The sequence below is a fragment of the Pelobates fuscus genome, chromosome 9 (assembly GCF_036172605.1).
Source record: "Pelobates fuscus isolate aPelFus1 chromosome 9, aPelFus1.pri, whole genome shotgun sequence".
Taxonomy (NCBI): domain Eukaryota; kingdom Metazoa; phylum Chordata; class Amphibia; order Anura; family Pelobatidae; genus Pelobates; species Pelobates fuscus.
In genome coordinates this window covers 167,761,360-167,833,448 of record NC_086325.1, presented here as the reverse complement: position 1 = coordinate 167,833,448, position 72,089 = coordinate 167,761,360, and the positions used below count along the sequence as shown (strand labels likewise).

At 44.1% G+C, this 72,089-nt stretch overlaps 1 protein-coding gene across 3 annotated transcripts; it reads left to right on the top strand.

The window, feature by feature from the left end:
• The first annotated feature begins 42,662 nt into the window (after positions 1 to 42,662).
• Positions 42,663 to 70,950, top strand: TOR4A (torsin family 4 member A). Of its 3 annotated transcripts, none has more exons than XM_063431785.1 (2): positions 42,663 to 43,085; positions 69,127 to 70,950. In XM_063431785.1, the coding sequence occupies exon 2, from the start codon at positions 69,178 to 69,180 to the stop codon at positions 70,450 to 70,452; it is 1,275 nt and encodes a 424-aa protein (XP_063287855.1). In that variant the 5' UTR covers positions 42,663 to 43,085; positions 69,127 to 69,177; the 3' UTR covers positions 70,453 to 70,950. The 3 variants fall into 3 exon arrangements, with proteins under 3 accessions (XP_063287855.1, XP_063287856.1, XP_063287857.1); XM_063431786.1 differs by lacking the exon at positions 42,663 to 43,085 and adding an exon at positions 63,272 to 63,486; XM_063431787.1 differs by lacking the exon at positions 42,663 to 43,085 and adding an exon at positions 64,102 to 64,349.
• Positions 70,951 to 72,089: the final 1,139 nt, after the last annotated feature.

The following is a 72,089-nucleotide window of genomic DNA, read 5'->3' as shown; positions in this document are numbered from 1 at the left end:
AAAGGTAGCTTTTTGGAAATGACTGTCCTGCCCTCCCACATTGCATAGCTAAATCTTTAAAATGCAATTTAAAAAACTGAACATCTCATGAAAATAGGTTAACGCAAGTTAAGGGTGATTTTAGTGCTTTACTGAATGGTGTAAATTGCAGCAACGTGACAGGTTCCATTTAAATGTCGGCATCCGGTGCCAATCTATATAAATGTCATGGAGGTATTCCCCTGTGTTGGCTTTCCGGTGCCAATCTATATAAATGTCATGGAGGTATCCCCTGTGTCGGCTTCCGGTGCCAATCCATTTAAATGTCATGGAGGTATTCCCCTGTGTCGGCTTCAGGTGCCAATCTATTTAAATGTCATGGAGGTATCCCCTGTGTCGGCTTCCGGTGCCAATCTATTTAAATGTCATGGAGGTATCCCCTGTGTTGGCTTTCCGGTGCCAATCTATATAAATGTCATAGACGTATTCCCCTGTGTCGGTTTCCGGTGCCAATCTATTTGAATGTCATGGAGGTATTCCCCTGTGTCGGCATCCGGTGCCAATCTATTTAAATGTCATGGAGGTATTCCCCTGTGTTGGCTTTCCGGTGCCAATCTATATAAATGTCATGGAGGTATTCCCCTGTGTCGGCATCCGGTGCCAATCTATTTGAATGTCATGGAGGTATTCCCCTTTGTCGGCTTCCGGTGCCAATCCATTTAAATTTCATGGAGGTATTCCCCTGTGTCGGCTTCAGGTGCCAATCCATTTAAATGTCATGGAGGTATTCCCCTGTGTCGGCATCCGGTGCCAATCTATTTAAATGTCATGGAGGTATTCCCCTGTGTTGGCTTTCCGGTGCCAATCTATATAAATGTCATGGAGGTATCCCCTGTGTCGGCTTCCGGTGCCAATCCATTTAAATGTCATGGAGGTATTCCCCTGTGTCGGCTTCAGGTGCCAATCTATTTAAATGTCATGGAGGTATCCCCTGTGTCGGCTTCCGGTGCCAATCTATTTAAATGTCATGGAGGTATCCCCTGTGTTGGCTTTCCGGTGCCAATCTATATAAATGTCATAGAGGTATTCCCCTGTGTCGGTTTCCGGTGCCAATCTATTTGAATGTCATGGAGGTATTCCCCTGTGTCGGCATCCGGTGCCAATCTATTTAAATGTCATGGAGGTATTCCCCTGTGTTGGCTTTCCGGTGCCAATCTATATAAATGTCATGGAGGTATTCCCCTGTGTCGGCATCCGGTGCCAATCTATTTGAATGTCATGGAGGTATTCCCCTTTGTCGGCTTCCGGTGCCAATCCATTTAAATTTCATGGAGGTATTCCCCTGTGTCGGCTTCAGGTGCCAATCCATTTAAATGTCATGGAGGTATTCCCCTGTGTCGGCATCCGGTGCCAATCTATTTAAATGTCATGGAGGTATTCCCCTGTGTCGGCATCCGGTGCCAATCTATTTGAATGTCATGGAGGTATTCCCCTTTGTCGGCTTCCGGTGCCAATCCATTTAAATGTCATGGAGGTATCCCCTGTGTCGGCTTCAGGTGCCAATCCATTTAAATGTCATGGAGGTATCCCCTGTGTCGGCTTCAGGTGCCAATCTATTTAAATGTCATGGAGGTATCCCCTGTGTCGGCTTCCGGTGCCAATCTATTTGAATGTCATGGAGGTATCCCCTGTGTCGGCTTCCGGTGCCAATCCATTTAAATGTCATGGAGGTATTCCCCTGTGTCGGCTTCAGGTGCCAATCTATTTAAATGTCATGGAGGTATCCCCTGTGTCGGCTTCCGGTGCCAATCTATTTAAATGTCATGGAGGTATCCCCTGTGTCGGCTTCCGGTGCCAATCTATATAAATGTCATGGAGGTATCCCCTGTGTCGGCTTCGGTGCCAATCTATTTAAATGTCATGGAGGTATCCCCTGTGTCGGCTTCCGGTGCCAATCTATATAAATGTCATGGAGGTATCCCCTGTGTCGGCATCCGGTGCCAATCTATTTAAATGTCATGGAGGTATCCCCTGTGTCGGCATCCGGTGCCAATCCATTTAAATGTCATGGAGGTATTCCCCTGTGTCGGCATCCGGTGCCAATCTATTTAAATGTCATGGAGGTATCCCCTGTGTCGGCTTCCGGTGCCAATCTATATAAATGTCATGGAGGTATTCCCCTGTGTCGGCTTCCGGTGCCAATCTATATAAATGTCATGGAGGTATTCCCCTGTGTCGGTTTCCGGTGCCAATCCATTTGAATGTCATGGAGGTATCCCCTGTGTTGGTTTCTGGTGCCAATCTATATAAATTTCATGGAGGTATTCCCCTGTGTCGGCTTCCGGTGCCAATCTATATAAATGTCATGGAGGTATTCCCGTGTCAGCTTCCGGTGCCAATCTATATAAATGTCATGGAGGTATTCCCGTGTCAGCTTCCGGTGCCAATCTATATAAATGTCATGGAGGTATCCCCTGTGTCGGCTTCGGTGCCAATCTATTTAAATGTCATGGAGGTATCCCCTGTGTCGGCATCCGGTGCCAATCTATTTAAATGTCATGGAGGTATCCCCTGTGTCGGCATCCGGTGCCAATCCATTTAAATGTCATGGAGGTATTCCCCTGTGTCGGCATCCGGTGCCAATCTATTTAAATGTCATGGAGGTATCCCCTGTGTCGGCTTCCGGTGCCAATCTATATAAATGTCATGGAGGTATTCCCCTGTGTCGGCTTCAGGTGCCAATCCATTTGAATGTCATGGAGGTATCCCCTGTGTTGGTTTCTGGTGCCAATCTATATAAATGTCATGGAGGTATTCCCGTGTCAGCTTCCGGTGCCAATCTATATAAATGTCATGGAGGTATTCCCGTGTCAGCTTCCGGTGCCAATCTATATAAATGTCATGGAGGTATTCCCCTGTGTCGGCTTCCGGTGCCAATCTATATAAATGTCATGGAGGTATTCCCGTGTCAGCTTCCGGTGCCAATCTATATAAATGTCATGGAGGTATTCCCGTGTCAGCTTCCAGTGCCAATCCATTTAAATGTCATGGGGGTATCCCCTGTGTCGGTTTCCGGTGCCAATCTATTTAAATGTCATGGGGGTATCCCCTGTGTCGATTTCCGGTGCCAATCTATTTAAATGTCATGGAGGTATTCCCCTGTTTCGGTTTCCGGTGCCAATCTATTTAAATGTCATGGAGGTATTCCCCTGTGTCGGCTTCCGGTGCCAATCTATTTAAATGTCATGGAGGTATTCCCCTGTGTCGATTTCCGGTGCCAATCTATTTAAATGTCATGGGGGTATCCCCTGTGTCGATTTCCGGTGCCAATCTATTTAAATGTCATGGAGGTATTCCCCTGTGTCGGCTTCCGGTGCCAATCTATTTAAATGTCATGGAGGTATTCCCCTGTGTTGGTTTCCAGTGCCAATCTATTTAAATGTCATGGGGGTATTCCCCTGTGCCAGTTTCAGGTGCCAATATATTTGAATGTCATGGAAGTATTCCCTTGTGGGCTTCAGGTGCCAATCTATTTAAATGTCAAGGAGGTATCCCCTGTGTCGGTTTCCGGTGCCAATCTATTTAAATGTCATGGAGGTATCCCCTGTGTCGGTTTCCGGTGCCAATCTATTGGAATGTCATGGAGGTATCCCCTGTGTCGGCTTCCGGTGCAAATCTATATAAATGTCATGGAGGTATTCCCCTGTGTCGGTTTCCGGTGCCAATCTATTTAAATGTCATGGAGGTATCCCCTGTGTCGGTTTCCGGTGCCAATCTATTTAAATGTCATGGAGGTATCCCCTGTGTCGGTTTCCGGTGCCAATCTATTTAAATGTCATGGAGGTATTCCCCTGTGTCGGCTTCCGGTGCCAATCCATTTAAATGTCATGGAGGTATTCCCCTGTGTCGGTTTCCGGTGCCAATCTATTTAAATGTCATGGAGGTATTCCCCTGTGTTGGCTTTCCAGTGCCAATCTATTTAAATGTCATGGAGGTATTCCAGTGTCGGTTTCCGGTGCCAATCTATTTAAATGTCATGCAGGTATTCCCCTGTGCCAGTTTCAGGTGCCAATATATTTGAATGTCATGGAGGTATTCCCATGTGTCAGTTTCCGGTGCCAATCTATTTAAATGTCATGGAGGTATTCCCTTGTGGGCTTCCGGTGCCAATCTATTTAAATGTCATGGAAGTATTCCCTTGTGGGCTTCCGGTGCCAATCTATTTAAATGTCATGCAGGTATTCCCCTGTGCCAGTTTCAGGTGCCAATATATTTGAATGTCATGGAGGTATCCCCTGTGTCAGTTTCCGGTGCCAATCTATTTAAATGTCATGGGGGTATCCCCTGTGTCGGTTTCCGTTGCCAACCCATTTAAATGTCATGGAGGTATCCCCTGTGTCGGCTTCCGGTGCCAAATGCCATGTAGGTATTTCCCTGTTTCGGCTTCTGGTGCCAATCTACATGGAAAGTCGGCCTGCCAGATCCAGTGTTTTATATCACATATACCCAAAACACATTGATGGGCTGCCATGCAGTATGCAGAATTCATGTGCTGTAGAAGGAATATCAAATCATTAATCTATGAGAAATCCTGCTGCATATGTATTCCACATTCTGCAGGGGAGTCCTTTTCATACACAGTCCACCAGGCACCCGAAAATGGGAGCGATGAGAAGAGCCCTGTCACAGGGAGCCCAGGAGGTGGCCATTTGGACACCTTGGGGCATCCCCAAAACTGTGCTAGGTAAGGCAGAGCAGGCACCTGCTTACCCTAATGGCAGGTGCCTGCTCTGCCAACAAATGCCGGCGACCGGAGGAGAGGGGGAAGGAGAAGGCAGGTGGCGAGGGAGGCTCTTCTTGCAGCCCTACACTAGACCCCAGGGAGGTAGGATGGGCCTCAAAAAAATTGTGAGAGTGTGTGTCTGTCAGTGAGTGTCTGCCTGTGTGTGTGTGTGTGTGTGTGTGTGTGTCTGTCTGTCAGTTGTGAGTGTATGTATGTCAGTGAGTGTGTGTGTTTGTCAGTGAGTGTCTCTGTGTGTCTGTCAGTGAGTGAGTGTATGTCTGTCAGTAAGTGTCTGTTAGTGTGTCTGTCAGTGAGTGAGTGAGTGTATGTCTGTCAGTGAGTGATGTCTTCTCTTCAAGTCTATATAAAGATAAAAGACTATTCCAGTAGAGGGCGCCATCCGCTCATTATGAGCAGATGAGTGTCACAAATGCATACACTCAAAACATATAACACCAAATGAAGGCAATATTGTACACACTAGTAATCTTACACAGACAGCAGCATACCTCCCAAGTGTCCACATTTAGGAGGGACAGTCCCTTTTTTGGGCCCAAATCCCTTTGTCCGTCTTTCCTATCCTATTTATCCACATTATAAAAAGGACACAATTAAGATTCTAGAGACAGGACGTAATGTGCAATCCTGTTGAAGACTGTGAAGCATGGTGGACTGAGTGTGGCCATCTTGGCTTTTTGGTTAGTCGAGGGACATGGAACAGGCTCACACATGGTTTACCAACAGTCAAACTATAATTCTTGTAGTTAAAAAAAACAACAATCTTTCACAGGTTCATGTTTTTCTTACACTCTGTATTTTGCGTACAATGTTCTATGCTGTTTCTAATTCGAATTAGTTCTAGATAAATTCTGGCTAACCTGGAAGAATGTGTATTTTGTGAATGACTTTTTCTATGATGCAAAACTATGCATAGCTATATCACCGCATTCTGTGGAAGCTCTAGAATCCGTAGTGCGTGGAAAACTCTCAGTTTATTCTGAGATAACGGACTCCTACCTACGGTAGTCATTGATCTTTCTGATAATAAAATCCTGGTCATGTGACTTCATTTCCTGACCATGTCTGTCTGCTTAAAGGGACACTTAAGGCACTGTAACCTATTCATCTCATTGAAGTGGTTATAGTGTCTGGAATCCTCTGTCTTTGTCCTTCCATTAATGGGACACTCCAAACACCTAAGGCACTTTACCTTGCTGAAATGCTTCATGTGTGAAGAGTGTCCTGTTTTTTCATTTTACAAAAAGTGCAGATCACTTTTTCTTAAAAAAAAACCTTGTATTTCTTTAACTGTGCCTTAAATCAGTATTATTAGTTTAATGGACACTTAGGGTCATGTATCAGTCATTAAACAGATAATGCATAAACATTTAATAAAAAAACAGACACAGTTATAAAAAGAATCAAACACCATGTAAATTGTTAAATTTTTCTTCCAAGCTGTTTGACCCCTGCCTTAATCAGGAAGTGACTGTATTCCACAGCCATTTCTATCCCTCTCCCAATGAGTAAACAGTAAGTAGGACATCACACACGTGCAGTTGTAATTGAATTGTATAGGCAGCTTACATTAAAGGGTTACTGTGACCCATTTCTTTTTGCTCTTTGAATTTAATTTATTATTTTTATGAATTGTTTAGCGCCAGCGGAGTCCAAATATTGAATGAAACGCGTTGGACCATCTAGTTTTATTGTCATTTTTAATACACATATTTTTGATACATTTATTGCTCTAACTACCTGGAGTTTTCCTACGTCTGGAGGGTGGAGGCGTAGGGGAACATGGTACCTTTTCGGGGGAGGCACGTTGAGGCTCTTTATTACCGTCTTATTGTGCGAGCGCATTGATAGTGGCACGTACTACATATTTATAACTGTATTACACTTCATCATTTTGTATTTTCTGTAGATCCACATCTGTATCCCTATTGTATATATTGTTTATTGACTAATCAGGAAGTGGCTTGATTGCACAGCCATTCTTAACCCTCTCCCTCGTTTCAGTGAATAAACAGTAAGAATAACATCACACACTTGCAGTTGTAATTGAATAAGATGAATTGAATAAGCAGCTGAATTTAAAGGGTTAAAAAAAAACCTTTCAGTTACAAACCTGTATTCCTAACACTGTAGTGTTCCTCTGAATCTGCGCTGTCCCCCCCCCACTTACCTAATCAGACTCCTCCTCCCGTGATGCCACACCGATGTGCGAGCAACATGCGCATTAGCGACCTACAGTGATTCTCCACCAACCTCCAAACTCTCCATTTACCCATCTCAAAACTTAACCTGCCCTAACTCTGCAACCTCCCTCTACAACCTCGCCCTCTCCTCTCAGCTAGACATTATGGGGCCTCCTACATTGAAACGCACCAAGCGCTCCCAATTACAACTTTGGCACAGCACGCTGACCCGGTACCTCCAAAAATGCTCCAGAACTGCTGAACACTGCTGGAGAAAGCCACTTTAATGCCCTCATAACCACACTCTCCCATGAACCCAAACGCCTATTTCACATTTGTAACTCTCTGTCGTTCCTCCTCCTACCAACTTGACTGCCACAAACTTTGCAACTCACTTCACTGAGACAATGTCTACAATCAGGGAAGAGATCGCTCATCTTTCTCCTTCTTCCACCAATACCAATACTTTCCCCAACCCCACTCCCTCCTCTGTTTTATGCTCATTTGCACCCGCTGCAGCAGAAGTGGATGCAGTGTGTGTGTGCGAAGTGGATGTAGTGTGTGTTTGAAGTGGATGCAGTGTGTGTGGGAACCAACAGGAGGTCCCCAGGGAGGACGTGGCAACCTGAAATAGGTCGAAGTCCAAGTTTCAGAAGGTAGTCTCCGATCTAGCACGAAGTTCCATGGCACTGGGTAGAGTTTCCCGGTCACCTTTCTTGATGGCGCTTTCGTACTGCACATGGAGTTCCCTTAAGTCCTTGTTATTGTCGGATGCCTCTCCACCTCTTCTGTTACCCCTCTAAATAGAGCCCTGATTGGCCATTCTGTGACCGAGAGTGCCCTAGTTAAAGTTTATCGGACTGCGGCGACTCAGCGATCCAGTCAGCAGTTTCAGACAGTTCGGGGGTAGCTGCCAGTCAGGTGCACCATGTCTCAGAGGTTCTCTGGCCAGCTTCTGTATGTTTTCAGGCAGGTAAAGGGAGCCCAGAGCTGAGAGGCATGGGTTGGAGGGGGAAAGTGATATTGATACAGTTCTTTTAGAAGAAGGCGTCAGCTTGGAGACATGTACCAGTCTTAGGTGACCAGGTGGTCTACCCCCCCCCCCCCCTTGCATTCTTCCTTCAGCCTTTAAAGGTGCAACCATAAGCCCTATTCTAAAAAGGCCCACCTTTTTCCTTAACTCCCAATCCAACTACCGCCCTATCTCGCTACTGCCGTTGCCTCAAGGATCCTTAAGAGAATTGTTTTATTAGTGTTCTACGATCCTCCGTGCTGCTCCTAAAATGTGAATTGTTAGGAATTCAAACTCAATTTCAAATTTTAGGGCAGTAAAGTTGAAATGAAATCATGCCTGACGGTCAAACTTTTCAGTTTGGCTATAATTGTAAAATCACGATGAATTCCGAGAGGATACCAGCACTTTTACAGATATCTTCAGATTAGCCAGTTTGTTTAATCATGCTTTGAGATAAAATAGGGGAAGAATGTAGAGTTCTGTGGTGGGAGATCCTGTGTGATAATGACTGAACTGAAACATTTCAAAACACATGGGAGCGTCACTGCGGCAGCTAAAAAGAAGATTAAAAACCTGACCACGGATTGAATGGCACGCAGGAAGCCATCTTAAAATGCATGTTTCTCTAGTCACTCAGACACAGATCCATCTACATACACATTTGGAAATATAATTTCTCTCTGTTACAGACATATTCTCAGATTCCGGCACCCCTGGCTTCTTAGAGAGAGATTCTCAGATTCCGGCATCACTGGCTTGTAATAGACAGATTCTCAGATTCCGGCACCCCTGGCTTCTTAGAGACAGATTCTCAGATTCTGGCATCTTTGGCTTGTAATAGACAGATTCTCAGATTCCGGCATCACTGGCTTGTAATAGACAGATTCTCAGATTCCGGCATCCCTGGCTTGTAATAGACAGATTCTCAGATTCCGGCATCCCTGGCTTGTTAGAGACAGATTCTCAGATTCCGGCATCACTGGCTTGTAATAGACAGATTCTCAGATTCCGGCATCCCTGGCTTGTTAGAGACAGATTCTCAGATTCCGACAGCCCTGGCTTGTAACAGACAGATTCTCAGATTCCGGCACCCCTGGCTTGTTAGAGACAGATTCTCAGATTCCGGCACCCCTGGCTTGTTAGAGACAGATTCTAAGATTCTGGCATCCCTGGCACAATACGGTTATACGGTTTATTTTAGCTAGAAGATTTACTAATACACACTGCACATTACTGTGAGTTTTATTACTGTGGAGCTTTGTGATACACTCAGACACACTGCACATTACTGTGAGTTTTATTGCTGTGGAGCTCTGTGATACCCTCATACACACTGCACATTACTGGGAGTTTTATTGCTGTGGAGCTCTGTGATATCCTCATACACACTGCACATTACTGTGAGTTTTATCGCTGTGGAGCTCTGTGATACCCTCATACACACTGCACATTACTGAGAGTTTTATTGCTGTGGAGCTCTGTGATACCCTCATACACACTGCACATTAATGAGAGCTTTATTGCTGTGGAGCTCTGTGATACCCTCATACACACTGCACATTACTGAGAGTTTTATTGCTGTGGAGCTCTGTGATACCCTCATACACACTGCACATTACTGGGAGTTTTATTGCTGTGGAGCTCTGTGATACCCTCATACACACTGCACATTACTGTGAGTTTTATTACTGTGGATCTCTGTGATACCCTCATACACACTGCACATTACTGTGAGATTTATTGCTGTGGATCTCTGTGATACCCTCATACACACTGCACATTACTGAGAGCTTTATTGCTGTGGAGCTCTGTGATACCCTCATACACACTGCACATTACTGTGAGTTTTATTGCTGTGGAGCTCTGTGATACCCTCATACACACTGCACATTACTGGGAGTTTTATTGCTGTGGAGCTCTGTGATACCCTCATACACACTGCACATTACTGAGAGTTTTATTGCTGTGGATCTCTGTGATACCCTCATACACACTGCACATTACTGAGAGTTTTATTGCTGTGGAGCTCTGTGATACACTCATACACACTGCACATTACTGAGAGTTTTATTGCTGTGGAGCTCTGTGATACACTCATACACACTGCACATTACTGAGATTTTTATTGCTGTGGAGCTCTGTGATACACTCATACACACTGCACATTACTGAGAGTTTTATTGCTGTGGAGCTCTGTGATACCCTCATACACACTGCACATTACTGTGAGTTGTATTGCTGTGGAGCTCTGTGATACCCTCATACACACTGCACATTACTGGGAGTTTTATTGCTGTGGAGCTCTGTGATACACTCATACACACTGCACATTACTGGGAGTTTTATTACTGTGGAGCTCTGTGATACATTCATACACACTGCACATTACTGAGAGTTTTATTGCTGTGGAGCTCTGTGATACCCTCATACACACTGCACATTACTGAGAGTTTTATTGCTGTGGAGCTCTGTGATACACTCATACACACTGCACATTACTGAGAGTTTTATTGCTGTGGAGCTCTGTGATACCCTCATACACACTGCACATTACTGAGAGTTTTATTGCTGTGGAGCTCTGTGATACCCTCATACACACTGCACATTACTGTGAGTTTTATTGCTGTGGAGCTCTGTGATACCCTCATACACACTGCACATTACTGGGAGTTTTATTGCTGTGGAGCTCTGTGATACACTCATACACACTGTACATTACTGTGAGTTGTATTACTGTGGAGCTCTGTGATACATTCATACACACTGCACATTACTGTAAGTTTTATTGCTGTGGAGCTCTGTGATACACTCACACACTGTACATTACTGGGAGTTTTATTGCTGTGGAGCTCTGTGATACATTCATACACACTGCACATTACTGTGAGTTTTATTGCCGTGGAGCTCTGTGATACACTCACACACTGTAAATTACTGGGAGTTTTATTGCTGTGGAGCTCTGTGATACACTCACACACTGTACATTACTGGGAGTTTTATTGCTGTGGAGCTCTGTGATACTGATGTGGGATTATTTAAAAAACCTTATTGCACTTGTATTCAATTATTGCACTAACTCCATTTTAACTTTATACCGTGACAATCCTCCATTTTGTCCTCCTAACCTGACTTCTTCAATCCTCCATTTTGTCCTCATAACCTAACTTGTTCATTTTAAAACTACCTTACATGACAGAATTTCTCAGCACATCCAATACAATAGACAAAGACTGTATTTTCTATAAAGACATGATTAACACAGGAATTGCTGACTTTTCCTTAAACTTGCAACATAGTATAATTTGAAGGCCATGAGAACACAGTAGTAATGAAATGTTCTATTCATAAGAGACCTTGCACCTGGCCACGAGGCCTGAGATCACCGACCGTGTAAAATGACGCTCAAGACCCCTTGTCCCCCACCCGTGTCCAGAACAATCCCACCTCTTGGTGGGTGGACACGGGACTAACCACTTAAGTTTTCGAACCAATTAATAATATTGATAGGAGGACACTTATCCCGACACTTAAAAATTAATCCAATTAATGATGTTTATTTGCTGATATTCTAATAATCAATGATGACGTAAAATGTCTCTTAAAAGGACCTGCGCGTCCACTTTTTAATCACTTGCCAATAAATTTTCTCGAAGTTATTTTTACCTGAACCTTGTGTGTCAGACTTAATTACTTCAGCGTATATACGCAATTTATTTTATTAATTTGGACAGGAACAGATAGACATTTAAACATTTTGGTTTACTGCTAAAAAGTACCATAACAACTTGGCGCCCAACGTGGGGCACCGGGCTATGTCTGGCCGGTGAGCCGTCCTAAGGAAGACGCTGTTGGACGGAGGAATCCAGGGGGAAGGAAAGGAGATTGATCACCTCCAGGTACACGGTAGAGACTTCTGCAGAGCCACCGGTATGTTCCGGCCCCTTTGATTGACCCGTCCACGTGTCTGTGACTGCTTCCCGGGAGGACATCAAAGACAGGTAATATCTTGCCCGGTGTCTCGTTACTCATTTGTTTACCTGCATTTTAGTCTATCTGTTGCCTGGGTGTGTTTGAATTGTGTTTGAATTGTTTGCCTGTTTCCCCATTTTGAGATAAAGGGGGGGTGGACCTCCAGGGGATTTGCCTGGGGTTCTGTCTTGCTTGTTTTCCCCTTTTTGGGATAAAGGGGGGTGGACCTAAGGGGATTTGCCTGGGTCTTCAGTATATCTGTCTATCTGTTTGTATTTTGCCCCTTTTGGGATAAAGGGGGTGGACCTGAGGGGATTTGCCTGGGTCTTCTGTTGCCTGTTTTACTCCTTTTAGGAACCACGGTGCTGTGGTTGTAGGGAAAAAGGGGGGTTGACCTGTGGATGCGTTCCTGGGGGTCTTCTTTGCCTGTTTACCTCTTTTAGGAGCCTCGTGGCTGTGGCTGTAGGGAAAAAGGGGATTGTTGGAACTGTGGATTTTGTGTAGACTCATAATTTCCTGTGGTCCTTCTGGTGACACTCTGAGAGCTTAGCTAGCCTCATTGTGCACGTGGTAACCCACAGTTTCGAGTACTGGGGCTAGTGGAATTCCAAGTTTGGTAACCACTGTCCCGAGTACCGAGGCTGGGGGGATTCCAGTTTTGGTAAACCTCAGCTTCGGCGGGGGGGATTCCAGTTTTCTTTTGGTAACCACAGCCCTGAGCGCTGGGGCTGGTGGAATTCCAGTTTTTCTGTTTATTTGTGGTAGTGAGACTTATAAGTGGGTTTTATAGGGGCACTACGGGGTTGAGGGAGGTGACTTTGGAGTAAGCACATGAGTAAAGGAAAGGAATTATTGTTGATTTCATTTGAACTGTGATGCATACACTGTATTTCAACTGTATTGTTGTCTTGTTTGTTTAATGAGGAGTCTCATGTACTCCTGTGTCTGTCTTTAAGGATTTTTCCTTGCCTTTCATCTTTTCTACACTCTCTATATTATTATACTATCCACTCCCATTCCTCTTAAAAGAGAAGTGATTGGTCACACACTTCTCACCTCGCTCCAATCCGTGTCTACCACCCCGGGTAGGCGGATTCAGTGACTGGTCTACGTTTTGGGAAGACGCACCTGAGAAAGTCCCACGATTCTCGAGTGGCAGTCGAGCATTGTAGACGTTCCTGTTCAATTTTCCTTCTCTCTCTCTATATCTGGGACGCTGGTATAGGGGTAAAGGGACTATGGGACAGGATTTGGATAAGCCCAGCAAGGGCTGGTTAGCATGTGATTTGGTAGAGAACAGAGAGGGTGAAGAGATGGTTAAAGGTGTTGAAAAGATTGCAAAAGTATGTAAAATTGCTGTGCCGACATGTGGGAGATTGCAACCAGAAAGTTGGCGCAAGTTACTAGCAGAAATGAAAGGCAAGCTTACAGATAATGGTTTATTAAAGACTGCTGAAGCATGGTACAGAGTAGCGAAGGCTATTCAGTTAGAAGGTTGGGTTGAGGAAGAAGTAAATCACAAAGGTGTGAAATTGTTTGTGTATCATAAAAATTGTGTTGCTGGGGTTTACCCTCAGCCAGCGCCCCAAAATGGCGCCCAGGGGATGTCCGTCCCCAAGGTTCAGTCAGCCATAGGTGATAGCCAGCTGACTATGTTCCCCACTCCCGATCCTCCCGAATCCCATCCCATCACCTCCCCTGTCTGCCCGGTCCTGAATTCCGATGGATCTTTCTTTACCCCTTCCCTTTCTCTAACGGTCCCATCATCCTCAGCCATCCCCACGCTCCCTTCCATGCCTAATCCTAACATCTCATCTGCCGCCTCCTCCCTGCAATCCCTCTCTATGGTTAATCCCCTTCCATCAGCACCCGCCCAGCTAACTACCCCTCCCTCCCATGCTACGACTCCTCTTTCTGCATCCATCCCTACTAATCCTGTCCTGTCTCCTCCGATAACCAGCTCCGCCCCAGTCCAATATCCTACCTCCTTAACCGTACCTGCCCACCCTACTCTTTTGCCCTCCCCTGCCTGGCCCTACCCCTTCCCATATCCCATGGCCCTGCCCTACCCCGGTTACCCTCCCTTTCCCCAAGCCACTCCCCAGGTTCCGGTCATGCCCAGTCCGGCCCAATCTGCCCCGGAAGTGCCCATATCAAATATGGCCGCCGCTTCTTCCCTTAATCCTGAAGCAACTCCTTTCCCCGCCTCCAATATGGCGGCTCCCAGTTCAGCCCTGATGCCAGTAATTCCCGGCGACTACCTGTCCCCAGGTTACGACTCGCTAGCCACCCCTGCATCTGGGGCTCATTCCCAACCACCGATCCTTTCACCTCACGCGGGACCTGCACCGCGTAGAAGAGTCAATATCATAGAATTCGATGATGACGAGATGGACAGAGTGTCCCATGTCTCATCGGAACTTGCTGCGGGAGCCCCAACTCATCGTTCTATCGATGATCCCTTCGGCCACAAGGGTCGGGGAGAACAGGCCCCTCCTAAATATGTAGCTTTTAACCCCACTCAAGCTAGTGCTCTGATGAAATCACTCCCGGACCCAGAAAAGCAGCCCATGCCCTTCTACCGAGGGATAGTTCAAATTCAAAAGACTTATTCAGCCGCATGGCGTGATCTATTGAGCATTTGTGCTATTAAAGCAGGGGATGCATATTGGCCAAGTATGGCCCGACACCTCAGTACAGATCAGCTCAACAGTGATGTTGATTATCCCTCTGGAGTAACCTTTTGCACCCAATTAAAAGAATGGGCTAAGGACAAACTTGCAGATCAGGCTGCTGGCCTTACTGATGTTATTCAAGATAAAGGAGAATCAGTGGAAAGGTTTCATGCAAGACTGTATCAAATGTTTACAGATTTGGGGTTTGATCTTACTGACAAAATTCATTCACAAATGCTGTCAGGTGCGTTTGTCCAAGGTGTTAAGGACTCTATACGCAAGGGAATCATTGCTGCACGCCCTGAATATAAGGTTGTTCCCCTGGACACCCTACTTTTAGTTGCTAGAGGTTTGGAATCCGCTCAGACCCCAAGAAGATCCACTTCAGCGCCTCTCATGGTATCCCGCTCCACCCCAGTCCCAAAAGGTACTAGACCGGAGGAGGGGGGACATTGTTTTAATTGTGGAGCCAAGGGGCACTTTAGAAGTGACTGCCCAGAACCTAAAAAGGAGCCAAGGGAGCCCAGAAAGCCCTCTAAACCTGCCCCAGCTCCCAAAGCCACCAAACAGGTTCCGATAATTGAGGAACCAGATGATTAGGAAATTGGCAAGCCTGTGTCTGCAACCCCTGTCATGGCAGTGTCTACAGGGGATAAGGGGGGGCCACTTGCCACAGTGACTTTGCCCATTGAAGGCCACCCTACCACATTTCTAGTTGACACAGGTGCAGCCCGTAGTGTTCTGCGAGAACAAGACCTGCCAGACCCATCCTTTCTGTCAAATATTGACGTCTCTTGTGTTGGAGTGGATGGCCAGCCAAGACATAGCCCTTTAACAACTCCATTACGAGTTGGCTCTAGCCTGCTTGCTCGCTTTGTGGTATCCTCCACATGCCCAATTAACCTATTAGGTGCTGATGTTCTCTCACGCCTGCAAGCATCCATCACCTTTACCCCGGATGGGCAGGTAGAAATGTCCACACCTCTATCTGAATCAGACACCTCAGCCTTGTGCTCCTTGCCTCTAATGCTGCATTTAGAAAAGCCCCGTGAGAAAGCAGCAGAATTAAGGTCCAATTTCCCAGAGGCATTAAAAACACAGGTGCCCGCTAAGTTATGGTCCTCAGGCCCAGAGGACATAGGTCACCTAAATGTTCCCCCTGTGGTGGTAAAGCTCATTCCAGGAGCTAAATTACCAAGAAAACCACAATATCCATTAAAACCAGCACAGGCCGCTGCCATTTCTACCCACATCAAGGCACTCTTGGAGAAGGGTGCCCTGGTGAAATGTAAATCTGAATGCAACACCCCATTATTCCCTGTGAAAAAGAAAACTCCCAAAGGTGAGCCAGAGAAGTACAGGATGGTTCAGGATCTCCGTGCTGTTAATGAAGCTACCGTCCTGGACACCCCTCTTGTACCAAATCCCCATACTCTGCTCTCTGGAGTCCCACCATCTGCAAAATTTTTCACAGTCATTGACCTAGCAAATGCTTTCTTCAGTGTCCCACTGGACCCATCCTGCCAATACCTGTTTGCTTTCACCCATGAGATGCAACAGTATACCTGGACTGTCATGCCCCAAGGGGCACAAAATTCACCAAGTCAATTTGCAAAGGCCATGGCCACCATCCTTGACCCATGGCAAGCTGAGCACCCAGAAGTTGTCCTGCTCCAGTATGTGGACGACTTACTGCTCTGTGGAGATGATATACCCACTACTGAACAGTGCTCAATTAGTCTGCTTTGTTATTTGGCAGAACAAGGATGCAAAGCTTCGCTCATCAAGCTACAGTTCTGCCAACCCTCAGTAATTTTCCTTGGACATTGCCTATCTCAAGGTGCCAGACATCTTACCCGGGACCGGGTGAGAGCTGTACTGGATATTCCAACTCCAAGGACTTCGAAATCCCTCCATGCCTTCCTAGGCCTCATTTCCTACTGCAGAGCATGGATCCCAGAAGCCTCCCTGCTCATGCAGCCTCTCTATGACGCACTTAAGTCTGACCCTTTCTGTTTGCCTAATGAAGCTCTGGACAATTTCAATGCTCTCAAACGTGCCATTGCTTCTGCTCCTGCCTTGGGCCTACCTGACTACTCAAAACCTTTCAAATTATTTGTCTCTGAAAGACAAGGCCACGCAACAGGAGTTCTCACCCAAACTAATGACTTAAGAGGCCGCCAAAGGCCTATTGGATATTTCTCATGTCAACTGGACATTGTGGCCAGAGGGACTCCTTCCTGTCTCAGGGCTGTTTTTGCTGCAAGAGAGCTCATAGAAAGAACCTCAGACCTGGTCCTTGGCCACCCTCTGGTTGTTTTGGCCCCTCATGACATTACCGTGTATAAAGGTAATTACACTTGTTATGCTAATTATGATGGAATTGGTAGATTCTTGGGTAACTTCTCTAAGCCGTATTGTGCTACCTACAGGAGTGTCTCTATGGACTTGTTGCAGTTTCACACCAGGTCATTAGGGGATATCTACTGGTTGTGTGGGGATTTACAGCTGAGATCCAGAATGGACAAGGAGTGGTGGGGGGAGTGTACTTTGGCTAAAGCTATTATGCCTATACATATTATCTCTGACACACACCTCGTCACCCATGAGTCCAGGCACACTAAGGTTAAGCGTGACGCCCCAGTGAAAGGAAGTTTTGATCCTCATGTTTATATTGATGCTATTGGGGTGCCTAGGGGGGTGCCCAATGAATTTAAAGCAAGAGATGAAGTTGCTGCAGGATTTGAATCACTTTTTGCCATAGTTACCACTAACAAGAATTTAAATTGGATCAATTACATTTATTATAATCAACAGCGTTTTGTTAATTATACCAGAGACGCCCTCCAGGGGTTGGCCGAACAGTTGCAGGCCACATCCCAAATGGCTTTCCAGAATAGAATGGCCCTAGATATGATCTTAGCCGAAAAAGGAGGGGTTTGTAAAATTTTACCTGACACCTTGACCTGTTGTACCTACATCCCAGAAAACACAGGCCCTAATGGTAAAGTTACATTAGCCATAGAAAAATTAAATGACCTGTCTATAGAGTTAAAAAGGAATTCTGGGATACAAGATCCCTGGGAAAGATGGTTTGGTTGGATGACAGGATGGCAAAAGGCTTTAATGCATATTGGTATGGCTATACTAATTTTTCTTTTTATCTTTGCTCTTCTCTTTTGTTGTATCCTCCCATGTCTGAGAAAATCCCTCCTGAAGACTGTTGACCAAGCGGCACCCACTTTCACCCATCTCGAAGTTGATGACCAAGAGCTCCAAGACATCAACTCACCCTGTCTGCCGCTGCAAACAATCCCTTTTGTTGATAAAGTGCAGGAATTCTAGGAAGGGACTAACTTAGGGACAGCATCTGTCAGTGAATGGTAAAGACCCCGTGTTGGAGAAGTGGTGGATTAGCTGCCATGGGATACCCATGGGTGTGAAGTGTTCGAGAGCCATGCTGACAGATGAGTTAGCCTATCAGGGTCAGAACTAGGGACAGCCTTGCACTTTGCATTAACACCTAGCTAGCGGCCACGGGGTTTCTGTGCCTTTGGGTTAACACGTCTTCCTGGTACTAACTTAATAAAGTTTTATCTCTTAGAATCTAACATTTCATAGGGGGGGACTGATGTGGGATTATTTAAAAAACCTTATTGCACTTGTATTCAATTATTGCACTAACTCCATTTTGTCCTCCTAACCTAACTTGTTCAATCTTCCATTTTGTCCTCATAACCTAACTTGTTCATTTTAAAACTACCTTACATGACAGAATTTCCCAGCACATCTAATACAATAGAACAAAGACTGTATTTTCTATAAAGACATGATTAACACAGAAATTGCTGACTTTTCCTTAGATTTGCAACATAGTATAGTTTGAAGGCCATGAGAACACAGTAGTAATGAAATGTTCTATTCATAAGAGACCTTGCACCTGGCCACGAGGCCTGAGATCACCGACCGTGTAAAATGACGCTCAAGACCCCTTGTCCCCCACCCGTGTCCAGAACAATCCCACCTCTTGGTGGGTGGACACGGGACTAACCACTTAAGTTTTCGAACCAATTAATAATATTGATAGGAGGACACTAATCCCGACACTTAAAAATTAATCCAATTAATGATGTTTATTTGCTGATATTCTAATAATCAATGATGACGTAAAATGTCTCTTAAAAGGGCCTGCGCGCCCGCTTTTTAATCACTTGCCAATAAATTTTCTCGAAGTTATTTTAACCTGAACCTTGTGTGTCAGACTTAATTACTTCAGCGTATATACGCAATTTATTTTATTAATTTGGACAGGAACAGATAGACATTTAAACATTTTGGTTTACTGCTAAAAAGTACCATAACAACTCCCTCATACACACTGCATATTACTGTGAGTTTTATTGCTGTGGAGCTCTGTGATACCCTCATACACACTGCATATTACTGTGAGTTTTATTGCTGTGGAGCTCTGTGATACCCTCATACACACTGCATATTACTGGGAGTTTTATTGCTGTGGAGCTCTGTGATATCCTCATACACACTGCACATTACTGAGAGTTTTATTGCTGTGGAGCTCTGTGATACCCTCATACACACTGCACATTACTGGGAGTTTTATTGCTGTGGAGCTCTGTGATACCCTCATACACACTGCACATTACTGGGAGTTTTATTGCTGTGGAGCTCTGTGATATCCTCATACACACTGCACATTACTGGGAGTTTTATTGCTGTGAAGCTCTGTGCACTTTTAAACTGTATACATTGTGATATTACTGTTTTGTTAGTATTTTGTATATAGTTAATTTTTTTTATCACACTGCTGTTAACAATTCACACATTGCAGAATCAATGTCATTAGACATTTATGCTTCACGGTCCTGCTTTGTATAGCTTAAAGGACCACTATAGTGCCAGGAAAACAAACTCGTTTTCCTGGCACTATAGGGTCTTTAGGTTCCCCCCACCCTCAGGGTCCCACTCTCGCCGGGCTGAAGGGGGAGGAAGGGGTTAATCACTTACCTTTCTCCAGTGCCAGGCTCCCTCTGTGCTGGGGACTCATCTCCCTCTTTTGACGTCAGCGCTGAATGCACATGTTCGGCAATAGCCGCGCGTGCATTCAATCAGTCCACAGGAAAGCATTACTCAATGCTTTCCTATGGACGGCAGCGTTTTTTCAATGTGATTTTCACAGTGAGAAGCGCGGAAGCGCCTCTAGCAGCTGTCAATGAGACAGCCATTAGAGGCTGGATTAACCCTAATGTAAACATAGCAGTTTCTCTGTTTACAGCTGCAGGGTTAACCCTAGCTGGACCTGGCACCCAGACCACTTCATTGAGCTGAAGTGGTCTGGGTGCCTATAGTGGTCCTTTAACATATGAAATAAAACAATTCCTTGTTTTTGTGATTAACTGCCAGGGTTACAGTATGATCCAGCATGTAGAATTGTGTAACACAGAGGACTGATAGGTACCGTATACCGGTCCATAGAATGGCCGGACTAACGTACCAAAGAATAGTCAGGAATAGCCGAGATCAAGGGATACAGAAAGAGACACAACAATAAGGAAAAGCCAGGAGTCAGGGATGCCAGAAAACAGGGAAGTCAAAAACAATGCCAAAGTCAATTAACCAGAATTACCAGAATCAATGGCGCGCTCTCGGACAACCACAAGGGAAACCACGACAGGGCACAGAGCAAGAGGAGAACTGGGCCTAAATACCCCTCCTCTAGATCTGATAGGCTGTAACCGGCCTTTGACCCCAAAGGCAGTTACCAGGTTCCCATTTGCATGATTGCTGCTCAGCACAAACCCTGCTGTGGATCTGATTGCTGCTCGGCACAACTTTTCCTGCCAGAACAGTAAATGCCATTAATCACATTTCAATGTGCGGATGAATACGTGACATTAACCCACTGTAGAGCCCATTAATTGGTCGTTGGCACCATACATGTCCGATCAAGTGTAAATGTAAAAATGCCTTCCACGCCCCGCAGGGAATTCTGGGAGGCACACTACCATCATGGCACTTATTTCACTGTACAGGTAATGGCATTTGTGTATTGTTTAGTTTTATGTTTTATCCGATCCTGCCTCAATGTGAGATTATATCTCATGTAAACGCCCTATAAATGATTCCTAAACAATTAATTGCGCTGAATTAAAAATCAAATGCACTACTAAAAAAAAACCTAAATCATTCAGCTATAGTCGCAACTTGGCTAGTTTAATTGGAATTCTGTGATTTCTATTCGTCACAATTCACTTTTTAGTGAATAAACCCGTTGGTGTCACCTCCAGTGTCTGCCCAATTCAGCAGTGGTTCCTGGAAAGCAGGAAATGTCCTGTTGATCAGCTAATATGTCACAACTGAAATAAAATGAGATTATATTATTAGCTTAAAATATTGCTCACACTGAGCCTGATTAATGCAATTAACAAGACCCAGGTTAATTCCAGATGATTCCATTAGAATCCATGTATCTATTTAACTCCAGATGATTCCATTAGAATCCATGTATCTATCTAACTCCAAATTAATCCATTAGAATCCATGAATCTATCTAACTCCAGATTAATCCATTAGAATCCATGTATCTATTTAACTCCAGATTAATCCATTAGAATCCATGTATCTATTTAACTCCAGATGATTCCTTTAGAATCCATGTATCTATTTAACTCCAGATGATTCCATTAGAATCCATGTATCTATTTAACTCCAGATGATTCCATTAGAATCCATGTATCTATCTAACTCCAGATGATTCCATTAGAATCCATGTATCTATCTAACTCCAGATGATTCCATTAGAATCCATGTATCTATCTAACTCCAGATGATTCCATTAGAATCCATGTATCTATCTAACTCCAGATTAATCCATTAGAATCCATGTATCTATCTAACTCCAGATTAATCCATTAGAATCCATGTATCTATCTAACTCCAAATTAATCCATTAGAATCCATGAATCTATCTAACTCCAAATTAATCCATTAGAATCCATGAATCTATCTAACTCCAAATTAATCCATTAGAATCCATGTATCTATCTAACTCCAGATTAATCCATTAGAATCCATGTATCTATCTAACTCCAGATTAATCCATTAGAATCCATGTATCGATCTAACTCCAGATTAATCCATTAGAATCCATGTATCTATCTAACTCCAGATGATTCCATTAGAATCCATGTATCTATCTAACTCCAGACGATTCCATTAGAATCCATGTATCTAGCTAACTTCAGATTAATCCATTAGAATCCATGTATCTATCTAACTCCAGATTAATCCATTAGAATCCATGTATCTATCTAACTCCAGATGATTCCATTAGAATCCGTGTATCTATCTAACTCCAGATGATTCCATTAGAATCCATGTATCTATCTAACTCCAGATGAATCCATTAGAATCCATGTATCTATTTAACTCCAGATGATTCCATTAGAATCCATGTATCTATCTAACTCCAGATGATTCCATTAGAATCCATGGATCTATCTAACTCCAAATTAATCCATTAGAATCCATGTATCTATCTAACTCCAAATTAATCCATTAGAATCCATGTATCTATCTAACTCCAAATTAATCCATTAGAATCCATGTATCTATCTAACTCCAGATGATTCCATTAGAATCCATGTATCTATTTAACTCCAGATGATTCCATTAGAATCCATGTATCTATTTAACTCCAGATGATTCCATTAGAATCCATGTATCTATCTAACTCCAGATGATTCCATTAGAATCCATGTATCTATCTAACTCCAGATGATTCCATTAGAATCCATGTATCTATTTAACTCCAGATGATTCCATTAGAATCCATGTATCTATTTAACTCCAGATGATTCCATTAGAATCCATGTATCTATCTAACTCCAGTTGATTCCATTAGAATCCATGTATCTATCTAACTCCAGATTAATCCATTAGAATCCATGTATCTATTTAACTCCAGATGATTCCATTAGAATCCATGTATCTATCTAACTCCAGATGATTCCATTAGAATCCATGTATCTATCTAACTCCAGATGATTCCATTAGAATCCATGTATCTATTTAACTCCAGATGATTCCATTAGAATCCGTGTATCTATCTAACTCCAGATGATTCCATTAGAATCCATGTATCTATCTAACTCCAGATTAATCCATTAGAATCCATGTATCTATTTAACTCCAGATGATTCCATTAGAATCCATGTATCTATCTAACTCCAGATGATTCCATTAGAATTCAAGGATTTTACAATTATCATGACGGAAAGTCATGATTTTATTAAAGACACGGAGGCGAGTATTATGCTGCACTCTTTCTTTATTTCCCTCAGCAGCAAAGAAACATTTTTGAAAAAAAACATTAAAACAGGTCTGCCTTCCAACAGGCAATGTCCGCCTAGCAACATGATCATCCAATCAGCGCCATCCTTTCCCTATAGCTGGCTGAGTGTTGATGACCATTTCCTCTTTCTTTCTTGCGACTCCCGAAGAAACTCAAACTCGGAACAGGAAACCAGAGTAAACCAAACGATTCGTAACAAAGCACGTGATTCCAAGAGGTCTTTTAGCCAGGTCACGCTAAAGAAACAAGAGAAATATGGTAATTTCTTGAAAATTATGGGTTGTCCGCATATATATAGGTCTAAATGTCTGCAAGAACAGTGATAACTTTTCATAACAGTAGTAAGAGGCAACTACCAACCTGAGGACAACAATGGCAATAAAGTCCCATCATTATATAGTGCTCTAGAGCGATGTAGATATGTGATATCGTCCCTACCGTCAAGTTGAACTTACCTTGGAAATCTTTTCTCTGAAAACTTACCTCGACCCACCACTGAGCCGTCCGAGGGTGGGTGGGTGGGATAATACTCGCCTCCGTGTCTTTAATAAAATCATGACTTTCCGTCATGATAATTGTAAAATCCTTGAATTTTATTAAAGACCCGGAGGCTCCTATTATGCTATTTCAAAGCTGTGATATCACGGCTTCTGCGAAATGCTGGATTGGTTTGAAATAGAAATTACGGAAAGTAGATTCTGCGGACCAATCAGCCGCCTTTAGTATATCTTCTAAGCGACAACCCGCCATGGAGGCTTTGGAGGCCATGGCACCGCGAACTGAATGAGGAGAGAATATGGAGGTATCAATACCTGCCAAGGACATGAGCCATTTGACCCAGCGGGCCAAGGTAGGAGAGGATACCGGAGCGTGCGGTTTACGGAAGGAGATGAAGAGTTGGGGGTTCGACTCAATCCGGAGGGATGCAGTACGAGCTTCGTACGCCCTAAGACATGCTACTGGGCAGAGGAGTGGTGTCGCGGGGAACGCTGGATACAGGACCGATCTGGAGGACGATTTCGTCCTTCGTGAGATGTCAAAGACGACTCCTTCTGGGGTGAAGGATCGGGCATTGACATCGAGAGCTCGAACGTCTGACACTCTTTTGCATGAGACTAGACATAACAGCATAACTAGTTTAGCTGAGATTTGTTTTAAGGATAGAGACTCGTTGTCTGGCCACCTAGTCAGGAAAGTTAGTACCAGGGAGACGTCCCATAGGGAGGAATAGCGAGGTAAGGGTGGCCTTGCGAAGCGGATGCCTCTTAGGAGGCGACATACTAAGGGATGTCGTCCTATTGGAACCCCGTCAATGCCGGTATGGCCGGCTGAGATAGCTGATCGGTAGAGGTTTACCGTTCTGTATGCTTTCCCGCTATCATAGAGGGAGGTCAAGAATTGCAGGACAGTTGTCACAGGAGTTGATAGGGGATCCACACCCCGTGCCACGCACCAACCATCCCATGTGCGCCAAGCAAACTTGTAAGACTGTCTCGTGCCGGGTGCCCATGCGCCCTCGAGAAGTCGTAGAGTCGATTGCGAAACTCCCTCGATTGACCAGGGTCCCCGGAAATCAGCCATGCCATGAGGCGGAGGAGGCCCTGAAGTATCAGGGGGTGGGGATTCCCTTCGGGGTCCCGGAGGAGAGATTGGGTGTCCGGGAGGAGACGTGGAGGGTCTATGGCCATCTCCAGCAGAGGAGGAAACCAAGGTTGTGCCGGCCATAGGGGGGTTATTAGAACCATGTCGCCCAAGTGGCGCCGTAGGTGGAGGAGGCAACGAGGGATAAGGGCAAATGGAGGGAATGCATAGTTCCTGGTTGTTGACCAGTCTTGTGAGAATGCATTCGTAGCCGCTGCCGTGGGGTCTGGCCTCCAACTGAAGAAGGTCGGAAGTTGGGCGTTCAAGCGAGAGGCAAATAAGTCTATTGCCAGAGGACCCCACAGATCCCAAATGCGTTGGAAGATTTGGTGTCATGCCTTAACTATGGTATCCTCTTACTTCCTGGTTCCACTGAGCCTAGCCACACCCCTTTATGACACGGTCTGCCTATTTAATCTGACTGCACCAGCTGATCAGGGCTGGATTATTGAACTACGTTCCTTACTCACAACCCGGCTACAACTTCGTTGTGAAAGCCTCTGCTACCAGACCGGACTGAAAGACTCTGCAAAGTTCCCTTCACCTCTCCTCATCCACGACTAAAGATTAAAAACTCTTCATACGCCTCTGAGGAGATCTCGGGAACCAGTGTTCTATGTGCCGGAAGCTAAGTAAAACCAATGTGATAAGAGTTGCATCTAAAAGCTGTTATTACCTGTCTCCAAAAGTCCTTCGGTAAAAACAATCCCGTTACAGCTAACTTCAACTCATACTTCATATCAGTTATCTGCATCTGTCTTGCTTCAGTTAAAGTATGGAACAGCTATTGTAAGTACTTATCACCTAAACCGTTAACTCTACTAAGAGACTCTTTATTGATTCAGTGTCTGCAATTTACTATCGTTTACTCCTTAAAGCTACAGTGCCTGTAACTGTGGACTTCAGTTATCATTTACTACTTAAAGCTACAGTGCCTGTAATTGTGGACTTCAGTTATCGTTTACTACTTAAAGCTACAGTACCTGTAAATTGGAATTAAAGTCTTTACCTTTTACTTTCTTTAATAAATATTCAAACTATACGAAATCTGCAGTTGTGTTCCTTCATAACAAATGTTTAGACGTGACATTTGGGGATCGAGGTGCCAGTCGCTGGAGTCCCGCAGGTGACGGGAGTACCAATCTGCCGTAGTGTTGTATGACCCTGGCAAATATTCCGCCTTGACCGTCATGTTGTGTTGCAGACAGAACTGCCAAAAATCTCGAGCCAAATTCGCTAGAACTTTGGATCTTGTGCCACCGAGGTGGTTGATATAACGGACAGCCGATATGTTGTCCATCTTCAGTAGGATTGAACACTGGGACAGTGTCGGGGAGAGGCTGCGAATCGCAAAGGATCCTGCTAGGAGTTCCAAGCAATTTATGTGGAGCCTGGATTCCGCTTCTGACCAGCGTCCGCCTGTGGAGGTATCTCCGCAGCGTGCGCCCCAACCGTAAGAACTCGCGTCCGATTCGATGACTATATCTGGGGCTGAGCCGAAGATGGCTCTGCCGTTCCACGCCTCCATGTGTAGGAGCCACCATTAGAGTTCTTTCTTCGCTTCCGCGTCTAGAGTCAGAGTATCCTCGTATGAGGCACCGCCTCTGAGGTGTGACGCTTGTAAGCGTTGTAGGGCTCTGTGTCAGGATCGGGTCAGGGATCCAACACGCAGAGTACAAAGAGTAGCTGATACGTATACCGGTCCTTAGAATGGCCGGACTAACGTATAACTACAATAGAATGGTCAGAGACAAGCCGAGGTCGAGGATAACAGAGGACAGGTAAGCGAGAGACAAGCCGGGTCAAGGATAACAGAAAGGCAGGAGAGTAAACAACAAAGCCAGGTCAGAACCAAAAGACAAGTGAATAATAAAGCACTGTGTGACTAGGCGGACTAGAACCACGACAGGGCAATGAGTGAATGAGAGAACCACCGTTAAGTATCCTGGCTAGGGAGAGGGGACACGCCTCCGGCGAGTCCTGATTCGTCTCCCGAGATTTGAGTGGCAGGATGTTTCGGGTTAGCGTCATGACGTCTACCTCCGGTCCTTCTGTTATAAAAGGAAGTGACTCCCTCGCGGCCGGCGTTAGCAAGACCGAGTGAACCGCGGGAGACCGAGGAGACATGGCGTCCGGACGGATAACCTTCTAAGTCTCTACCTCTCTCAAAGGTAGAGACTCCAGGTACCCTGACAGTACCCCCCCCCCCTCAGATACGCCCACCGTGCGGAAGGAGCCGGGGCGAGATGGAAAGCGGGAGTGAAATGCCCTGCGAAGACGAGGAGCATGAACATCCTCTTGTGGTACCCAACTCCTCTCCTCAGGACCATATCCCTTCCAGTCAACTAAATATTGTACTCGTCCCCGGGAGACACGAGAATCAATAATGGAGTTAACCTCATATTCCTCCTGACCCTCCACCTGAACAGGGCGCGGAGGGGCGATTGTGGAGGAGAATCTGTTACAGATTAGAGGTTTCAACAATGACACGTGAAAGGAGTTCGGGATGCGTAAAGTAGCTGGAAGAGCTAGACGATATGCCACTGGGTTAATTCAAGTCAAGATCCTGTAGGGACCAATATAACGAGGAGCGAATTTCATGGAAGGAACTTTAAGACGAATATTCCTAGTGCTCAACCACACTCTATCGCCTGGAACAAAATTCGGAGCCGCCCTTCTACGTTTGTCAGCATGTTTCTTTACCAGTACAGAATTGTGTAGAAGAATCTGTCGAGTCTGATCCCACAACTTCCTCAAGTTGGCCACATGGACATCAACCGACGGCACTCCTTGGGAAGGAGAAACCGGGGGAAGAATGGATGGATGAAAGCCATAGTTCATGAAGAAGGGACTTGAATGCGTGGAGTCACAAACAAGATTGTTGTGCGCAAACTCTGCCCAAGGAATCAAACCGACCCAATCGTCCTGGTGTTCGGAAACAAAACAACGTAAGTATTGCTCAATCTTCTGGTTAGTTCGTTCAGCAGCTCCGTTAGACTGAGGATGATAGGCGGACGAAAAATTCAATTTGATGCCTAATTGAGAACAGAACGACCTCCAAAAACGTGAAACAAATTGGGAGCCTCTATCAGAAGTGATCTCAGAAGGAATCCCATGTAAACGAAAAATCTCTTTAGCAAAGACCTCCGCCAATTCAGGAGAAGTCGGGAGTTTAGGCAAAGGTACGAAATGTGCCATCTTGGTAAACCTATCGACTACGGTGAGGATAACAGTGTGTTTTTTAGAAACCGGCAGATCCACAATAAAGTCCATTGCCACACAGGACCAAGGTTTGTCAGGAATTTCCAGCGGTTGTAGAAGGCCACAAGGAAGCGTATGCGGTAGTTTGGTTTTAGTACAGACCACACAAACCCCGATAAAATCCTTAATATCCTTCCGTAACGACGGCCACCAGAAATCCTTGGAGATCAAAGAATACGTCTTGCGGACACCCGGATGACCAGCCACCTTACTCTCGTGAAGACACTGTAAGAGCTCCAATTGAAGTTCAGGAGGAACGAAAAGTCTGGAAACCGGAGTCAGTCTAGGTGCCAGATGCTGCAAGTTCCTTATCTGATCAAGTAGCGGGGAATGAACTTTGAGAGTAGTGTTAGCGATAATGTTACACTTGGGTACTATAGAGGACAAAACCGGCTCAGATACGGCAGTAGGTTCATATTGGCGAGATAAGGCGTCGGCTTTAGAATTCTTAGAACCTGGCCTATATGTGAGTACGTAGTTGAAGTGAGTGAGAAATATGGACCAACGAACCTGTCTAGATGATAGTCGTTTAGCCTCCCCAATATAGGATAAGTTTTTATGATCCGTCAAAATAGTAACAGGATGCAAAGTACCCTCCAATAAATGTCTCCACTCCTTCAAGGCCATTATAACCGCTAGTAGTTCCCTGTCACCAATGTCATATCTGCTTTCAGTACCGGACAATTTTTTGGAAAAGTATCCACAAGGATGTAATGGTTTATCTACACCCAACCTTTGGGACAGAACAGCACCTATACCTGTCTCAGAAGCGTCTACTTCGAGTAGGAAAGGTAGAGTAGTATCAGGGTGAACTAAAATTGGTGCGGAAGCAAACAGCTCTTTGAGTGTCTCAAAAGCCCGAAGAGCTTCAGTAGACCAATTCTTAGTCTCAGCCCCTTGTTTGGTCATGTTAGTGATGGGAGCAATGATAGAGGAGTATCCCTTAATGAAACGTCTGTAGTAATTAGAGAAACCAATGAATCTCTGGATAGCCTTGAGACCCTGAGGTAAAGGCCAGTCTAGTATGGATTGGAGCTTCTCCGGATCCATTTCAAACCCTTCCCCAGAAATCACATAACCAAGAAACGTAGTTTGGGATTGGTCAAAGCTGCATTTCTCTAGTTTGCAGTACAAGCCATGCTGAAGAAGTTTGTGTAAAACCCTCCTGACTTGCCTGTGGTGAGTCTCAATATCCCTGGAATGTATAAGAATATCATCAAGGTATACAATTACACAGTCATCTTGAAACTCCCTAAGAACCTCATTAATAAGGTCCTGAAATACTGCCGGAGCATTGCAGAGACCAAAAGGCATTACAGTATACTCATAGTGCCCATATCGAGTATTGAATGCAGTTTTCCACTCGTCACCGTCGTGGATTCTCACCAAATTATAAGCACCTCTAAGGTCTAACTTAGTGAAAATTTTAGAACTTTTTAATCGGTCAAAAAGCTCGGTGATCAAGGGAATCGGATAAACATTTCTGATGGTTATCTTGTTAAGACCTCGGTAGTCAATGCAAGGTCTTAAAGAACCATCCTTCTTTTTAACAAAAAAGAATCCAGCCCCAGCAGGAGAGGAGGATCTTCTAATGAACCCCTTGTCTAGGTTTTCACGAATATACTCTTCTAGAACTAAGTTTTCATTCGTGGACAAAGGATATACATGACCCCTGGGGGGCATGGTACCAGAAAGTAAATTAATTTTGCAATCAAAAGGCCTATGTGGTGGTAAGGTATCAGCCTTTCTTTTGTCAAATACTGCCTTTAAATCTTGATACAAGGACGGTATCTGTACTTTGGTAGAGTCAGTAGCGTTATTAAGTGGGTTGACACTACAAAGAGGTGACACTTTCTTTAAACAACTCTCTTGACAATTCTGGCCCCAAGAAACTATTTCCCCTGATCTCCAATCTATAACGGGGTTATGTTTCTTAAGCCAGGAGTATCCCAGGACTATGGGAACAGAAGGGGATGAAATGAGTAGTAGGGATATTTCCTCCTTGTGTAGAATACCAATAGTTAAGTAAAGAGGTGTGGTCTCCCGGGAAATCACAGGCTCAACTAAAGGTCTACCATCAATGGCTTCAACAGCCAAGGGTGTCTTCCTTAACTGGGATGGGATAGTGTGTTTGGTGAGAAACTTTTGGTCGATAAAACTCTCAGCAGCGCCGGAGTCTATCAATGCCATAGTTTCTAAAGTTCCCTTCTCCCAAGTTAAAGAGACCGGTAATAGGAGTCTATGTTCTTTGTAGTTATGAGTAGAGGACAAAATCGAAACACCCAAGGTCTGTCCTCTAGAGAAACTTAGGTGCGAGCGTTTCCCGGACGGCTGGGACAGCTCAAACGTACATGACCTCTGAACCCACAATACATACACAGTCCCTCTCTTCTCCTGTACTGTCTCTCCTCCTCTGAGAGACGAGTAAGGCCTAACTGCATAGGTTCTGAAACCTGTGGATCTTTGGTTTCAGCAACTTGAAATGATGGTACTAGTCTAGAGAAAGATTTAGCGGTTCTATCTCGAGTATTCTGTCTCTCCCTTAGGCGTTCGTCAATACGGGAGATAAAGGAAATTAAGTCCTCCAGATTCTCGGGAAGTTCTCTTGTAGCTACCTCATCAAGTATTACATCAGATAATCCATTTAAGAATACGTCTATATAGGCCTGTTCATTCCATTTTACCTCTGCCGCCAAAGACCTGAACTCTAGTGCATAATCCACAAGTGTTTGGTTGTCTTGTCTAAGGCGCAACAGTAATCTGGCTGCATTGGCCTTCCTGCCAGGAGGGTCAAAAGTTCTTTTAAAAGCAGCTACAAAGGAATTATAGTTATAGACTAATGGATTATCATTCTCCCACAACGGATTCGCCCATCTCAGAGCTTTCTCAATGAGTAAGGTAATAATAAATCCCACCTTTGCCCTATCAGTAGGGTATGAACGGGGCTGTAGCTCGAAATGAATACTGATCTGGTTCAAAAAGCCACGACACCTCTCAGGGGAACCAGCATAACGTACAGGTGGGGTAACTCGGGAAGAAGCACCTACAGTAGCTACCTCTAACCCTGAACCCACAGAAGAAGCAGAAGTGTTACGCCTCTCCTCAGGTGGATTAATAGGGCGAGACAGCAGCGCCTGTAGTGCCAGAGCCATCTGATCCATCCTATGATCCATGGCGTCAAACCTAGGATCAGGAGAACCAAGCTGACAATTTGTACCTGCAGGATCCATGGCCCTGTCGTAATGTCAGGATCGGGTCAGGGATCCAACACGCAGAGTACAAAGAGTAGCTGATACGTATACCGGTCCTTAGAATGGCCGGACTAACGTATAACTACAATAGAATGGTCAGAGACAAGCCGAGGTCGAGGATAACAGAGGACAGGTAAGCGAGAGACAAGCCGGGTCAAGGATAACAGAAAGGCAGGAGAGTAAACAACAAAGCCGGGTCAGAACCAAAAGACAAGTGAATAATAAAGCACTGTGTGACTAGGCGGACTAGAACCACGACAGGGCAATGAGTGAATGAGAGAACCACCGTTAAGTATCCTGGCTAGGGAGAGGGGACACGCCTCCGGCGAGTCCTGATTCGTCTCCCGAGATTTGAGTGGCAGGATGTTTCGGGTTAGCGTCATGACGTCTACCTCCGGTCCTTCTGTTATAAAAGGAAGTGACTCCCTCGCGGCCGGCGTTAGCAAGACCGAGTGAACCGCGGGAGACCGAGGAGACATGGCGTCCGGACGGATAACCTTCTAAGTCTCTACCTCTCTCAAAGGTAGAGACTCCAGGTACCCTGACACTCTGTAATGAAGGGGGCCCGGAAATATGGCCTGTATGGAGGCCGCTAGAAGCCCAATCACTCTGGCCAGGTGTTTGAGCGATATTTGAGGAAAGGTAAGCACACGTCTTATCTCTTTCTTGATATTTCTCATCTTGGAGGTTGGTAAATGCAATGTTTGCGTTTCTGAGTCCACCAAGAGTCCTAGGAACTCTATTTGTTGAGTGGGGGCCAGGATGGACTTTTCCCAATTGATTATGAAGCCCAAATTCTGTAGCAAGGTTGTGGTCCAACCGAGGTGAGTATGGAGTAATGGTATTGACTGGGATAGCAGCAGGATGTCGTCTAAGTATATGATTAGACGAATCCCCCGACTGCGTAGAAGCGCGATAACGGGCTTCATGAGCTTGGTGAAACACCAAGGTGCGGAAGAGAGACCGAAGGGAAGGCAGCGGAACCGCCATTTTCTTCCCTGCCATATGAATTGCAGGAAGTTTTGGTGTGCTTGCGCAATGGGTACTGTAAGATAAGCGTCTCTTAGGTCGAGTTTGACCATCCAGTCCGCTGGTTGGAGCAAATCCCGTAGGCAATGGATGCCTTCCATCTTGAAGTGATGGTAGGCTACGTAGGTGTTTAAATGTTTGAGGTTGATAACTGGGCGGGATCCGCCCCCTTTTTTGGGGACAATGAATAAATTGCTCACAAATCCCGGGGTATGCATGGGGATTTCTTGGATAGCACCCTTGAGTGCCAAATCTTGAATTTCCTCGGAAACGAGGGTCGTGTCTATTTGGGAAAAAGCAATCTCCCTGGGTGGGGAGAGCTGAGTGGGCAGGGATACAAAATCTATGAGATATCCTTGGACTGCCCTGAGAATCCAAGCATCTGATGTAATTAGGGCCCATACATGGGAAAAATGTGTGAGTCTGCCCCCTATAAATAGATGTGAAGAAAATTGAGAAGGGTAGCTTACCGTAAGGATGTCTTCCGGAAGGAGCGCCTCGTGCACCTCTCGACAACCAAGGTCTACCTCGTTGGGGGAAGAAGGTTGGAGCGGGCCTCTGGTCATGGAAGGGGGTTCTCCCCATATAGGAGCCTCGGTTCGGGCGCGAACCTCTACTGAGTCTGCCGGACAGACGGCCCCTTGCTCTGCCGGCCCCACCAAAAACCTTTGGGTGGAACACCCTTTTTAGATTAGTTTGTGCCTTGTCCAAGGCTGTGAATGTCTGGACATAAGAGCCCAGGTCTTTTACGAAAGATTCTCCAAAAAGATACCCTTTTGCTTGGGCTCCTGGCTCAGTAATGGCCATATTTACCAGTTTGGGTTCTATTTTAATTAGGATAGATTTCCTGCGCTCAGTAGCCAGGGCCGTATTGGCATTGCCTATAAGGCATATCACTCTTTGAATCCAACCTCTAATAGTGAGGCGATCTAAGGCTTCGTCGTGCGCCAAGGATTCCTCTACGGCTTCGAAAATTTTGGTTGCCGGACCCAAAATATCCAAGACTTTATCTTGACAATTATAGAGGGAGAAGTCTAGACCTTTCTTAGGTTTCCAATTGGTTTTACTTAGAAATTGTATGATTTTAGGGTCCACCTGGGGTGTCTTACAGACTTCGTCTGGTACGGTGGGACGTGGGCATTCGGCCCTTAGTTTGTTACGTGTTGCCTTGTCTAAAGGCTTACGGGCTCGAGATGCGATGTATTGCGCCACATGCTCAGCCGGTGACCATTCCGCAGAGCGGGGGTGCCGTAAATCGTCGGGTTCGAATAACGGTTCACCCTGTGGGTCAAGTATTCTACCCTCTTTGTGTATCTCAGAACTGGGCATGCCAGTGGTAGCCATTTTAGTGGAGGGATCATGCTCCTTATCCATATCGTACTCCGACTCTAAGTCGGATAAGTCATTAGACTGATCTGAGTCTAGGGTGGGTGCACTCTCCTCATCTGAACTGAGCTCTGACTCAGTATTATCAGGCTGGGTTTTAGCCCACTTCCAGTGTCTAGCCGTTTTTGCCCGGCTAGAGGCTCTCTTGCGCGGTGGTTCAATATTCGCGCCATCCATGACAGGTGTTATACTGTCCATCATTAGTTTGGAGGAGTGCTTAACTTTTGCCAGGGCTTTGCGGCCGAGGCGTGGGGGTTGAGAAACAGGTGGTATCGCGACTGACATAGCAGGCGGAGGGACCATGAGTTGGGCCTGTAGTAATGCCTGGGTAAAGGATTTGGAGATAGAAGAGGACATAATGTCCATGGCAGATGCCAAGGCTTTGGATACAGAATTGGAAACAGTAGTATCCATGATGGCCTGGATTTCCTCAGATGCTGGGAAATCCACCTCATCCCCAGGAGTTACAGGGGGAATACCCAAGACAGTGTGAGGGTTAGTTTGTGCCCCTGAGGGGCCAGGCAAGTCATTAGAGGACTGCATATTGCTAGCAAAGAACAGGCAAATAGATATAGCAGAGTATTAGAAGTGGTATTGGCAGGTTAAGTAACCCAGCAAAGGACTTAGAACAATATATCTAGCAATAGGTAGATGAATAGTACTCACTGAGATTAATAATGAAATTTTTTGGGAGCAGGTAGAAAGGGGGGACCGTCCGCCACAACTCTGGACACCAACTCCGATTCAGGGGACGGAGTGGGCGTGTCACAGACGAAAAGAGCGCGAAAGCGCCGTTTAAAATGGCCGCCGGTGAAAAATCCGGCTGAATTGAGGGTTAAATAGTGCTAAACGTTAGCCGCGAGGCGGCAGAAGAATATGTGCTCAGTTAGTGCCCGGCGGTTGCGGCTGTTTACCGCGCTCGGTTAACGAAATTCCGAGCGCGGACACAGCAGCCGAGTCACAAGATGGCCGCCGGAGGCGTCCCTGACGGGATGCGCACGCGCGGCTGACTCAGACAATGCCGGGATCCGCGGTTCACAGAAAAACCCTCCCTAGGATTTTGAATCCTAGGGAGTAACAAATGACCAAGAAAAAAGTGGTGAATAGCGAAAAGGACTGTCAAGTTAAAGTAGTATGTGCCTATCACAGCACATTTCAATAAAGCACCACAATTAAAGGAACATGAATAAATATGTAAAAATAAAACTTTTTTCATGTATACTATCGATCAATATGAGAAACATTCAATATACACAAGTAGTATGCAATCATAAACAAATACAAAATTCCCACAGCCAGGAGCTGAGAGAGTTGTACTTATCTGAGGGAAAGCAGCAAAGAAAGAGGAAATGGTCATCAACACTCAGCCAGCTATAGGGAAAGGATGGCGCTGATTGGATGATCATGTTGCTAGGCGGACATTGCCTGTTGGAAGGCAGACCTGTTTTAATGTTTTTTTTCAATAATGTTTCTTTGCTGCTGAGGGAAATAAAGAAAGAGTGCAGCATAATAGGAGCCTCCGGGTCTTTAATAAAATCCATGTATCTATCTAACTCCAGATGATTCCATTAGAATCCGTGTATCTATCTAACTCCAGATGATTCCATTAGAATCCACGTATCTAACTCCAGATGATTCCATTAGAATCCATGTATCTATCTAATTTCACATGATTCCAGTTGAATTTATGTATCTAACTCCAGATGAATCCATTAGATTGCGTGCCTTGTTGGGTCATGTGACCTGTGTTGGCAGAAGATATCCCGTGCTTCAATGATATTTTCTATTGGGTTTCTTTGTTTATGGATTTTAGAGGAATATTGGCAATGTTCCTGTTTTGCTGAATGTGGCTTGGCCCGTAGCGATTTGAGTTTGTTCTATTTTTACACAATAACAAAGTACATTGATGAATCTGTGCCCTGTCCCCTCTGCATCCCCTGTATATCGCTTAACCAATACATTCAACGCCGGCAGAATGCCTTTCCATGCAAGTCCCCATCAACGAGCCTACTGCAGCTTTTAATTTATCCAAACTATATGAGTCAATGTCAAGGTAGGAAGCCAAATGTTTATACAGAATAGATTTGTTACAAAAGCCATGACCACAGTTTACTACAGAGATAAACATGGAACATTTGGCCTTAAGAATGCACTTACATTGACTTGTAATAAGGAAACTTGTTCCTGATCGATGACATGCATTACACAGTATTGATAATGGAGCAAGCCAACATTGATGGATGGACAGGACTTCTGGCCTAAGTCCTGTGGCTGCTTAATGTCATCCGACATCTCTCCGAAACAAGGCCAGCGACTCAGACATGCAAACTATAAAACAGAAAGTAAATATATACATACATTGTATAAAGATCCATCCACACACAATCCTACAAATCACACAACTATTTCATATACAGATACATTCACACACAGCACACATTTAATGCAGATACATTCACACACATTACATATAAATACATTACCAGTCACACACATTACCTACAGATACATTCACACACATTACATATAAATACATTACCAGTCACACACATTACCTACAGATACATTCACACACATTATGAAAGAAAGATTCACTCTCACACACATTACACACAGATTTATTCACTCACACTACTATAAAAACTATCAGACATGTTTGCAGAGTTTGCTGTGGGTGTGTTGGCTTTTCTTTGAATCATGTTTGGTACGTGTATTTCTGTTTGGTTAGATGATGGTTATATTTAGATTGTTTCCTGTAATTGACTCTATGGTGACTATAAGTCCTATTCTCTCTTCCCAGAATACCATTTACCCGTATTAAGTTCTCTTTTTCTCATTTAGTAACTTTCCAACTTTTAGTTAGAACGTTCGAGGCCTGGACTGTCAAGATATCAAGGGATTTGCCTAACTCCGTCATAAAGGGGGTAAAGGCATTCCTTTATTCCGACACATGAATCAATACGTTACAGTGAAACAGAGGTGAATGAGTTGCTTCTTGCGGGATAAAGTTAAGACACCCCTGAGAGATAGTGAGTTAGGAAGGACCGTCCTAAAGCTAAGAGAGAGTGTGGGGGGAGAGCAGTGGGAATGGTAAGGGCAGGTGGGGGAAGATGGAAAAAACTAATAAAAATAGTTATAATACTGTGTCCTAAAGGAGTAATATTGCAGGAATGTTCAGTATTTGTCTGTAAGGGGCAATGGCAGCCAGGGATACACTGTATGTTATATAATTTGTATATGAGCACAGATAGGCAAGCGGTCACGAAGAAAGACAGAGAATAAGTGGCCGAATATTAGAGCCAGGAACGAAAGCAGTTTATATCACATACTTCTGTTATATATACACTTGTCATTGGCTGCAGAATCTGTCCAGGATTGCCTGCACTTAGAGCAGCTGAACTCAGTAAAATAAACGCTTTGCATTGGCCAGACTTTGCCAGGATTCCTGGCGGTTACTGCTAAAAGCACTTTATGGAGGAATTTGTTGCAGGCCTTGCGTCCGGGTATCTCATATACAGAGAATGAGGAAGTGAGCGATACAATGGCTTCCTATTGGCCAAGGTGCAGAGTGTTTATAAAGAGAGTAGTCTGGTCGAGGTGAGTCTTTATCGCACACAGACAGCTGTTTATTTTACTGCAGAGCTAGAGAGAAACTGGACCCTAAACATTGATTTAAAGTGAGCATCGTCCATGTCTCCATCAGAATGAAGCTGCTCCCAGCCCGCGTATTGTTTTAATGGATATACAAAGTGTTGCAAAATCAGTCTGTGGAAATACGATACATTGTTCTTGTTCTGAATTACATTTTTAATTCCATAAATCAACATCAAGTATTTAGACTAAATTTGTCACCATGACACATCTGAACATTTGGTGAATAACACTTTATATATTATGATGGAGGGCAGTAAATGACCTGAAATCACTTTTTAGTCCTTTAACTTGTTTTATCACCTGCTCTGTAAACTAAACTGTAATCACACACACAGGCAGATCCTGCAAGCTCTTGTAGGCTATTAACAGAGCAGGAGTTAAGAAATTCTAAATTAAACACACGGTGCAGTAAATTAAGTATAAACATTAGATGACTCTTTACAGGAAGTGTTTAGGAAGGCTGTGCAAGACACATGCAGGGAGGTGTGACCCTTGGCAAGCAATTCTTGGGCCCTTGTCCCCCCCTCCCCCCACTCCCTAACATGCAGTCACGTCCTCCACCCCAGTGCAGTGGCAGAACTATAGTAGAGAGGGCCCTTGTGCAAGACATTTTTGGGCCCTGCAATTGCAAAGGTGGCCAAAAGGTAGATCCCCATCTGTTGTGCAACTCAAGAAATGCTTTCCCCACACACTGGGATAAACACACTGCTATACAGACACACACTGACTACATACAAATATACACACTGAAAAATACACGCACAGATACACACATTGAAAACATACAGATACACAGACACATATACTGACAAAGATACCGACACATACAAACACATATACTGACACACATACACTGACAGACATACTGACACACACAGACATACTGACACACATATAGACACATACACTGACAGACATACTGACACACACGCACAGACAGACATATTGACACACACAGACACATACACTGAGAGAGATATTGACACACATAGACAGACACACACAGTGACAAACATACTGACAGATATGCAAAATTGACACTTTGATAGCCACCCCCCAGTTTCTTACCTTTTGCAAACCATAATTTTTATTAGTTAGCTGCCAAGTAAAAAAGTTAAGAACAACAATTCAATGATAAGGACCACACACAGCTTAAATGGTGATTTCCAACAGCTACATCAATCTTGAGATATGACCTCCTGCAACAAATTATCAAAATGAGAAAATATTGTGATAACTAGCTAGGACACAGTTACTAACTAAAGAAAAAATCTAGGAGGAAAAAAGGTATTGCTGTGCAACTCCCAGAGACCTTTAGAGAGCACAATAAATATAACGACCAAAAAGTAGCTAAAACGGTGTAATGTATAAGAACAGAGAATCCCCCTAAATAGATATACTAAATTGGTGAAAGTAATAAAACAGCCTATCGTTCCTTCAAGGGCACAAATTAACTAAATACTGAGCCAAATAAGAAGCTCTCTATTACTTAATATCACATGTCTCATCAGAAAAAGGAAAAAGCTGTGAGATTATAACATTCATGTTGATTTTAACCAATACATTTATTTGGTTTGAAGGTGAAGTTTATCTTCATGTGAACGGCATAGCTATGGGGACCACGTTTGCACCCAGTTACGCCAGCCTTTTCATGGCTCATTGAGAAAGGTTTTCTTATTTTTTCAGAGCACGAGTTGAGTGCAGCTTTGGCCCTATACAAAAGATAGATCCGTGGCATATTTTTTATTTGGAGAGGAGGAAGTTCCTTTTTGAACCACTTTAATACTAATAATTGGAGTATCACATTGGTTAGCAATTTTAGTAAACTAACATTAGATTGTTTTATTGTTGAAGGTAACCATTACACAAAGACCCGTTTTAAAATAGTAGATACCGTCAGTTTTACATTTCATAAAGTTGAGATTATTGTCCTTGGCTTGATAAAATTCTAAAAGGACAGTTTCTGCAGCTTAGGAGAAATTGTAAGGAAGATGATACATTTAGGCAACAATCAGACATTTTGAAGGAACAATTTTACCATAAAGGTTATAGGAAAAAAACAAGTGGAATCACAATTTTAAGTTGTCCAACAAATGTAAAGAAAGGATATCTTAAATATAAGGAGAGAAGAATGCAAGAAGCAGGGATGGAACGGATACCTGTTATCTGCATATATAATTCCCAAAGCAAAAATGTTAAAAACAATTGTCAACAAAAATGTGTATATTTTAAAACAAAATCGGATATTACTCCCTTACATTGGTGAAAAAACAAAGAAAATATTTTCCAAGAGGAAAGCATTGGCCTAACGCTACACTGGCCAATCAGCATGTTCTCATAGAGATCGCTATGGTGTAAGTTTAACGTCTCCATGCAGAGTGTGGAAAGCACCTCTAGTGGCCGTCTGAGTGACTGCACCTAGGGAGAAATGTAAACACTACCTTTTCTATGAAAAGGCAGTGTTTACAGCAATAAGGCTGCAGGAACTGACTGTACTCACCAGAATAACTACATTTAGCTGTACACTGTACATTAAGCTGCATATTATATATTAAGCTGCATACCGTACATTAAGCTGTATACCATACATTAAGCTACTGTACATTAAGCTATATACTTTACAAGAAGCTGTATGTGACGAGGTGCCCTTCGCCACTTTGTCCTGGAGAGGCCTGCTTGCCCGCCTCCTCCCCTGCGACTATGGTCCTGGACTATATTGCACTGCAAACCCTGTATTCAGGCATATGGACTTGTATTAGACTGTCTTTTTCCCTTTATCTATGCTGTAGGTTTGGACTGCTAATATAACCTAACAGCCAGGGGATTTAGGCGAATATAGTGCATGAGAATGCCATTACTGGAGAATACAGCCGTTCGCATGATTTCATGCGAATTCTTTGTGCTCTGAATAGGTGGCCGCCATTTCGGGACTTTTCCACGTGTTCGCGGCCATCTTGCGTGCGAACAGCGGTGTTTGCCTGTGAACGCATGGAACTGAAATCGGAAGCACAAACAGGCGAATACCGCTAAGACCTCCAGACATCCAGAATTACGCACGGAAACTACCGAACGACCGGCCGTTCGGTAGTTATACTTAACTTAGTATGGGGATTCTAGCGACCACAAAGATGCGAATGGATGGCAAGAATTTCGTCTATTTTACCGTGCGAACGGAGACCGACCGCAAGGCCAAAACTCATGGAACTATTTTCGGCTAGTTGGTCTGTGCGGTCGGTCAAAACTTTGGAGCCCTGTATCTCCCGAACCATCCATCCGAATGGGCTGATTTTTGGACAGACTGTTCCCCTGAACAAGGGCTATTTGGGGATACCAGATTTAAAGCTGTACCCCCTGTTTTTGGGGTACATCCAGAACTTGGGTAAAATAATGTATGTTTTAATTGGGTTATGTGTTTATCTGAGGGGAGGAGACGTGGGGGTGTTACCATGCATGTGATTGGTCAATTTCATCCTCCCCCTGGGAGTGTCCTGTATGTACCTGATCCTAATAAAAAGCAGGCTGGGTGTTCCAGTCCTCAGACCTCTTCTGACCCTCAATACGTAGCCTTGTCTCGTTATTGGAGGGAACTGCTATATCACACTGGGGATTGCTATGCGCTGCATATTCCCCTGAGCTCTTAATCACTTAGCTCTTGTAAGAGCTTGTTCCGGATACGCTCTCCTGGAGGAGAGGTCTTCCCCACACGGTCCTGGAGGACAGAAGCCGATCCAGGGTGGAAGGAAGACGGCGCGGCTCCAGTTAAGCTACGGCGGTTGTGGAGCCTGCGGTGGTTGTGGTGTCGTCTGCAGTTCTTGGAGTCCTCTGAGAGCGCTAGGAGCATCCATCAACGGAGGGTACTCGGTCGGAGTACACGGAGCTCCGTTACACTGTATACCGTACAATAAGCTGTATACTGTACATTAAGCTGTATACCGTACAATAAGCTGTATATTGTACATTAAGCTGTATACTGTACATTAAGCTGTATACTGTACATTAAGCTGTATACCGTACATTAAGATGTATACTATACATTAAGCTGTATATTGTACATTAAGCTGTATACCGTACATTAAGCTGTATACTGTACATTAAGCTGTATACCGTACATTAAGATGTATACTATACATTAAGCTGTATATTGTACATTAAGCTGTATACCGTACATTAAGATGTATACTATACATTAAGCTGTATACCGTACATTAAGCTGTATATTGTACATTAAGATGCATACTGTACATTTAGATGTAGTTTTTCAGGTGATTATAGTAACAATTTAAAGTTGTTAAATGAAAAAGAAACCAAGGATGGTAATATTTATCTTTTCACTTTGTTACATTTTTGGGATGTTATGATTTTGTGAGTTATTTATTTTCAGTAATTGATTGACAGGTGATTTAGCTGCATCACTATTAACTTTGGTGCCATACCTACTATTTATCTTGTTTATTGACCTGTGCTGATCCAGGGAGAAATGTGATTGCCATAGTGGGGTAAAGATATAATTGTTTGCCTTTTTGTGGTACAATTGGAAAACAATTTAAATTGGGGTTTTCAGCTCGTTTTGGATCAGCGGCAGCAGAAACAGGTATAAGGAAAGCCTGGAGATAATGGTTACCGCCTATATTAATGGAACTCCCCTCCACGGTCACATCTCTGGAATTGATACCATTGAATATGTACAGCATGTATAGCTTGGAGGAAAGACGAGACGGGGGGGAAATGATAGAAACATTTAAATACATAAAGGGAATCAACACAGTAAAGGAGGAGACTATATTTAAATAAAGAAAAACTACCACAACAAGAGGACATAGTCTTAAATTAGAGGGACAAAGGTTTACAAATAATATCAGGAAGTATTACTTTACTGAGAGGGTAGTGGATGCATGGAATAGCCTTCCAGCTGAAGTGGTAGAGGTTAACACAGTAAAGGAGTTTAAGCATGCGTGGGATAGGCATAAGGCTATCCTAGCTATAAGATAATGCCAGGGACTAATGAAAGTATTTAGAAAATTGGGCAGACTAGATGGGCCGAATGGTTCTTATCTGCCGTCACATTCTATGTTTCTATGATTTAACATTGAAAATCACACGTAATTTATGATAAATGTAAGCTCTTTAAACTTTATATTAAAGGGTTAACAAATGACACCATAGTCCAGCTCTGCCCTGGCACCGCGTTATGTATAAAACAGTCTGTAATAAAAAAGGAGCTTAGAATAAAAGAGGGCGAAGTCACCAATGCCACCACTGGTTTCCGTGGTAACTGCCTCACTTTTAGCACTTTCTCCTCCTGTCTGTGCTAACTGCGTTTGTGAAGGGCGTATAACAATGACTGACCAGGAGCTAAGATATAGGATAAAGGTGTGGGATTCCACATTTAATTTGATTAATCACAGCTCACACACACATATTTATTAATTACAGGGCTACGGTACCAGGACATTACAAATCCCTAGAAGCAAGTGATTCCTGTGCTGCAGCGGGCTCTGGGAAATAAACACAGATAGTGCAGCTTTATCGCATGTTCCAACAAGCTGGTTTCTGTTCCAGCAAGTGCCAGGAGCTCGCAGTCCTCACCGATTGATCCCGAGCGGTGTGGAGCCCCAGCCAATCATCGTAATCCTGTGTACAGTAAAACCCTAGTGCAGGATTTGGATCTCACTCACTTCCAGGCGCTGGGACTGAGAGCCAGCTCTGCATTCAGGATATTGGTGTGGGGCCTGTGCTGAGGTATGCAAGCTATATTCCTCCTCTCCCTTCAAGCAAAATAGGCGCCTGGAGGCCCAAAACCTGGACAAAGACATGGAGTCTCCACCTGCGCTGGTTAGAAACACAGCAGATTAATAAATCACTCCCTACCGGTAAGTAACTATGTGAGAATATTACAATGTATCCGGCAACTTTATCTGGAATGGGCTGCATTTGAAAAATACATACTACAGCTAAAATCATTGCAATCCTGCCCCGTGCATTCAAGATGTTTATATATAAATTACAAATATTTATACAGCACCAACATAGTCCACAGCGCTGTACAAAGGGAAAAAAAACAAACGATTCTAAGACAACATGTTTGATATACGGGAGCAATAGCAGACCAGGGCACTGCCCAAACCATCTTACAATCTAAACGTTGATATAATTTGTATACAGGGTTGGTTTGACACTTTGTTTATAAAATATGGACTTGTTGTGGTCCATCTCTTCCAGTTAAACACAATTCAGTATTTAGTAAATAAACCCTAACACCCTGCTTTAAAATAGTTACATATGTTATAAAGAATCAATAGGAATTACGGGTTCCTTATTAGAATGACAAAAGAGGGAGAGAGGGAGAAACTGAGATCTGGCAGCCGTTCGGACAGGACACTTTAGTTAATCTAATTAAAGTCATGGTTTCCGCACCACCCAGTAATGTCCCAATCTGGCACTGGCCAATGTTTGCAACAGGAAATATAAAGTTAATCCAACGTGAGAATTTGTTGGATCTGTTATTGTACAATGTAACCCATAGGCTGACAAAGGTGTGTAGTTCTGTCTATATTATTTACTGCCCTCGCTTGTAACACATATCTGATTAAATGCAGCAGGTTTCCGCTTTTATTTCATACATTTTTTAAAAGAAAAGTCAAACCCTAAATATTATTCAGTTTCCGTAAAACAAATCCATTTTGTATCTATTATTCTTTTTAATGTACTCTAGCAGGGGTAGGCAACCTTCGGCACTCCAGATGTTGTGGACTACATCTCCCATAATGCTCTTACACCCATAATGCTGGTAAGGGGATCATTCGCCAAAACCGGGTCAGAGCAGGACATGCTGCAATAACAGTAAATAAAAAGTAACCGTTTCATAAAAGTAGGATAAAAAAATCACTTTCTTATTGTTAATAAACTGCTAAAATTCTTCCTGTGATAGAATTGCATTTTGTCGGTAATTGTTTATTTAACAAAGAAATGTTTAAAACAAGTGTATTAATAAGCCGGATTACAATGTATAATACATTAATCTCCATCTAAAAAACACCTGGGGGTATTTTCTACATGTTATCTGTATCCATTACACTGCCAGTCAGCATGAGACTTGCTACCCTTTCTATATCACTGTTACTGCTCCCACTGGAAGGCTATTCCAGGTATCTACTACCCTTTCTATATCACTATTACTGCTCACACTGGGAGGCTATTCCAGGTATCTACTACCCTTTCTATATCACTGTTACTGCTCCCACTGGAAGGCTATTCCATGCATCTACTACCCTTTCTATATCACTGTTACTGCTCCCACTGGAAGGCTATTCCAGGTATCTACTACCCTTTCTATATCACTATTACTGCTCACACTGGGAGGCTATTCCAGGTATCTACTACCCTTTCTATATCACTATTACTGCTCCCACTGGAAGGCTATTCCAGGTATCTACTACCCTTTCTATATCACTATTACTGCTCACACTGGGAGGCTATTCCAGGTATCTACTACCCTTTCTATATCACTGTTACTGCTCCCACTGGAAGGCTATTCCAGTTATCTACTACCCTTTCTATATCACTATTACTGCTCCCACTGGAAGGCTATTCCAGGTATATACTATCCTTTCTATATCGCTGTTACTGCTCCCACTGGAAGGCTATTCCAGGTATCTACTACCCTTTCTATATCACTGTTACTGCTCCCACTGGAAGGCTATTCCAGGTATCTACTACCCTTTCTATATCACTGTTACTGCTCCCACTGGAAGGCTATTCCAGGTATCTACTACCCTTTCTATATCACTGCTACTGCTCCCACTGGAAGGCTATTCCAGGTATCTACTACCCTTTCTATATCACTGTTACTGCTCGCACTGGAAGGCTATTCCAGGTATCTACTACCCTTTCTATATCACTGTTAGCCTTTACTGCTCCCACTGGAAGGCTATTCCAGGTATCTACTACCCTTTCTATATCACTGCTACTGCTCCCACTGGAAGGCTATTCCAGGTATCTACTACCCTTTCTATATCACTGTTACTGCTCGCACTGGACGGCTATTCCAGGTATCTACTACCCTTTCTATATCACTGTTACTGCTCCCACTGAAAGGCTATTCCAGGTATCTACTACCCTTTCTATATCACTGTTACTGCTCCCACTGGAAGGCTATTCCAGTTATCTACTACCCTTTCTATATCACTATTACTGCTCACACTGGAAGGGTATTCCAGGTATCTACTACCCTTTCTATATCACTGTTACTGCTCCCACTGGAAGGCTATTCCAGGTATCTACTACCCTTTCTATATCACTGTTACTGCTCCCACTGGAAGGCTATTCCAGGTATCTACTACCCTTTCTATATCACTGCTACTGCTCCCACTGGAAGGCTATTCCAGGTATCTACTACCCTTTCTATATCACTGTTAGCCTTTACTGCTCCCACTGGAAGGCTATTCCAGGTATCTACTACCCTTTCTATATCACTGTTAGCCTTTACTGCTCCCACTGGAAGGCTATTCCAGGTATCTACTACCCTTTCTATATCACTGTTAGCCTTTACTGCTCCCACTGGAAGGCTATTCCAGGTATCTACTACCCTTTCTATATCGCTGTTACTGCTCCCACTGGAAGGCTATTCCAGGTATCTACTACCCTTTCTATATCGCTGTTACTGCTCCCACTGGAAGGCTATTCCAGGTATCTACTACCCTTTCTATATCACTGTTACTGCTCCCACTGGAAGGCTATTCCAGGTATCTACTACCCTTTCTATATCACTGTTACTACTCCCACTGGAAGGCTATTCCAGGTATCTACTACCCTTTCTATATCACTGTTACTACTCCCACTGGAAGGCTATTCCAGGTATCTACTACCCTTTCTATATCACTGTTACTGCTCCCACTGGAAGGCTATTCCAGCCAGGTATCTACTATCCTTTCTATATCAATGTTACTGCTCCCACTGGAAGGCTATTCCAGGTATCTACTACCCTTTGTATATCACTGTTACTGCTCCGACTGGAAGGCTGTTCCAGGTATCTACTACCCTTTCTATACCACTATTACTGCTCACACTGGAAGGCTATTCCAGGTATCTACTACCCTTTCTATATCACTGTTACTGCTCCCACTGGAATGCTATTCCAGGTATCTACTACTCTTTCTATATCACTGTTACTGCTCCCACTGGAAGGCTATTCCAGGTATCTACTACTCTTTCTATATCACTGTTATCCTTTATCAATCCTGGTGTAATATGTTATAATGTGATCCTTATTTGGTTCAGGTACAGAGATACTGTTAACCCTGAGTTTACCATGACGTATAATAAACACTCTGGACTCGTGGTTCCAATGATCACTGATCCCTTTGTTAATAACATCATGAATGAAGCCTTGTCCCCGTGTAAGGTATGCAAGCCGGGTTGAGGGGCTGCAGAAATATTCTAGTAATGGCATCTGAGAGGCTGGATTCCAAACAGTATGAGGTGCATTGAAACATTAAGAATATGAAGTATTTTGTGCTGGATGTGTAGGCAGTGCTGCATGGCCGTCCTTGAGATTATACAGTGTAATATGCAGAATGCGTGATGAGATAAGCATTACTGGCGGCTGATTCTGAATTCAGGGGAATTGCATGTCTACGGCAAACGCCGACGGACACCCCTAAACAACAATATTCATTCCGAAAGACCCAGCATATGCAGTAGCGCTGTAGAAAAAGAAGAAGAGGAAGTTAAACAATTGCATGATACAGACACAGTGAGCCTGACTGCCAGGGGCCGGATTAACATAGGGGCTAATGGAGCAACAGCTCCAGAAACATGCGAAAGGCCCACGGACACTAAAAATATGAAGAATATATATAATTATTTTTATATCATTCCCTCTATTCACTTACTCTATAATGCTGTCCAGACACTACATCCACCGCTTTCTCTGTCCCAGGCTGCAGGAGCTCTGCCGGAGAGTTAGAAGGAAAGGGAGAGAGTATTCCGAGTTTGGGATTAGTGAGAGAGAGAAGATGGGAGCTGGGGGGGCTGCGAGATGGACAGACAGACTAGGCTGACTCTGTAGACTTGAAATGCATCCTGCAAGTGTCCCTCCAGCACCGTCTCCACCAGATACACGGCCCGGGCGCTACGGCTCTTATAGTGTTTTCTGTCTATAGGACAAAACCACAAGAGGACACTTTGCTGATTGCTGCTACATTTTCTCAGAATTCTTCTGAAACAGAGAGTAGGAGATTAACCCTTGGTGTTCAATTAGTTCACCTCCCCCTTGCACACCAAGGGCTAACGTCCTCGTTCTCAGTAAGTCTCTGTATACGGGCCTTGTGAATTATACAAATTGGTTCTAGGCAAATCAGACAGCAGTGACTGATTAACCACAAGCACAATGAACGTATTGTTTGCACCATCTTATCCTTCCTCATTTGCTCCATCCTTTCACCTAAAAGACATCAGAATGGGAAGGATTATTCATGTCTGACTGGGCACCTGCAGCAATGGGACTACAATTCCCATGATGCTTTGCTGATTGTGTGGTCAGTGATTGTGTGTGGCAATGCATTGCCATTTATAAAAAAAAAAACAGTCTTATTCTGTAAAGCGGGTATTGATGCAAACTCAAAATGAATTCAAAGGAAACGTAAAAATTCAAGCAAAAACAGACAAAAGACCAGGCTGTGAATTTTTACAGTTTGTGCCAAAAAATGGAAAATTAATTTTGAACTCCTGACACATCACACGTTAGTGAATAACCAAGCCTCTAATGATACTGTTATAAAAAATCTGAGGACAGGATGCCAGCAGCCAATCAGAAGTGAGGTGGAAACAGATGAGTTAACTCCCAGCAATCTCTAGCGCTGGGAGGAGAATGCGGTTGTTTGACTGGTCGCATGATGCACATTCCATTTGTTCTATAACTGAACGCCAGAATTCCTTTATTCCGTTCAAATCACATAAACAAACTATTGAGCGAATTTAAAAAACAACCATAAGCAAGAGATAGAGAACAGGTTTTAAAGTGCAACGTGATAGCCATGAAAAGTGTTCTAATGAGAGGGTCCCTTTAAGCGTCATAGTAAATGGGGGAAAAAGAGAAGAATTTGGTTCAGGGACCTGCATTAGTCTTTTTCTAGAAGGGTCTGTGCTTTCTTTGAGTTTCTATGAATTTTGTAACTGTCACACCCGACATGTGTGGTCATGTCTGCACTGACCATGTCACCACCTCCCAAAATAGTTCTTCAGGCTTGCAAAAGGAACAAGCCACACCAATTGCAGAAGTCACAAAGACAAGTTATGGTTTCTGAGACAAAAGAGTAATTACCAGCAGTTCTCTCTTGCAGCCTGGGGCCCATTAATGAATTGTTCCATCTCAGCCATGTCGGTCACTGGAACCATTCTCTTATTATCTTATTCATTCTCTGCAATAGTTAGTGAATAGGCTAAATGATCCTGGGTAAAGTGCCAAGAGTGGAGCAGTTAACAGAAACTACTGGTTCCCATAGTTACTGCTCCACCTATAGACCTTTGTCCCGGTTTTGTGTTTAACCCCTTTAACCCCTTAAGGACCAAACTTCTGGAATAAAAGGGAATCATGACATGTCACACATGTCATGTGTCCTTAAGGGGTTAAGGATCACTATAGTGCTGGGGTGGGAAGGGGACACCCTCGTTGTCCCCTTCCCGCTGGGCTAAAGGGGTTTAAACCCCTTCAGCCACTTAGCTTTATCCAGCGCCGGGCTCCCTCACCACAGATGACCTCTCCTCCCCCGTCGACGTCAGCTCCCGAGTGGAGCGGGCAAGAGCCGCAGGACTATGGACGTTCTGCACTCTGAGTGTGATTTTCGCATCCAGCGTCGCAGAAGCGCCTCTAGCGGCTGTCAGGAAGACAGCCACTAGAGGATGGATTAACCCTGCGATGAGAAACTGCTATGTTTACATGTGAAGGGTTAAAACCTTGGGGACCTGGCATCCAGACCACTTCATTGAGCTGAAGTGGTCTGGGTGACTATAGTGTCCATATAAGCACATCATTTCAGAAATAAAAGGGAATCATGATGGAATATTTCTGCCATGTGTCCCTAAGGGGTTAATATTTATAATTGACTGAGTGAGGGTGTGGCTGTTCTGACATAACAATCCATAGACTAAAATGTAATTTATACCATGGACAATGCATCTTATTTACACTTACTGATTTCTAAACACATTACTGGGAGTATTATTGCTGTGTAGCTCTGTTATACACCCAGACACATTACTGGGAGTATTATCGCTGTGGAGCTCTGTTATACACACAGACACATTACTGGGAGTATTATTGCTGTGGGGCTCTGTTATACAATCAGACACATTACTGGGAGTATTATTACTGTGGAGCTCTGTTATACACACAGACACATTACTGGGAGTATTATTGCTGTGGAGCTCTGTTATTCCCTCAGACATATTACTGGGAGTATTATTGCTGTGGAGCTCTGTTATTCCCTCAGACATATTACTGGGAGTATTATTGCTGTGGAGCTCTGTTATTCCCTCAGACATATTACTGGGAGTATTATTGCTGTGGAGCTCTGTTATACACTCAGACACATTACTGGTAGTATTATTGCTGTGGAGCTCTGTTATACACTCAGACACATTACTGGGAGTATTATTGCTGTGGAGCTCTGTTATACACTCAGACACATTACTGGGAGTATTATTGCTGTGGAGCTCTGTTATACACTCAGACACATTACTGGGAGTATTATTGCTGTGGAGCTCTGTTATACACTCAGACACATTACTGGGAGTATTATTGCTGTGGAGCTCTGTTATACACTCAGACACATTACTGGGAGTATTATTGCTGTGGAGCTCTGTTATACACTCAGACACACCAACAAAATGGATCTTCTAGAAAAGAGGGACAGAGGGATTTGGGCCTAATACAGGGTCTGTCTTTACTAAATAGGATGTTTATTTGGCTCATTAAAGGGTAAAATAAAGTGATGGGCCAACCTGTCCTTATTGCTCATATTTTTTTTAATTTTTTTTTTTCATTCTTTATTTAGTTGTGCATGTAGGGTACAAGTAGGCAAGCAATGCCCCAACAGCGATTGCTAGCGTATCAATCAACATTAGTAAACATTCGTTGGCATATAAAGACATAGCACATTTTATAATTTTAAATACATTAAACAAGTCAAGAGTAAGTGACAACGGTTGTGGTACCCTTTGTGGGTGTGAGAAAAGTAGAGGGCAGCCTGATGGTATCATGGATAGATTAGTACCTCCTTCCACTAGGCTATGTGTTCAGCATTTTAAGGTTGAGTCTCTAGAAGGAGGGGGGGGGAAGTAATAGTAAATGAGCGGCAGAGTTTACTCGGCCGTGCAGTGTGCAAGGCGCTAGTGAACGGATCCGTGTATCCTCTCAGCGTGTGTGCTCGTTGCCCTCTCATGTTACAATGTGATTGGCCGCTTGTAGGACTATGAGGGTTTGTTAATTGTTACAGGATACGTAAGAAAAAGGAAAATAAAAATGAAAATGAAGAGAAAAAATGTATATACATAAGAATATCAAGGCATATTAACGAGAGAGAAACATAACCATTCTCTAACTGTGGCAATCATGGAAAATCTTAATGGTGTAACGCAAAAAGTCCCCATGGGTGATTCCGCTTCTGCTTGCTCAGGTGATGGAGCCATTTGGTGGGGCTACTCGGTGCCCTCTCGGGGTAAAGTCCCGAATGGTGGCCGGGTTCAGCTGGGATAATCCCGGATTACTCGGCGGTGCTGTCTGGCAGATGCCTGCGGATTGTAGGTGTGTTTCCAACTCCTTGTATTCCTGTGCTCTGAAGGTAGTCCCGTTGTGTGAAAACATGATGACTCGCGGTGTACCCCATTTATAGGGGATATCTTTGGCACGAAGATGTTGCAGGAGAGGTTGTAAGGATTTCCTCCAGGTAAGCGTGCCCCTGGTGAGGTCTGGGAAGACTGTAATTGAGGAGCCCTCGAATGTGACTGGCGTTTTGTTTCGCAAGGCTGTAAGGAGTGTGGCCTTGTCGGATAGTGCTTGGAATCTGAGGATAAGGTCGGCTGTCGCTGTTGCCGGCGCTCTGGCTGGTTTAGGCAGCCGGAACATGCCATCAAGCTTCAGGGATTTAGCCTGCTTAGGTGGAAGCAACCCTCCTATGAAGCGCCGCACATAGTGAGGTAGGTCAGCGCTGTCGACCGAGTCGGGTATCCCCCTGACTTTCAAATTGTACCGCCGCCTCTGATCTTCAATGGCGTCCAGCCTGTCTGTTGTGGTTAGTTGGTGCCGTGCCAGGTCTGCTACTTGTTTTTCCACCTCTGTGAGCCTGGTGTCTTGGGTGGTAGAGTGGGTCTCCAGCTTGGAGATTTTGGCTGTGGCCCCTGCTATGGCCTCCTTATATCCAGCCATATCCGTTGCCAGGTCCTTACGGAGATCTGCTAGCATTTTTTTAATTTGATCTGCAGTGACCGGGTCCCCGGTCTTCTGAGGTGCCATTTTGCGGTCTGGTATGCAGCCATAAGGTGGCTCATCCAGGAGGTCTGGTGTGAGGTCCTCCGAGGAATAGGAGGTTAAGTCGTCGGCCGGCGCCATTTTGGGCCATGCGGCCTGCTGTGAGTTCCGCAGCATGTCGGCGATGTCTCTCCCCTGGGAGCCTTTGTCCGCTTTCGCTTTTTTTGTTTTGCGTCCCATATCGCTTCAGCCTGTTGTTGGCAAGATCTGGGGTGTCTTTGACTCTCGGTTTCTACCATAAAAGCCTTGTTAGGGCGAGTTAGAGCAGGAGCTCCACGAGATGCGACCGCTCTGTTGCCTGGCTGGCTCCGCCCCCTATTGCTCATATTTTACATCGATCTCCTTCCATCAGTGTAGAATGTAAAATGCATAAAGAATGCCACAACCAACACAAACCCTCGCCCATACCAATCACACAGCTTAATTTTCAAAATACAAAATGAGCAGCCAATTAGGAATCAGGAAGATGATGCATGCTGGGTTATTCCATGTCTCAACTGAGCCGATTCACGAAAGTCCAAATGTATTGTTTTTTTGGAAGCACGTGTTGATTTGTTAAAGAAAACAGGTCTCAAGGACTAACGCTCTAAACTAATAACTAATATCACATCTTTATTATATACACATGGCAATAAAGCCTTTCCCCAGCCGGGTTAATGGGATATATAGCTGAGCCCTCAGCAGTAGTTTCATTCACGAAAATATATCAATGAAACTCTAGCACAAGATATTAGAGGCAGACAGCAGCAGAGAGAAGGGGGCAGATACGCTTCTTGCTCCGTAACGTGTGAGTTTAAAATCTCAGGTCCGTTTCCTCCAAGTGGAATTCTGTAAGTAGCAATAAACAACAAAGATAGTGAGATAAAGTATTAACATATCACCACACTGGGCTGCTATTGCTTTCTGCAGCCCTGAAAAGGTTATTCAATAAATATAAATCCAGGGGAGCTGGTGACAGAATTTATCATTTTATGTCAGGAACACAAACTGGAATCATTCCCGAGCCCAGCACTGATTTCTAACTCAGCTAATTTGGGTAAATTCCTTTGTCATTGGTCCCTACGTCCCCGTTTAAGGAGTGAGCTTGATGAGAGGGTGGAGGGCAAGTTCTCGAGGGTGGAGGGCAGTAGATGACGTACATGTGTTTTGTAGTTTATTTTTGTGTTTTCATTTATACGTCAGCCATTCTACACTAAGGTCTATTTTTAACTGCCTTCTTTTCCTCTGAACACATTAACACCTCCGAGCATTTATTTAATAGTGTGCGTTTCCGGGATTAACTAGAAAAGCCTTCCTGGCCTGCAGTGTGTGCCTGCAAGACTTAGCTCGGGTCATTAATGGAATTTTAAAAACCCGATATGTAAAAACACTCAATTTAAGGGAACACCCACACATCGCGCACTGCAACCTTCTGTGTTTGGAGTCATAATTGTTTAATAGCAATCAGTACCTTTTCTAACTGGGGACAGAAACACCTTCCTCGCTGTCATTCAGACATGAACAGTCAGTGAAACACTGACAGTCACTCAGACACTAACAATCAGACCAACAAGAACAGTCACTCAGGCACTAACAATCAGACTGACACTAACAGTGACTCAAACACCGACAGTCACTCAAACACCGACAGTCACTCAAACACTGACAGTCACTCAGACACTAACAATCAGACCAACAAGAACAGTCATTCAAGCACTAACAATCACTCAGGCACTAACAATCACTCAGGCACTAACAATCAGACTGACACTAACAGTGACTCAAACACCGACAGTGACTCAAACACCGACAGTGACTCAAACACCGACAGTGACTCAAACACCGACAGTGACTCAAACACCGACAGTGACTCAAACACCGACAGTGACTCAAACACCGACAGTGACTCAAACACTGACAGTCACTCAAACACTAACGGTATAAAAAGCAATAAGCAATGTAAATGGCAAAGAGATTCATTCCATCTGTGTTGAATCGGCAACGTTGCACCCCTCGTGTGGTAGTTTGTTTTTTTAAATCTTTTAAATATACTCTCCTCTTTTACTGTGTTTAAAGGGACACTGTAGGCACCCAGACCACTTCAGCTCATTGAGATGGTCTGGGTGCAATGTCCTATAGCCCTTAACCATATAGTGGTAATTATTGCAGTTTCTGAGAATTGCAATAATTACCTCTGAGGGTTAACTCCTCCTGTAGAGGCTGTCTAGAGGGACTTCTGGAATCTGATGCTGGACGTCCTCACGCTATGCATTGAAGAATGCTTTACTTTGGGGGAATATTAATGTGAACGCGGCCATTGCAGCGAATACGCATTAGGTCTCCCCCGCTGGCTGACGTCGGCAGGGGAGGAGGGCAGCGCCGAGGGTCATCGGCTCTGGATTCAGGTAAGTAACTGAAGGGGTTCACCCCTTCAGCTGTGCGATAGGGGGGGCACAAGGGAGTGGGGCACTGTAGGATTCTATAGGGCCAGGAAAACTGTTTATATTCCTGGCACTATAGAATCCCTTTAATTAAAGATGCATGTATTCTATGGGGTCTATCTAGTGTTTAACATTCTCCTGAGACTCGTAGCTATTTTGGCTAGCTTGCCCACTGCCCATTGTGTACAAACATCCAGATATGCACAACGGGGACTTTTGCGCACAATAATAGTGGTATTTGTCAAAACAACAAAAGATCTTTACTAAAGAAATACCTGTATTTGTTCCAGTTACCGTGTATCACATTAAGGTAAATAAGAAGTGTTGAAATGAATGACACTCAGACAGCAGGACTTACCCTATTCATGTTTATATCATAAAGCCGTCACATTCACCGTTAATCCTTTCAATCCCAGAGAGTTGGGGGGGGAAAGCAGAACTGCCCCAATACACATTTCCCCAGAATTCCAAATGCCTGTTCTGCTATCTTTCGTCCCCATTTAGAAACTGACAGAATCAGCACAATCCCTTCCTTGCTACAAGGAACTAACATTTGCGTGAGTTTTAAACAGATTTCTATCTTGTTTAAAAAAAGAGACCCGTGTGAGATCTGTAGATTGTAGGGGTTGTTTAAAGGGAATGTGATGAAAACACCTGGTTCTTTTCTACATGAATGAGTTTTTTGTTACTTTATGTATAATTTTATACTGGATGTGCAAGATACAGCCGATGCCCTTGGCAGATTCAGATCTAGTCATTAGTTTACTGGTAAAACCATATATACCTGCTAGACACACACTTCAGCTCCTGATGGGGGAAACCTATAAACATTATTTGTATAACCGCTCTGTGCCTATCAGGAAATGTTGTTGAGTGTCTAAAATTTGGAATAGTCCTGCTGAATCCAGTATTGTTGGGTGGTCTGATTTTTGTATTTATTAAAGGTAGCAGGTAAACACAATAACATTTTAAAAGACACAGAGAGAAGACTGTGGAGTGGTGGAGTCTTTTCACGTGTACCTCTGAAACTTCCAAGTACCGTAAGAAACAAACCACGTGGCCAAAAGAGAAAATTCTGGACTTTTTTTCCCACTGACATTAGGCACATCCTGATATTTTTATTTGTGTCTTGTGTTAGCTATCTAAAGGGTAACTGAGCGCTTATCCTCCCTCTATTTACTTTGCATATAGCCAGATAGGAAATAGTATCACTTTTCAGGCACAGTGGGAGTGGCTTCAGCTGGAGGCATGTACATTGAGATAATAAACAGTTGCAAAGTTTCCATCCTTGGTGTTTGTTTGTCATCACCCCTGTCTTTATCACCCACCATCATGGCCCCGTTATCATTCTCCTACCTTGTACATTATCATCCCCCACCATGGACATACTATCACCCACCACCATGGACATACTATCATCCCCCACCATGGACATACTATCATCCACCACCATGGACATACTATCATCCTCCACCATGGACATACTATCATCCTCCACCATGGACATACTATCACCCACCACCATGGACATACTATCACCCACCACCATGGACATACTATCATCCCCCACCATGGACATACTATCATCCACCACCATGGACATACTATCATCCTCCACCATGGACATACTATCATCCTCCACCATGGACATACTATCATCCTCCACCATGGACATACTATCATCCTCCACCATGGACATACTATCATCCTCCACCATGGACATACTATCATCCCCCACCATGGACATACTATCATCCCCCACCATGGACATACTATCACCCACCACCATGGACATACTATCATCCCCCACCATGGACATACTATCACCCACCACCATGGACATACTATCATCCCCCACCATGGACATACTATCACCCACCACCATGGACATACTATCATCCCCCACCATGGACATACTATCACCCACCACCATGGACATACTATCACCCACCACCATGGACATACTATCACCCACCACCATGGACATACTATCATCCTCCACCATGGACATACTATCATCCTCCACCATGGACATACTATCATCCCCCACCATGGACATACTATCATCCCCCACCATGGACATACTATCATCCCCCACCATGGCCATACTATCATCCCCCACCATGAACATACTATCATCCTCCACCATGGACATACTATCATCCTCCACCATGGACATACTATCATCCTCCACCATGGACATACTATCACCCACCACCATGGCCATACTATCACCCACCACCATGGCCCACTATCATTCTCCTACCTTGTACAATATCATCCCCCACCATGGACATACTATTATCCCCCACCATGGACATACTATCATCCTCCACCATGGACATACTATCATCCCCCACCATGGACATACTATCATCCCCCACCATGGACATACTATCACCCACCACCATGGACATACTATCACCCACACCCATGGCCTGCTATCATTCTCCTATCTTGTACATGATTATCCCCCACCATGGACATACTATCATCCTCCACCATGGACATACTATCATCCCCCACCATGGACATACTATCATCCCCCACCATGGACACCATGGACACCCATCACCATCACCCATCACCATGGACATACTATCACCCACCACCATGGACATACTATCACCCACCACCATGGACATACTATCACCCACCACCATGGACATACTATCACCCACCACCATGGACATACTATCACCCACCACCATGGACATACTATCACCCACCACCATGGACATACTATCATCCCCCACCATGGACATACTATCATCCCCCACCATGGACATACTATCATCCTCCACCATGGACATACTATCATCCTCCACCATGGACATACTATCATCCTCCACCATGGACATACTATCATCCCCCACCATGGACATACTATCATCCCCCACCATGGACATACTATCACCCACCACCATGGACATACTATCATCCCCCACCATGGACATACTATCATCCCCCACCATGGACATACTATCATCCCCCACCATGGACATACTATCATCCCCCACCATGGACATACTATCATCCCCCACCATGGACATACTATCATCCCCCACCATGGACATACTATCATCCCCCACCATGGACATACTATCATCCCCCACCATGGACATACTATCATCCCCCACCATGGACATACTATCATCCCCCACCATGGACATACTATCATCCCCCACCATGGACATACTATCATCCCCCACCATGGACATACTATCATCCCCCACCATGGACATACTATCATCCCCCACCATGGACATACTATCATCCCCCACCATGGACATACTATCATCCCCCACCATGGACATACTATCATCCTCCACCATGGACATACTATCACCCACCACCATGGCCTGCTATCATTCTCCTATCTTGTACATGATTATCCCCCACCATGGACATACTATCATCCCCCACAATGGCCCGCTATCATTCTCCTACCTTGTACATGATCATCCACCACCATGGCCCGCTATCATTCTCCTACCTTGTACATGATCATCCACCACCATGGCCCCGCTGTCATTCTCCTACCTTGCACATTATCATCCCCCACCATGGACATACTATCATCCCCCACCATGGCCCCGCTGTCATTCTCCTACCTTGCACATTATCATCCTCCACCATGGACATACTGTCACCCACCACCATGGCCCCGGAGTCATTCTCCTATCTTGTACATGATTATCCCCCACCATGGCCCGCTATCATTCTCCTACCTTGTACATGATCATCCACCACCATGGCCCGCTATCATTCTCCTACCTTGTACATGATCATCCACCACCATGGCCCGCTATCATTCTCCTACCTTGTACATGATCATCCACCACCATGGCCCGCTATCATTCTCCTACCTTGTACATGATCATCCACCACCATGGCCCGCTATCATTCTCCTACCTTGTACATGATCATCCACCACCATGGCCCCGCTTTCATTCTCCTACCTTGCACATTATCATCCCCCACCATGGACATTCTATCATCCCCCACCATGGACCCACTATCATTCTCCTACCTTGTACATTATCATCCCCTGTCATGGCCCCACTATTTATTCTCCTACGTGTACATTATCATCCCCACCATGGACACACTATCACCCCCCACCATGACCTTCTATCATTCTCCTACCTTGTACATTATCATAGCCCGCCATGTACATACTATCACCCAGTGGCGTACTGTCAGGGTTACAGTATGATCCAGCACGTAGAACTGTGTAACACAGGAGACTAATAGGTAACATATACCGGGCCTTAGAATGGCCGGACTCACGTACCAAAGAATAGTGAGGAATAGCCGAGATCAGGGGACACAGAAAGGGACACAACGATAAAGGAAAGCCAGAGGTCAGGGATACCAGAAAACAGGGAAGTCAAAATCAATGCCAGAATAACCAGAATAAGGAACGCGCTCTCTGACAACCACTAGGGAAACTATGACAGGACAATGAGGGAAGGTATTTTTAGGTTTAAATACCTGCTTTACTATTCTGATTGGCTGAAACCGCTCTTTGACCCCAAAACGTGCGCGTGCACACTGACATCATCAATTATGTGAGCGGACGTACCAGGTCTTGTAATGACGGCAATTTCTTGAGTGGGACAAAATGAGCCATTTTAGAAAAACTGTCAACAACCATGAGAATAGTGGTTTAACCATTAGAACTAGGAAGTTCGACAATGAAATCCATGGACAAGTGGGACCTCAGGAACAGGAAGAGGTTGCAACAAGCCACAAGGGAGTTTATGAGGAACTTTAGAAACTGCACAAACAGAACAAGCCTGCACATACTACTTAACATCCTTTCTGAGAGAATCCCACCAAAATGATCTCATGATTGCAGAAGTGGGTTTATTAATACCTGGGTGACCAGCAGTCACGTTGTCGTGAAACACTTTCATGATATTAACCCTTTTCACCCAATGGAATGAACAATCTGTCCTGAGGTTTACCGCAGGGCGCCTGAGACTGAGCCTACATGATGGAGCCAAGCAGTGGAGAGGACAATGAAAGGATAGTGGAAGCAATGATACATTTCGGGAGGATGATAGGGGATGTTTCTCGTTCGTGTATAGACTCAGTATCAAACTGTCTGGATAAGGCGTCGGCCTTGACATTTTTCGAACCAGGTCTATAGGTTATAAGAAAATTAAAGCGAGAAAGGAATAGTGACCACCTAGCCAACTGTTTAGCATCACCGATGTAAGCCAGGTTTTTGTGGTCAGTGATGATCAAAAGGGGGTCCTTGGAACCCTCCAAAAGATGTCGCCACTCCTTGAGAGCGAAACTAATGGCCAACAATTCTCTATTGCCAATATCATAATTGCGCTCAGCAGGGGACAACTTTCTAGAGAAGTAACCACAAGGATGCAAAGAAGTGTCCTGGCTCTTCCTCTGGGAGAGAACAGCCCGTACCCCCGTTTCTGAGGCATCAACCTCCAGTATGAAAGGTTTACTGGTGTCTGGATGTAGAACTTCAAAAGCCTATATAGCCTCCTTAGACCATATTGAACTGTTAGCCCCCTTGCGTGTCATATTGGTGATGGGGGCTATTACGGAAGAAAAACCCGTTATAAACCTTTAGTAATAATTGGCAAAACCAATGGCTTTAACCCAGTGGGTAAAGGCCACTGTAGAACTGATTCTTGTTTTTTAGGATCCATCTGAAACCCTGAGGCAGAAATATTATATCCTAAAAACTGTACTTCTGACTGATCAAAGATGCATTTCTCCAATTTACAATAAAGGTGATTTTTCAATAAGGTTTGCAAAACTTGTCTGACATGACCATGGTGAGTGGAGATCAGGGGAATAAATAAGGATGTCATACAGATAGATTAAGACCAACGAGTAAATATAATCCCTGAGTACGTCATTAATAAAATCTTGGAAAACCGCTGGAGCGTTGCACAACCCCCCAACGGCATTACCAGATACTCATAATGTCCACTTCTGGTATTAAATTCAGTCTACCATTCATGGTTTTCCTTGATTCTTACTAAATTGTAAGCGCTTCTAAGGTCAAGCTTAGTGTGACGGACCGCTGGCACTCCGACTGAGTACCTCCGCCAATCGATGCTCCTAGTGCTTGCCGAGGACTCCGAGCACTCCAACCGACACCATCAGCACTCCGAACCCTACTTCCAGCTGTGGTCTCGCCATCTCTCACCCACCCTGGATCCACGACCAGGATCCAGCTCCCAGTGGGTGAACCCCCACCATGGCCCCCGCTATCATTCTCCTACCTTTTACATTATCATCCCCCACCATGGACCCACTATCATTCTCCTACCCTGTACATTATCACCCCCCACCACAGACCCACTATTATCCCCCACCATGGCCCCCGCTATCATTCTCCTACCTTGTACATTATCATTCCCCTATCTTTGCCATTATTGCTCCCTATCTTGGTCAAAAGAGCCCTGACACCTCCTGTCACGGCAAGGGTTCATAATTTAGTATTACATTATGAAATATTATCCTTTAATGTAATTTGTGTAGTGAAGATGCTATTGCTGAGGTCAACAGGGGTTACATCTTTTGAAGCTGGGACCCCCACAGAGGTCGGATTACAGAAGGGGAAGTGTCGATGGCATAGCAATGTTGAAAGGATTTTACTAATATGGATGTGAAGTAATCAAGGCTCTGCAAGGTGTGAGGTTCTACACTTGGGAAAAGTCTGAATGTCTCTTCACCCATTTGGCCTGTACCATTAAGTGCTGAGTAAATCTCTTTGAAATGTAAATGCCATTTTAGCTTTGCTCCAGTATCATACCCAAAGGAAGGACAAAAACATTCATATTTACCCCACAGAATAATAATAAAGCCTCATTTTTATTATATTTGGAATGGGACAAGCCCAATCTTTTAATTAAGCCTAAACATGAGTTGCACAACTTAAACCGTGTGGCAGGAATTGTGATGTCTGTCCTATTGGATCGCAGGTGGGGCGTGCAACATGTCTATGGAATGGGAAAACAATAACAAATTCATAGAGGCAATTATTATTTCTGTGACAAGTACAGTAGAGGAGATAAAACCCAAAAGGATCTGGAACAAAGGAGGTGGTCACTTAGAATCACTATACGTACGCCCCTGGGTGGGGTGTGATAATTCCACAGGCTATATCTCCTGTGATCCTGAAGGGTGGTAGTGTACTTGCTTGGGGCCAAGATCTAATTTTGAGTGAGTCACCATCATCCTTCCTTGCCAGAGACCCCCTGGACAGAAGTTGTACTTTGAAAACCTAAGTGAGTAATTAGGACTTCTGTTATTTTAACCTTTTTGTTTTTAAATGCTGTTGGTGTAAATAATTTGTTTATTATATATTGTTGTATGCACTGTGACTATTTTTGCGCATAATAAACATTCATTTATTAAGTTCTACCTTTGTCTGGTTAAGAATCACGTTACCTGAAGAGACTAGTTAGTATTTTTGTAATTACATAGATATTGTGCTAAGTAATATTTGGTGGGTTTTATTGTTGATTTACCTGGGGGACCAAGGCACCCCATTTATAAATTGTCTTGGTGGTGGCAGCGTTAAGATAGTAATAGTTATATTATGTTTAAGTGTGGGTGGTGTTAAAAGGGGGGATTTTGTCATTATTTCCGGTCTAGTGCAGACAAATAGTGTACTTTAACCCTTTCACCACCGCAACTACGTCACGCACACTCTTGGAGTACATGCTCGTTGTTTACTCCCACAAGGCTCGTAGTTCACTCCCACGATGCTCGTTGTGTACTCCCACGATGCTCGTTGTGTACTCCCACGATGCTCGTTGTTTGCTCGTTGTTCACTGCCACGATGCTCCACGATGCTCCTCGGTCACTCCCACGATGCTCCTCGGTCACTCCCACGATGCTCCTCGGTCACTCCCACGATGCTCCTCGGTCACTCCCACGATGCTCCTCGGTCACTCCCACAATGCTCCTCGGTCACTCCCACAATGTTCGTCGTTTACATGCTTGTTGTTTACTCCCACAAGGCTCGTAGTTCACTCCCACGATGCTCGTTGTGTACTCCCACGATGCTCGTTGTTCACTGCCACGATGCTCCTCGGTCACTCCCACAATGCTTGTCGTTCACTCGTTCACTGTTTACTCCCACGATGCTCGTTGTTTGCTCGGCGTTCGCTCCCACAATACTCCACATATAGTTTGAGTTTTTTTACTCTACATATTCGCTATAGAGGTTAAACGCGATGCTGCACTGCTCTGGAAGTTACACCAGTGAATAAAACTTGTATTAACATTTTTTGTGATGCTCTATTTTGTTTTAAAGTTATAGGAAAGATTTAGTAACTGATCTTCCCAATCCATCTCAGTCCTGGCACATCCAAGGCACACACTGCATCGTAGAAGGAGACAAAGGGCGGAGTTTATAACAATGATTGACAAGAACCCAAGACAGAGCTTCTCCATTTTAGTAAACACAGAGGTGTGCATTTCTACATTTAATTGTCTTTCATTTTTTATCACAAACATATATTTGTTAAAGAAACACTGTAAGCACCATAACCACTACATCACGCTGTAGTTTTTATAGTGCCAGGACAGCCTGGCTACCTACCAGAGTCTGTAGTCAAACTACTTACCTAATGTCTGTCGGGCACAGAGTGCTGTCAGCCAGTGAGCTAAACCCTGCACCTTCAGGCTAGCTGAAAGCACAGAGCTTGTGGTTCTCCAGAGGTAAGTCTTGCCATGCAGCGCTAGCTCACTGGTTGAGAGCATCAGCTGATCACTATCAGCCAATGATCAAAGCCCCTCACAGCCATGAAAGCTCAGAGCAGAGAGCTTCAGGGTTACAACGGAGCAGGGGACACCAGGTAAGTTGTCAAATGGTTTGGTATTTACATTGGGGAGCACCAGGGAACTCCTGGCACCATAACCACTGGAGCAATCTGCTTTTCTGGAGTTTTTTCAGAACTCATTAGCTATATTTTTGCATTTTATATAGTTAGTGTGATTAATAAATACATTTGTTGCATTTTATTTCTTAACCCAGCCCCCTCTGGCCCTTCCTCCATTCTTGCTGGTTACTGTAGCTGATAAGTGATTTCATAGCTCCCTCCCTCCTAGCCCACAGGGTCCCATAGCACAGAGGAGTAATCAGGAAGCACTGGGAAGGTTTCTTTGAAAGCTAGGTCGCCTTTCACACATAGATGTGCTGAAATGCAGGGGATAACATCAGCACATTGGAACGTTCCATGCCTGATTGGTTGATCACTCCGCGGTCTGGGCTGTGCTAAGCTGATGCATGTGCTAAGCCTGGGAACTCATTGAAGAGACACAACTTCAGATGTGAGTAACTTTTTACCTTTAGTTACTTTGGACAGATTGTTTTGCATATTTTTAGTGCAATATCTAAATAAGTGGGTCAGTTCTGGGGCGCCTCAGCAGTGCAATGGAGCTATTGCCTGGGCCCCCACCAATCCTGGGGTTTTAGGGCAAATAACCATCACCTAATATTACCAAGACTGATTAGTTCCCATCAGCCACATATTGCAGCTCCAATCTGAATATGTTTTGGTAATGTTGCCAACACTTGTAGCAGTGCTGTACAAACATAATATATAATGCAACAAAATATCAAATGAAGTACAACATAAATCTGAACAGTCATAATTATAAATCATCAGCTGGATGGATGGATATGCATATAGTTAGGTAGTCAGACACAAGATAGATATGTAGACAGACAGACAGAATATATACGATAGGTAGACAATAGATAGATGCTCCATAGATATGAATACAATTGATAGATATACGATCGATAGGTATACAATCAATAGATATACGACAGATCGATAGATAGATATATGATAGATCGATAGATATATAATAGACAATGAATATATACGATTGATAGATACATATACAATAAATATACGCTATAGATATACAATAGATATATGATAGAATTCTTTGATTATATGACATATTTCACAATCCGGCTGTACTCTAATTCTGTAAATAAAGGAAGCCCTAACTTAGCTCTCCTCCCACAGTCTGTTTCCCCCTCGGGTTGCAGATAGCAGTATTTCAATGACAAGCTCAGGAGGGGAAGTCATAAGTCGTGTGCTCTCATTGAAACCTGTTCGCTGCCCTTTGGTTGGGTGACATGTGGCACACCCTGTGGATCGGATCAGTAACTAGCTGAGGTATGTGGCACATGCCATGGAGTAACCTGGCAAATTCTTACAATGAATGGGCGGATTCTTTGGGTCTCAGGGTTAAGGGGTAGATTCTCATGTTTTACCATGAACGGGCAGATTCACAGTATGAATGACAGATTCTCATGTTTTACCATGAACGGCCAGATTCACAGTATGAATGTACAAATTCTTAGGGTCTCGGGGTGAATGTGCATTCTCTGTCTCGGGGTGAATGTGCATTCTCTGTCTCGGGGTGAATGGGCAGATTTTAGGCAGCCTGGAACGTACTCTTTTTATTATGAGACTCCATGTGTGTGAATTATTGTATGAATCCTTCCTTTCATACAGGTGACTCCACTGATGGTATTTAATTCTTAACATCTTCTTATTTAGAAGAATTTAGTTACAGAGTATGCGTAGATAATTCAGATTTTGCAATGTCTCAGGTATGTGCATTAGAAAGACAGTTTTGTTGCAACATTTTTTGCGACACTTTGCTCTGTAATCTGATTCCTGAGCCCTGGACACAAATGAAACCTAAGTGCAATACGAAACAAAGACTTTAGTTCCCCTCCCCCGTTGTATGCTGTTGGAGGCAATTTTCTCACCTGGTGCAGAATATGGGCCAAATTTGTTTATTGCATAATGGGGTGTGTTATTTTTCATATGATAAATCAGGTTTAAAATGTTTTGCGTTGTTTCTTTTGCACAATTTTACATGGTGCTCGGAATCCAGTGAAACATTCCAGGAAAGAGATTGCTGAAAGGGCATTATAGCGATTGTGGAATGTAAAGATGGCATGGGATGTGGAGAAACACTGATAATGCACATCATTAGGTAACATTCTGGCTGCTCGATGAAATAATAGGGTTACAGCCCGCTAGCAGTTCCCTGGCCTCCTTCCCAGTTTGATGGTTTACCTTCTCTCCTGGTTCGCACAACACTCCTGATCCTCTTTGTACGCAGATCTACAACATCCGTTTTCTGTATAAGGCGAATGTCAATGCTTCTGCTCACTGACTGGCTGAGAGTGTCAGCTGACCTATCTCAGCCAATCACAGAGCTTCTGTGCATCGGCATATGCACAGAATTGACATTAGACCCTGGAACTCAAAGCTGGGAAAAGAGAAACGTTGCACAGCCTCCAGAACCATCACTAAAGTGGTCTTGGTGCTTGTAGTAATTCTTTAAGTACATTAAATAGATCTGGAGACACGTATGACAACATTACTATCTATCTGGAGACATGTATGACCATGTTACTATCTATCTAGAGACACGTATGGCCACGTTACTATCTATCTGGAACCACGTGTTACCACGTTACTATCTTTTTGGAATCACGCATGACCAGGATTCTGGGACTAGCCTATTTTGCTGACATCATCAGAAGTGATTCTCTGAGCCAATCACAATGCTTCCCCAAAGGATTAGTTGAGACGGTCAAGGAGGCAGATCAGGGGCAGAGCCAACAGAAGCCAAACACAGCCCTGACCAATCAGCATCTCCTCATAGAGATGCATTGAACGAATGCATCTCTATGAGGAAAGTTGATGGTCTCCATGCAGGAGGAAGAGACACTGAATGGCAGTCACACCGTGTAGCACTGCCCCAGGAAGCAGCTTTAGCAGGCATCTGAGGAGTGGTCAGTGGGGGTATCCCTAGCCTGTAATGTAAACACTGCATTTTCTCTGAAAAGACAGTGTTTACTGCAAAAAGCCTGAAGGGAATGGTAATACTCACCAGAACCAATACACTAAGCAGTATACTATACAATAAGCTGTAGTTGTTCTGGTGACTATAGTGTCCCTTTAATGTTGGTGTTCTAGGCAAGAGTCCTACGCTGATACGGAGGGTCTGGCAGTGCTGGCTCCATTTGATGGATTTTCCCCTTTACCCGTGTTGAACGTGGCCAGATGTACTTGCAATAAACCAATTTCTGTTAGATACACCAGAGGTTAGGGTGGTGAGCGATTACTGATAGTGGATGCAGCTGAAGCCATAATGGCCAGAGAGATCCGCTCTTTTGGCTTGTACGAGCTCAACAGAGACAAATAATGGGAAATTGTGGCATCACTTCCTATGAAATGTGCTGTTTGCTGATTACTCTAATCGCTGTTTTGCAGCTTTATTCAGAATTGTGTAATCTTCACTTGTTCGATGTGTCATGTGATCCTGTATTTCACCCGGCGTGAGAATCCGTGTAAAAAGTTCCTATATTAGGGTCAGCGCCAGTCAGAGAGCAAAATACAGGAAGTAAAGCCGGCGCCACCATCCTAGCCCCTACAATTTCAACATTTTATAAATAGGTTCTGCAAGTTTAAAATGAGCATTGATCATCAGACGGCTTATACAGGGAGTGCAGAATTATTAGGCAAGTTGTATTTTTGAGGATTCATTTTATTATTGAACAACAACCATGTTCTCAATGAACCCAAAAAACTCATTAATATCAAAGCTGAATATTTTTGGAAGTAGTTTTTAGTTTGTTTTTAATTTTAGCTATTTTAGGGGGATATCTGTGTGTGCAGGTGACTATTACTGTGCATAATTATTAGGCAACTTAGCAAAAAACAAACATATACCCATTTCAATTATTTATTTTTACCAGTGAAACCAATATAACATCTCAACATTCACAAATATACATTTCTGACGTTCAAAAACATAACAAAAACAAATCAGTGACCAATATAGCCACCTTTCTTTGCAAGGACACTCAAAAGCCTGCCATCCATGGATTCTGTCAGTGTTTTGATCTGTTCACCATCAACATTGCGTGCAGAAGCAACCACAGCCTCCCAGACACTGTTCAGAGAGGTGTACTGTTTTCCCTCCTTGTAAATCTCACATTTGATGATGGACCACAGGTTCTCAATGGGGTTCAGATCAGGTGAACAAGGAGGCCATGTCATTAGATTTTCTTCTTTTATACCCTTTCTTGCCAGCCACGCTGTGGAGTACTTGGACGCGTGTGATGGAGCATTGTCCTGCATGAAAATCATGTTTTTCTTGAAGGATGCAGACTTCTTCCTGTACCACTGCTTGAAGAAGGTGTCTTCCAGAAACTGGCAGTAGGACTGGGAGTTGAGCTTGAGTCCATCCTCAACCCGAAAAGGCCCCACAAGCTCATCTTTGATGATACCAGCCCAAACCAGTACTCCACCTCCACCTTGCTGGTGTCTGAGTCGGACTGGAGCTCTCTGCCCTTTACCAATCCAGCCACGGGCCCATCCATCTGGCCCATCAAGACTCACTCTCATTTCATCAGCCCATAAAACCTTAGAAAAATCAGTCTTGAGATATTTCTTGGCCCAGTCTTGACGTTTCAGCTTGTGTGTCTTGTTCAGTGGTGGTCGTCTTTCAGCCTTTCTTACCTTGGCCATGTCTCTGAGTATTGCACACCTTGTGCTTTTGGGCACTCCAGTGATGTTGCAGCTCTGAAATATGGCCAAACTGGTGGCAAGTGGCATCTTGGCAGCTGCACGCTTGACTTTTCTCAGTTCATGGGCAGTTATTTTGCGCCTTGGTTTTTCCACACGCTTCTTGTGACCCTGTTGACTATTTTGAATGAAACGCTTGATTGTTCAATGATCACGCTTCAGAAGCTTTGCAATTTTAAGAGTGCTGCATCCCTCTGCAAGATATCTCACTATTTTTGACTTTTCTGAGCCTGTCAAGTCCTTCTTTTGACCCATTTTGCCAAAGGAAAGGAAGTTGCCTAATAATTATGCACACCTGATATAGGGTGTTGATGTCATTAGACCACACCCCTTCTCATTACAGAGATGCACATCACCTAATATGCTTAATTGGTAGTAGGCTTTCGAGCCTATACAGCTTGGAGTAAGACAACATGCATAAAGAGGATGATGTGGTCAAAATACTAATTTGCCTAATAATTCTGCACTCCCTGTACAAGATGTTCTGCAATAGATTTGGTTTTCAGTCGGACACAGAGCTCCACAGCAATAAAACTCAGTTATATGCACAGTATGAGTGTATCACAGAGTTCCATCCACAGCAATAAAACTCACTGTAATGTGCACAATATGAATTTATCACAGAGCTCCACAGCAATAAAACTCACAATAATGCGCACACTATGAGTGTATCACAGAGCTCTACAGCAATAAAACTCACAATAATGTGCACGGTATGAGTGTATCACAGAGCTTCACAGCAAAAAAAAAACCCACAGTAATATGCAGTGTGTACAAGGGTATCACAGAGTTCCACGTATCACAGAGTTACACAGCAATAAAACTCACAATAATGCGCAGTGTGTACAAGGATATCACAGAGCTCCACAGCAATAAAACTCACAGTAATGTGCAGTGTGAGTGTATGACAGAATTCCACATTAATAAATCTCACAGTAATGTGCAGTGTGTATGAGGGTATCACAGAGATCCACAGCAATAAAACTCACAGTAATATGCAGTGTGTACAAGGGTATCACAGAGCCCCACAGTATAAAAAACCAACACTGTTTGTGGGACAGTTCTGTTTGACAGCTACCTATGATTCTGAAGTAACCACATTGTGCATTTGCTCTGTTAAACCTATATAATCCTTGCCCCCCATTTAGGCTGAGTGTTTAGCCATTTCCTGAATGCAGGAATGTTCTAATGCAATGTTTAGGGGCTAAGAAGGAGCAAGGTATGATTCTAAATAACTTATTATAATCTATTACATCCATTTCTATTTAGCATATTATAACAAGCAATTGCTAATTGTGGAATTCAGTCACTGGTAATTTTTGTTTCTTTTTTTTTTTAGGGTGATCTTCGTCCCCATTTGAAAAGCGAATGGTGTGTTCTAGCTGTAATCATGGAAAAGCAGGAACTTAGCGATGGAGCTGGCGTCCCACAAGGAAAGATTACTCTGGTGTCCTCACCAGTGCGTGCCGTCATACGCATGCGCAAAAAGCTCAGGACGTTAAAGAATGGATGCTTGCAGCTGGATATGTCTGGGAAAAGGTTCACCGACAGCCCAAAGTCAGCTTTTCGACAAACCTCTGCCGATAAATGTAAGTCTTCAAACTTTGAAAAGCCTACCATTTTTAAATTTGACTCACCAACGTTAGCAGAGGTTTCTTTAAATCACCAGCCACGCAAGTCAAAACGCAAGAAATCCAGGCCCGTGTTATATCCAGGTAATGCCAGAAAATACTTGCCTGTGGAACAAAAGAGCAAAGCCAAACGCTGCCTCATACTGTTTATATTAATTGTTGGATTCCAGATTTTAAATGCCATTGAGAATTTAGATGACACTGTTTTAAAGTATGACTTGGAGGGATTGGAAAAGACATTGAAGAGGGACGTGTTTGGCCAACAAACTGCAGTTGCAAAAATGATGGATCACTTGAAGGACTACCTAGCCACACATTATCACAACAAGCCACTGGTGGTATCTTTAAATGGGCCCAGTGGTGTTGGCAAGAGTCTTATGGGTAGGTTACTGGCCAAGCACTTCCAGTCAGTCATGGACAGTGATTTCATCTTACAATATTACGTTCTGCACAACTGCCCAAAAAGCTCAGACGTTGCTTTGTGCCAAGCGGAGCTGTCCAATCTGATCTCCGACATGATCAGTCGAGCAGAAATTGAAGAGAAGATCCCAATTTTTATATTTGATGAAATGGAGGCCATGTCTCCACCTCTGCTCGATGTCTTGCAGGGCTTTTTCCAACTGAACCAAACGAACGAGTACCTCAATGCTGTGTATGTACTAATCAGCAACTTGGGAAGCAGCGAAATCACTGACTATGTCCTGAAAAATGCTACAAATAGCATCAATACTGTGGAGCATGACCTTCGCCAGATTGTATGGTCTATCTTGAAGGGCCATCATTCCATTTGGAAAGTTGCTGAAATTGTACCTTTTGTGCTCTTGGAACAAAAACATGTTATGAGTTGTTTTCTAGATGAACTACTCCAGGAAGGGTTCTACCCAGACAAGGAGAAAATAAAGAACTTGGCAGAGGAGCTAAATTATTACACTGTAAATGGTACAAAGTACTCTACGACAGGATGCAAGGAGGTAGTAGGGCGGGTGAATCTTCTGCATCCCATTCACAGGCACATTGACCTGAGAACGGCTTGATATTACCTGTGTCTATGGATTACTTTTCCCAGGATACAGAACTAGAATGGTATGATGTCTACATGGTTTTAGCGGAAGCATTTTGTAACTGACCTTGTGTACGAATTGTGAGACAGAGTTTACCATGAGTAGAAAACCAAAGTGTGGGTGAATAGGACATTTAAATATAAGGAATTCCAAATTACGGAGGAGGATAACATATTAGAAAATTAAAATGTCCGTGTGTCTGTTTAGCAAAGGCAGGGACATCTGGAGTGATCTGTATCTTGTAACAAGTTGAGAATGATCACAAGTGGTGTTGGTTCGCTGAGACCTCAGTTCTCCAGCTGATCTTGGGCAGAAGATTATGGGAAATATAGTCCAATAACAGAGGGGAGGCAAAGAACTGGATACATGGACAGTGTAGAACCCGGTATGGCCAGTTTAGAGCTACTATTTGCCTACCATGAAACCATGTTAATAGAGAATAGAACATCTTAAAATTAAATTGTTGTGAAAGAGGTTTGTGTTTAAACGTGATTCTTTATGGTGTAAATGCTGATTTGAAGATATAGTTTTACTTCTCAATGTTGTGGACTTGAAGTTATTGTGAAAAGGTTCACCAATCCGCCATGATAACGCTTATCAGCGCTACGGGATGGAATGCAATGGTAATTAACTGTACGGTTATATTCACTTATTCAAAGAGGAAGTTACACAAAAGATAACGTTGCGGATCTGTCATTGAGCCATTTAAATACGCCATCTGTGTAATGCGGGCAAAAACAAACAGTTCAGGTTACAGTGTAAAAAGGCATTGAGTCTGTTCTAAAACAAGATAAAGCTACGGGGGGGAGGGGGTTAATGGCAGCACATATTATAAACAGTGGACCCCTCGTTCTGAGAAACAGTGACCCCTCATTCTGAGAAACAGTGACCCCTCCTTCTGAGAAACAGTGACCCCACGTTCTGAGAAACAGTGACCCCACGTTCTGAGAAACAGTGACCCCTCCTTCTGAGAAACAGTGACCCCTCGTTCTGAGAAACAGTGGCCCCTCGTTCTGAGAAACGGTGGCCCCTCGTTCTGAGAAACAGTGGCCCCTCGTTCTGAGAAACAGTGGCCCCTCGTTCTGAGAAACAGTGGCCCCTCGTTCTGAGAAACAGTGGCCCCTCGTTCTGAGAAACAGTGGCCCCTCGTTCTGAGAAACAGTGGCCCCTCGTTCTGAGAAACAGTGGCCCCTCCTTCTGAGAAACAGTGGCCCCTCCTTCTGAGAAACAGAGTACCCTCCTTCTGAGAAACAGAGTACCCTCCTTCTGAGAAACAGAGTACCCTCCTTCTGAGAAACAGAGGCCCCTCCTTCTGAGAAACAGTGGCCCCTCCTTCTGAGAAACAGTGACCCCTCCTTCTGAGAAACAGTGACCCCTCCTTCTGAGAAACAGTGACCCCTCCTTCTGAGCAATAGTAACCCCTCCTTCTGAGCAATAGTGGCCCCATTTTCTGAGAAACAGTGGCCCCTCGTTCTGAGAAACAGTGGCCCCTCCTTCTGAGAAACAGTGGCCCCTCGTTCTGAGAAACAGTGACCCCTCCTTCTGAGCAATAGTGGCCCCACGTTCTGAGAAACAGTTACCCCTCCTTCTGAGAAACAGTGGCCCCTCCT

Excerpts from the sequence above, each read along its gene's own strand:
- TOR4A (XM_063431785.1), top strand. The coding sequence starts at position 69,178 with ATGGAAAAGCAGGAACTTAGCGATGGAGCTGGCGTCCCACAAGGAAAG.